Raw genomic sequence first — 72,089 nt, forward strand, 5'->3', positions numbered from 1 at the left:
CTTTGAGGTAAAAAAAAAGTCCTAAGTTGAGCAACACGTCCTTTAAAAAAACCAGCATTTTTTTTAGAAAAACATGTCAACAATTTTCTAAATTAATTTTAATAATGTTTGAAAATCATGAAGAAATTACAAAATTCAAATAAACTTTTAAAACATGTACAATTTTTGAAAAAGACTATAATTTTCTAATTTCAAACATTTATTGAAATTTCACATAAATGAACAAAATTTAAATATACATTGAACATTTTTTTAATATATGCTGAACAATTCTTGAATACACATTGAACATTATTGTGACATATGTTAAACAATTTTTTAAATACACATTGAACATTTTTTATATGTGCTAAACTATTTTCAAATACACAATGAACATGTTTAAAAAAATACATTGAACATTTTCTTAATCACAGTGAACATTTACTTGTGGATACGATGAACATTTTCGTAAGACACGGTGAACCCTTTGTATAATACACAAAAAAGAGAAGAAAAACAAACAAACATAAAGAAAATACGGAAGAGAAAACCAGAAGAAGAAACAAATATGAAAAGGACAAAGAAAAAAACCCGAAACACAAAATTGGAAGAAAAGGGGAAAAAGACGAGTAGCAGACTGCGACCGAAAAAGAACAAGCAGTGGATGCGCGCACGTGGGCCGGCCCACCTCAATCCGAGTAGTAGAGGATTCTTCATCGAAGCCATTGTCACAATGTGGGCCTCTGGAATCCATTGGGACGTACCCCTAGCCTAGGCCTAGTACACACCCGCACCATCTCGCTCAATGGGCATCAATGGGCCGGCCACCAGTCTCAGACCCATCGTTACAAGAAAAACAAGTGCCCTCCCTTCGTTTAGTCCCACCTCGCCTGGAATAGGGGAGAGAGCAGGGAGGTCGGGTACATAAGAGTGTGGCGTGCAGACAGTGAAAGGCACGCAGCTGCGTGGTCAGCACAAAGCGAACTATTCTTTCGCCTTTTACTAAAGAATACCGTGTGCACGCCACATTAAGCAGCATACCTTAATTTTTAAAGGGTGTTTTCTTCTTATGAGAAGGCCCCAACAATACTTGGATATAAAATATTCATGAAATTTTGACAAAATGCCTAAATGGTTGTTAAATTGATTGCTGCTAAGCAACTAGTACCCTCAAATATTATACAGGACAAAAACAAGATACCTAGGAACTCGTAAACTTACAACAGTTATGTGTTTCCAAAAGAGTGATAGTTTCCGTTCTTTTTTTTATACAAGAAGAGATACAGAAAATCAAGAGAGAGATACTTTCCTCTTTTTGAAGGGATAAAAAGGGAATTACAAGGATTTAGAAGAAATGCACCTTAAATTGTGGATTTTTATCAAAAAAAGTACACCTTATATAAAGATACAGTTTTGCTAAAGCACATCTAGATGTGCCATAAGTATTGCACATCTAAGTCCTATGTCATTGATCTTACGTTGAGATTCGTGTGGATATTTTCTTTTTCTTTTTTCTTTTTCTCTTTATGCATGATTCACTCACTTAGATGTGCAATAATTAAAGCACATCTAAATGTGTCCTAGACACACCCATAAAGATAAAGGAACGGAGGAAGTAGCAACTAAGAATTTACTTAGAAAGCAAAACGGCAAAGACTAGGGACTGGTATACATATCTTATCCCCGGATTGGACTAATTACAAATCGGACGTGAACTAAGAGCACTCGGCGACCACACTCATTGAAATCTCACCGCTGCTTTGTTGTATAGGGATCAGTGCATAATTGAATGAAACGAATAGATGTTGTTCAATGCTCCCTCCGTTTTTTTAGTCTGCATATAAGGTTTGCTCAAAGTCAAGCTTTATAAAGTTTGACTAACTTTATATTATAAAGTATAAACATTGACAATATGAAATCAACATTATACGATGCATCACGAAATGTATTTTCATACTATATAGTTTTAACATTGTAAATGTTTATATTTTTATACATAAATTTGGTCAAACTTTGTGTAGTTTGACTTTGACCAAATCTTATATGCGGAGTAAAAAGAAATGGAGGGAGTACACCGCACCATCGTAGAAGCACAGTGCGTACCTGTTTGTTGGCATTAAATGCACAAAAGAACTGACAAGTCAGTACATAGACCATGAGGCGGTGCGGCCATGGCACCGAGGCATACCGGCGAGCTGCGGCTCCACCTCTGCCGAAACGGATGGGCACCACCATGAGACAAGTACCGCGTGCTTCTGACGTGAAGAGGACTCGTGAACCAGATGCTGGCCATGGCAATCTGCTTCTGTGAGTGCAGAGAGAGAGAGAGAGAGAAGAGAATGCAGCTACAGAACTCCGACACGAAGAGCTCGGGCGAGTCTACATCGGTGAGACTGGACCTAGTGATTCTTCTCTATGGAGCGAGTTATATTTTTGGATCATAGCCTGTTTTTTGTGACGCCGGGGAAGAGGAACAGTGGCCTCGTTTGGGCTCGAGAGAAAACAAACAGTAGAGAGAGAGAGAAAGAAGGCTGCCCGGACTCTCCTGCGAGGCATTCTGGGCACTCCTGGCTGCTACAAGAACACAAGACATGGTGCTAGCCTCCAGGAGCATGTGGTGTCACTCGTTCGGGGCATGAAAAAAAACGTAATCCAAAAATCAAAACCTTGCGCAGGATAATGCAAACTCGGACCACGGGGCCCCGGTGTCGCGCAGGATGCGGCAAGCTTTATCATCGACGGCACAGTCTTTCTACTCGCTGGCCGTGAGGACACAAGACTTGGTGTCGGCGGAGGTGGTGTCGATGGATGTGGTTGCAGAGGACGGAACAAAGCTCATGCTTCCTTGGTTTGTTCGCTGTCCTCCTAGTTCCTTCTGGATTTGTTTCAACATCCACGTTGCTAAACAAGTACAACAGGAGCGAGAAGAGGAAGAACCATAAAAGGAGCGAGATGAAGAATAACGTGACGAACACTTGGTGACTTGGTGAGGATTCTTTAGGAGCTAATGGGGAAGAACAAGGCGTCCGGGGAGAAGACATGGGGTGGGTGGGAGGATGGGGACCAGATGCATTGAATGGATGTAGTTTGCCGCTGTTAGGGCATCTCCAGCCGTTGCCCCCCCCCCCCCAGGACGCATAAAAATCACCCCCTGGGGGCGAGCCGGCGATACACTCTGCGCTGGGGGCGGTTGTGCGCCCAGTCGTCGCCCCCAGCTCGCCCCCAGGTGCCGAAATTGGCCCACTTTGCAGCCCAATTTCGGCGAATAAACGGCCCATATGGGCGAGAATAGGCCCATATTCGGCGTGGTTTCGCCATGTCTCGGCGTTCAATTATCAACACAATTATTTCTTATCACATATTTCATCACAGAAAAATCAAATACTTCAACAAAATAGTACAACAACAAATAGTTCAATACAAATTATGTAGTTCAACAAATAAAAACTCGTATTTCATCACACGGCGTCCCCCTTGAGCCTCTATAGGTGCTCAATCAGATCTTTCTGCAGTTGATGATGCACCTGTGGGTCTCGAATCTCCTGACGCATACTGAGATAGGCAGTCCAAGTTGCCGGTAGCTGGTGATCAACTTCGGCTAGAGGACCCTGCCTGTAGTATGGTTCAGTGTCAAACACTGGGTCTTCTTGCTCGCTCTCGATGATCATGTTGTGCAAGATGACAGAGCAAGTCATAATCTTCCACATTTAATCTTTGGACCAGGTCTGAGCGGGGTACCGAACAACAGCAAATCGAGATTGGAGCACACCAAATGCCCGCTCGACATCCTTCCTGCAAGCCTCCTGAAGCTTCGTAAACCAGGCGTTCTTGCCTCCTGCCACAGGGTTTGAGATCGTCTTCACAAATGTCGACCATCTCGGATAGATGCCGTCAGCTAGATAGTACCCCTTGTTGTATTGGTGCCCATTGATCTCGAAGTTCACCGGAGGAGAATGGCCCTCAATGAGCTTGGCAAAAACAGGAGAGCACTGCAGCACGTTGATGTCATTGTGAGTTCCTGGCATACCAAAGAAGCAGTGCCAAATCCAAAGGTCATGTGTGGCTACCACCTCAAGCACCACACTGCAACCGCCTTTAGCGCCTTTGTACATCCCCTGCCAATCAAATGGGCAATTCTTCCATTTCCAATGCATGCAGTCGATGCTTCCAAGCATCCCAGGAAATCCTCTTGCTGCATTCTGGGCTAGGATCCGAGCAGTGTCTTCCGCATTGGGTGTTCTCAAGTATTGTGGCCCAAACACTGCAACCACTACCCGACAGAACTTGTAGAAACACTCTATGCTGGTGGACTCGGCCATGCGCCCATAGTCGTCGAGTGAATCACTGGGAGCTCCATATGCAAGCATCCTCATCGCTGTCGTGCATTTTTGGATGGAGGTGAATCCAAGAGCGCCAGTGCAATCCATCTTGCACTTGAAGTAGTTGTCGAACTCCCGGATGGAATTCACAATCCCGAGGAAGAGCTTTTGGCTCATCCGATAACGGCGCCGAAATGTTCTCTCGCCATGAAGTGGAGCATCGGCGAAGTAGTCGGAGTAGAGCATGCAGTAGCCTTGGAGACGATGCCGGTTCTTTGCTTTCACCCGCCCCGGCGCCGAGCCACCTCACCGCGGCTTTTCATTGCTCGCCAGCAGCTGGGCGAGGGCGGCGAGCACCATGAGATTCTCTTCTTCCTGGACGTCGGCCGCGGCTTCCTCCTCCAGCAGCGCGGCGAGCTCTTCCTCCTCATCCGAGTCCATCGCCGAGACAGGCAAAACGCCGAACACCTTGCGCTCGGTGGGCGTGTACCCGCCGTTAAACCGCGCCTCCACGGCCGGAAACGGCGGCCGGAAACGCCCAGCTGCTGTGGGAGGCGCTGCCGCGGCGAAGCGCTGCTATTTTTCGGCGGGGAATGGCTATCTAGCGGAGTAGGGCGGCGGCCATCGCCGGGATATAGCTAGTGGTGGCCGAGGGCGCGGGGGGTGCGAGGCGAGTCGGGGGAAGAAAACCTTGACTTTTCCCCTGTCGGTGTGGGCCAGGCGTGCTTTTCCCTAGCGCCGGAGCCCCCAACTCCTCCCCAGCGCGCGGGGTTCGGCCTGTGACCGCCGGGCGGAAAAAAGGTCCGAACCGGCGATTTTCGGCGTTCTGAGGGCGCGACTGGGCTGGAGATGCCCTTAGTTGAGGTGGATAGGCCCTGGCTGCCGCACACTAGTGAGTATGGAACCGCGTAAAATTAAAGACTGATATACGCCAAAACAAATGAGAATACATGATGATAAGTTTGCAGTACGACGTAGCTAATATAGTGGTTGAAGATCCCAAGACAAATGGATAGATAGGATTCCAGTGGGGAGCGTCGCGGTGTGCTCCTATGCACTTTCGTTACAAATCACACTTCAGAGATTTGGGAAGCATAAGTTTTACGCAACCAGAACATTTGATTCAGACTCAGGAACCAATCTATAATACTACATCAATGGCTTGTATGCAACATATTTGGAACAAAGCACGGACCCAGGAAGATTCATAACTGTAATAAAGAACAACTGACAGGCCAAAGCACCTTCTTGCAAGGATTCGACCATAACGTCTCATCTCAGTATATATTATCAGGTATATAAACTTATATGGTAATATCGAGATGTCTTCAGGATCCGACAGCCATTGGCTATGTAGTTATTTAAGTCTATGGGTTCCTCTGTTCATAGGTGCAGCTTGCATATGGAACCTAACGGTAGAGCTTGCCAAAAACATGGAGCACAGCAACGACAGCAACAAACCCTATGCTCATGATCAGAACAGCATTTGGGGACATCTTGCGCCCAGCAGCCTCATCGGTGTAGAACTGAAGCATTGTACTGGCGCCACCGCCACCTCCAGCAGCAGCACCGCTGGTGGTTCTACGTCTGCGCAAGCTTGCAGCAGCTGCTGCACTCCCTCTTGCAGGTGCATCACCATTAATCACCATCTTGTTCTTATCTATCTGCATGAAAGTACGAGTTTTGATCAGATCATCAAAAGGCTTGTAACACTAGTATCATAAATGACGAAAACATAAAGAGAGTTATGAAGCAGCATGACCCAACCTGAATCTACGAAACCAAACTCGGAATCTATGGATACAAAACCAAAGACATCACATGTCTAGAAAGAAAGTCAGACGAACGACACACAACGCTATGTTATACCATTATACACACTTTTTTGCAGACATACGGAAGTCAAAAGGCAGCAGAGTCATAAGCAGTACAATGCTTCAGCTCAGAGTCATAAGCAGAGTATATTAATCAGAGAAAATAAAACCTCTTGACTGTCCAAGTTAATTGTACAAAACAATAACGAAAGGTTAAGAACTTCAAGGGTGCCTTGGATCTCAGCAGGTAATGTTTTCTTCAGTACTTGAGAAGTTCAAGATAGATAACGCAGTTAACAATCACATCATTGATCCATGACTTGGAGCAACGAAAAGCAACAAACAAACAAATAACCAAATTACGATACAAGAAAGAAGGCACGAGCATCTCAGACTACGTAGTCCCCAATGTTTTTCTTCACTGTCGAAAGTCAAAATTCAAAGTGCAAGGATGAGTAAAAGTGGATGTAACATCACGGATGCTCTCGAGAACAAACAAATCAAAACGGCACAAGCAAAATCTCGCAGCTACAAACCAATAGACAATAGACATTTCTCGCAATATCTCTCTTTTCTTTATATGAGCAGTCTCTCTCAATGTCTCTCTCTATTCCGTGAAGCAGAGAGACAAACAGCAGTTGCAATATCCAGAGAAGAAAACGCAGCAGTCAGCATCAGCGCCTCTCTATCTATCTATCTCCCAGCCGTGGCCCTCCCTTTCTTAATCAGCAATCAGCATTCAGAACAAGATTCACATGCAGCAGACCTATAAACATGTGTATTAGCAACTCTTGTATGTGTCGCACAACAAGGCAGCAGGAAAATCGCAGCAGCAGCACGCACAAAGAATAAATCGTATGTATCAGCAGCACATATCGGCTCCTCCCCCCACCACCCCCCACCCCGAGATCCCGTCCTGCCTCGAGCGCAGCCGTTTCCTCTGCACCTCGCCGCCCAGCTCCAGCGTCGGGTCTCCGCGGAACGAGCTCCGTCGACAGCGTCCAACACCACGGCGCCATCCATTTCCCCGCCTCGGTCCAGAGCTCCGTGGATCCACCGCCCCGCCCCCCCCAGGGTAACGCTATATATCTCACTGTTGATCGATCTGAGAAAGAAATCGGGGGAAGGGAACGAACCTGTAACGCTTCGGCGACGGCGGCGGCGGGAAGGCGTCCTCCGGCGACCGGCGAAGAGATCGGGGAGGAAATAGGGCAACTGCTGGAGAGCGTTAGCGCGTGGTGATGGGCTTAGGCCGTTATACACACTGAACAGAAGAAAAAAACATCACCTCAAGTATGACAAGGACGGCTCAAAAAATAGTATTGACAAGGAAAGGATAAGGACGGTGAGCAGATCGGTGGTAGGCAAAAGGATAATCATATCCGAAACTCAGTTTGTAGGAGGAGAAAACGCCACATCGAGAGACAAAGTAAGAAGCACGGAAACGAGCACCAACACCACCGACAACGCTTGAAGAACCCCTTCCAGCGTAGGGAAGCAAGGGGTGCATGTTGTATGAGGTAGCAACCTTGAAGGAAAACGCAGCACGAGAAAGAAAAGGACATGTGAAGGGAGACAGAATAAGAGTAATAACACAACACATACAAACAAGGTGATAAATGGATCTAATGGTTTCTAAACCATCTCTGATGTCTCTATTTCTATTGCCTCTGTGATGGACTAGGTGTCTTGAATATTGCCTTTGGGAGATCATCAATCGGTGAAAAATGGACGTAATGGTCAACTCTCGTTGAAAGGCTGACATGGCCAACCTTTGGCATGAATCAGACACATTTTATAGGCAGTTGACTATTTTTGATGTTTTCATGGTCAAATCCATGTATACTCCTTACTAATGCATGATGTGCAACCTTTTCACCACAAATGTATTTGTAAAATGTAAGACCCTTTCAAAATTAAAATCTTCACGTGGTATTTAGATTGGAAGGTCATCTTGGTGAAAAATAATTTGGAAAAACTTTTCGCAAAGATGCAGTAACTGTTGCTTTTGTGTAACAAAGAGGCGATTCAAGGAAGTGGCAATTTGATGCTCGAGCTCAGCTGCACCTGTTATCTCAATCGTTGGCCGATGCGTTGAAATGGTGAAAAGTGTGTCAGGCGCGTCAGGCTTGTTTAGCTGGAAAAAAGGAATACAGCTGCTATACGGTCATCTACAGTGCTGGGCCTGGGCCTTGTTGACATGGATTTTGACCAACATAAATAAAATGCATAAACCACATAAAATATAAACACAAAACGGCAAAATCCGTTTTACAATGAAAAAGGAATTAATTATAACCAACCGCTTGAATTGATGACTAAAAAATTCGGCATATGATTTATTTTCAAGTATAGATTATGCACGCATTAAACCGACAATTATAAAATATGACCAAAGAAATAAACAGCCATCAAGTTTTTTTCCCTATAGAAAAATGGAGGACACGTTGTTTATATGTATGCGCACTGACGCTGACAAAAAAAAATGGGGACGCACGGTTTGTATGTACGCGCACCGTCACGGACGAATAATGATATCAAATTTCAGCGTCAAAAACAACGTCAATATTATCGAAGCATCGTGCAGTATGTTCCTCCATCAAATATCACTGCATATCAACCAAATGTATACAAAATATACTCAAAGAAAATATTAGTATCTATTAAATTTAGCTGGCACGTGCATGCTTGCATATGTGCTAATGCATGCAGGCTAAGCGAGCGTACATGCATGGCATCTGTATGTATCATGGCCCCGTATGGCCCCACACTAGCTAGCTTCTTCCAGAGTCATGCGTACATATATTTGGCCCTAAGTCAAGAATTAGAGCAAAAGCTCACACATTGACAGAACGTGGCCTAATTAAGCCCATACTGATGGGACGTTGCCAGTTCATTAGCGATTAAACAAATAAAAAGAAAAAGGGAGCAGCCCCGCTCCCATGCATGATCTCAGGACGTGGGTGGGCGTGCGCCCGTGCGGCTGGAGCCTGGCGATGCGCTCCTCCGCTCCATACAAATACATGGCCGCTTGGCTGCTCTCCGGTCATTCAATCCACACACACATGGCCGCTCGTCTTTCCCATCTGCTGCTAGAAACACACACATACAAACTCACAAAGAAAAGAAGAGAAAGAGGCAGGCGTGCTGCATCCTGTTGGTTTGAAGGTGAGATTCAATGGCTCTCATCTAGCCCCTGGTTTGGCCATTGTGGTACAAGCCAGGGAGCTTTTTCTCCTTTTTCTTCTAAATTTCTAGCCCTTGGTTCGGCCATCATCGTACAAATTAAGGAGCATGTTTCATCTTCCTAAAATTCTTGCCGTTGGTTCGGCCGCTATGGTACAAATCAAGGAACGTGTTTCATCTCCAAAACAAAATCTCGCCCTTAGTCGGGCCATTGCGGTAGAGACTAAGGGCATGGTTTAATCTCTTAAAATTTTGTCTTTGGTTTGGCCATTTTGGTACAGACTAAAGAGTGTGTTCCATCCATCCTAAATTTTTGTCCTTGATTCGGCCATCGCGGTACAAACCAAGGAGCATGTTATATCTATCCCAAACTTCCGCCTTCGGCTCGGCCATCGCGGTACGAGTCAAGGAGCATGCATGGTTCTTGTAAGCACGGTTCCTTTAAATGTTGCGTGCGCTTTGTCTTATTGATCTCCGTCTTGGTTCGGTCCTTTTAGTGATACAAGCCAAGATGAGCGCCTCGTTCCTTGGTTTGGTCTCTATACATGGATACAAATCAAGAGAGTGTCATAGGTGCGAAAACTCATAAAAAATTGACTTAATTTGGTCATCATAAAAAAGGATATGACTAAGTTGGAATGAAATTACGAACGAACTAAACTAAACTCATGATAATCTCTTGTTTGGTTGCGCTACAGGCATTATGTGTCACGCTAGCTGCAATACAAACAAGAGCATAAAAATATATTCCCTCACTTGGTTACGCTGCACGCGGGCATTATCTTAATGCCACGTGGTGTTAGCAGTAATACGAGCAGGGCAAGACTTAATTAAAAAATGTGTTCATGATACACACCTAGAAACCAAATCATGCAAGATGAATGATAAAACATGTTGCATCGTAGAAAAACCAATCTTACTTGGTTGCGCTACACGTAGGCATTATCATAATGCTACACGGTGTTAGTAGTAATAGAAGTAAGAGAAAACTAAACAGAATATTCAGGCCACATATTTGGTCCAAAGTCAAATAAAATATGACATGAAATGGTCCAATGCTATAAGAGTCTAAACTATTAGCATCGTCATAAATGAATATCACAAACTCACTTTACTTGAGTTATGCTACACACTAGCGTCAATGATGTGACACTATGTGGAGTTAGTACTAATACCATATAAGGTACAAACATAAAACGAAAATGATAAATGTCAGATGACTCATGCAACACCATAATTGCTCCACAAACCTTTGCTTGGTTATGCTGCACGCGGGCATTATCTTAGTGCCACGCGGTGTTAATAGTAATACAGATAAAGCAGAACTTAATAAAAAATAAGTTCACTCCACATCCACATATGCATACAAAATTCATGCAAAATACATGATAAGGCATATTTCATGTAGCCCACATAGGCTTTAAACAAATAAAAAAATATCATAAACAAACTCCATTCGGGTCAAGTTATACGTGTGTGTCATATCATTGCACCGCGTGGTTAGTTTTGATACCGTGTGAAGTCAAAGTCAACAAAATATGGCACATATCATATGCACTATAAAAAGCATCAAAATTGTGTCAGAAAACTTCAGTCCATTACGCTACACACGGGCACCATATCAGTGTTGCCCGGTGATAGTAATAATGTGATGATGCAAAACTTATTAAAATTGGCATGTCACATGTATCCATGCCACCAAAACCAAAGATGTCATATAAAATTCACAAAGAAAAATATATACATATACTATATGCCAAACGTAGGACAAAACAATGCTTAGCCAGAATCAACCTACATTCCGCATATAAATGAGGTTGAACACACACGAATGGTTGCATGCTAGAAGATATATATTCCCAAACATCACACATAAAATCATAGAGGAGTACTTGCATGGAACCAAACTTCAAGCTCACCAAGCAGGAGTTCGTCGTCGACCGCGAAGAGGAGTTCTCTTGTAGTATATTGTGATAGGAATGTGATGCCATTTTATGTAATAGAAATGTTGGAATTCTTAATCAGGGGTTTTCTATTCGGAAATATAATTAACAGAATTTTTATGTAAATGTAAGAGTTCTGGAAATAAAGTATCTGCAATGTTTGATCTTATTTTTATTTTATGCATTTAAATTTCACTCTATATCAATGACGTGGACGCGTGTTCTCACGCCCGCCATTTTCCCGTCATCAGGCCTGTCCGTAGAGGGCACGAGTTGAGTTCGTCATGGTGGAGTTCTGAGCTAGGGATAGGACAACGACCACGAAAGTAGTGATCCATGGCTCAGTTCAGAATGTTCGAATCAATTCACTGCTCGTGTCGCATAGCTCCTGCTCAGAAACAAATTTTGAAATCGAAAGACATCCAAGTCTAGAGGAGAACATCTAAGTCCAGAGAAAGGAAAATTGCCGTCTTCATCAATTCGCTGCTCGTCATCGCTGCTCTTGTTCTGCTCCAAACGACTCCGGCGTGGCAGCGCCCTCTAGCGCACGACGCACTCCCGGAGGCGCCCTTCACTGCGGCTCCTGCGGGCAGCATCAGCTGCAATGGCGTGGCGACAACCTCAACAGTTCTTGCCTCCGACCCCAGCGCGTCAAGCCATTGACAGCGACGACGAGGCTGCGCGGTGGCGACAAGGCGCGCTTACGACCTGCATGTGTGCAGCTGGACGGCTACACAACGGTGTGGCGACGCCGACGCGCGGGCGTCGAAACGCAACAACTGGCGCCGAGCGCGCGGCTACGCAGTGGCTCGACCTACCCGTGTGGCCGTGTCTGCGGCTCCGTCGGCAACGACCACGGCCACACACAGCACGCGCAGCTCCGGCCATCGTCTCAGTTTCCTGGGCGCGGCAAAGAGGCGCACGTCCTTACTAGCGGGCACGCGTCCCGACTGATACGCGACGTCCACTCCGGCGTAACGTCGACCTCCATCCGGCCCAGAAAAGTGTCTGGTCCGTCGACCTAACTCATGTACCGAGACGTCCCTCCAGTTGGGAGGCGAGTTAATGCGACCTGTCATGTCCTCCAATACTGAGAGCATACGTGAGAGAAATACGATAAGAAATACTGGAAACGCTCAGATCCCAATGTGAACAGATGGTTGGGATATCAGGTGCATCTAAGCACGGGCTCAGAAACGAATTTTCGGCGATTCAATATCTATTCCTTCAATGCCTCCTTACCAAGCTATTATTGTGACTTGTCCATATAGCCTTTAATCTACGGACAAGGATTTTTGACACATGATGGCAAGCGAGGATGTTATCTGGGCAGCCCATTCATGCTATGAGATTAGAAATTAATATAGTGATTGAATGAATACTTGAATGATACGCCAGGTCAATTCGACAAATATGACGTACAGAGGTTGGTGGCTAACCATCTTAAATGGAGTTGGATACACGTTCATAAACATGCAAAATACGGTTCTACTCCCTCTGTTCCAAAATATTTGTCCTTTTAGTGATTTTAAATGGCTACCACATACGGATGTATATAGACATATTTTAAAGTGTAGATTCACTCATTTTGCTCCGTATATAGTCACTTGGTAAAAATCTTTAGAAAGACAAATATTTAGGAACGGAGGGAGTAGTTGTTTTATTGTGTTAGGCCATTTAAAAACGCTGGCCGGCTGCGTTTAAACATTTCTGTGTCGAACAGGTACGCCTTTAATGGCACTTAGCAAGTGTGGGCCTGCCGTTTCTGTGCTGGTTTGTTTTGCCAAGTTCATTTTGCATCTCTATAATTGAGGTGTACCGCTCTATTATTTCATCAGGTATTACCTCATGGATGATGGGGTATCTTCCCAGAGATAAATGTAAACTACATGCATTGTTGTAATAACAAAAATAACAGGAATGTTACGCAAAGCAACTCTTTGTCTTGAAATTGGACATGATGGATTAATTAGTGCAGACAATAGTAATACCCCTAGTACAACCTTCTTCAACCTGCCTGCTGGGAGAAGACAGAACAAGATGACCATGTCATCAAACTACAGCGACAGCAGAAGGTTAGCTATCCATTAATTTTGCTACTGTAGCAAAATCTTTCCTATACTAAAATACCTCACTTTCCAACTTCAACCACGCTGGATGGAGAGAGATGGTGGTGCAGGCTTCAAATGCAGTTAACATTCCCAACCTGTGCCTAGTAAATGAGGTTTGCTCCTAGTAAATGAGTTGGATCATGTTTGTCAAGCATGTGGCCCCTTATGCATTGATTGTTTTGTGGAATACAGATCCAATACTGCAAGGAGGAATATTCAATATACGTGATATGCACTGCTTATGGTATGAATACGATACAAATCTGAGAGAAATGGATGGTGAGATAAAGACCTCGCGTGGCGCCATGTTCACCTATGCATTTTCGTTAATCTACCTCCATATTCACTAGTAGTATGAATATGTTCGGAAACTGGTTAGTTGGGGTGCATTCCAAATTGAAGCATCAAATTCGTGTGGGAATTTGTGCTTTACTTTGGGCCATCTTGAACTCACATAATGATTGTATTTTCAATAAAATGGAGGCTCCAAACTTTTTTCAGGCAATCTTCAAAGCCGCCAACTTGATTCATATGTGTTTGTTACTTTGCAAGGAGGAGGAGCGGGCGCTGATGTCCATTGGGTGCAACCAATGATAGATGGTCGCTCAGGATCTGCTCAACCAATTTTGTTGGTGGCCTAGTAGGATTTGTGATGCATGAAGCTCATTATAAGCTCATTTTACTTCATCTTTTCCATTGCCCTTGGGGCACCCATGTGACATTTTATCTATTGAACTTTATTGGACACAAATGGTGAGTTTTGAAATCATTAATAAAATGTTGTGCACATCACTTGATGCAGAAGCCAAGGGTGTTTCTTTTTTTGGAAAAATAAAACATCAACGTACACATAACGAGTCTTTTAAGCACATGCAACTCTTCAGAATTCATGGTTTACTAGAAGGGTTGGGAGCGCTTTGCTGCGCCGTTGGTGTTGTTGGGTTTCTTAAAAAGTACTCACTTTGTTTCAAAATATAAGGTGTATTACTTTTTTGAAAAGTCAAACCTTTTAAATTTCATCAAATTTTTGTAGAGAAATATATCAAATCCATAATGTCAAATCGGTATGATTAGATTCATCATGAAATGAATATTCATACTTCTTTTTTGTTTAACATTGTGGATGTCGATATTTTTTTGCTCTGAACTTGGTCCAAGTTTTAGAAATCTGACTTTCTGATAAACTCATACCCCTTACATTTTGAAACTAACGGAATATTTAGTTTGCGGGGTGGGGAGATGTTGGAGTGTGTTTTATTTTTATTTATAATGCGGTCATTTGGTGAGCCTTTCGTGGTGTGATTCCGTGTTATCTGCTAACCAACCTATATTTATGTGGGAAAATTTCTGTGTCTATGACTGCATGTACTATAGTGGCGCTACAGTATCACATGGGTGACAATTCTTTTTTCTAAATGGTGGGAGGGTTCGCAGGATTGGTATGTTTTTATGAGCCGGTTGCTGCTGATTCATTTGAAAAATCGTTGGCCCGGTCAATCATAAACCAAATCCAAACTAGAATACACAATTAAGTAAAAGAGTTTAAAATTATTAGGGAAGATAGTGAATTAAAAGAATTGAATGAGGGAGCTCATTGAGAAATTATTGACTAGGTCAAAATCGAATGGCCCAATTCTAAATTGAAGACCTCAATTAATTGTGAGGTATTGGAAATTAGGAAGCGTAATATATAGTATAAAATAATTGAATGAGAGAGCTTCGAGAAATTTATCGACCCGGTCAAAATAGGGTGACCTAATTTCAATTGAAGACCTCAATTGATTGTGGACTCTTTAAAACTTGCGAGCATAGTGTTATAGAGGCTATGAAGATAGTCCATTTGCGGAGGAAATTGTTAGAACCGTGTTTGAAATGTATGTGGACATGTGTTCGGCATCAGTGTCCATGGACTGGTCCCCTGTCCACAGATGGATACCGGAGCCAATTTGTGGGTCAACGTTAGAGATGCCCTAAGTACATACGTATATATTTTGTCTGTATGACTGCATGACTACATAGTGTTTCTAATATTTGAACAGCGCAGCATATAGAGGCATGTGGTTGCATCGACTAAGGATTTGAACTGCATAACCTTTCTTGTAGGAACAATATGTCCTCATCTCTTGTTTCTTTCCCAATATTCCAGAGTTCTCGACTGATTGATTTGGCATTTGTGAGTCACGCGCCCCCAATATTCCAGCTGGACATCATGGGCTTCTCACTTTTCCTCATGCAATTGACACTGGACTGCTCATTTCGTGAATTTTTCACTATTTTGTATTCTGTTCTTGCAGGAGGAAACAGAACATGCAAATAGAATGATTACATGATTTTGCAGTGTGTACCCACATAATACAAGAGAGGATAAAACGGTTCTTGCATGACTTGATCAACACTTATCACACTCTTACCTAACAAAACTACATATAGCCCTATATATAGCCTTCTGCCTTAGGAATCAGGATGTTGAAGATCCAATGTTGTAGCGTTAGTATGCTTCTTCTATTTTACTGTACAGTCCATGCGATACTCTGAAATGAAATATTGGAGGAAAACAAAATACAATAGTATTTCCTTATAATACACTCCTACATTACCAGAAAATCCAGAATCGTCAACCCCAGTCCGACCGCAGCCATATTCCTGTCTGCAATGGCGCTCGCCACCAACCACGTCACCACCGCAGCTTTAGATGTTGTATCCGGTAGCGTTGCCTCACAGCCCCGCCATGCCCTGTCCTTCCTCCTGCTCAAGTGCCACACAATCTGCGTCATCCGTGCCACGGAGCATTTGAAGAACCCGGCCACTGCGTCGGCCCGTCTCGGCTTTCCAGCAGATTGCAGGGAGTCCAGAGCAGCCTCTAGGAGATGCCACTACATGCCCGGCTTTTTCTAGAGGGAAGCAAGAAGATGACAACATCCATGTCACCTCGTTGTGTCCTACTTCAGATGTCCACACTCCCTAATTCCTGTCATCCTGGTTGGGAGAATGCTTGCCGGTTCACAAAGCCGAAAACGAAGCATTGGAGTAGTTGGGACAACATCAACACAGCTCTGCATCCAACATCAACAGGGCACTTCATGTCCTGCTCTGAAGTGCTAGTTTTAGTGCTTCTGGTCTTGTAAGGAATTGCTTCGCTCCCCTAAGTATCGTAGTGCAGGGCAAAGTTTGGGCTCATTTTTACCATTTTTAGCTGGATTGTATATGAAACTGGGATATTCAAATGTTGGGTTTTCCACACCTGTTTCCCAAAGGGGAAAAAATGATTCGGATCACGGAGTGGAACCTCAATTTCACTGGAAAGAGCTAACATTGGACCACACGCTTATGCATGATTCCTGCATCTCTTCTTCGTTAAGAAACAAAGCAGTGGCATGCTACAACCATTATAGGCATTCAGGAATTCGACTGAGAGAGCCAACTGAGTGTTGCTATGCTTTTCGAAAGTAGTAAAAATCTGCTATTGCCCCCACAAAAAATAAAATTAAATCCGCTGTCACATCTCATCTCTGTAGTAAAAAACAGATGTTACATTTCATCTGTTTCAATCTCGTGAGATGTGTCAGCCTATTAGACCTTGTATAATGCAAGATGCTTATTAAATAAACCAAGTTTTTCTTAGGTACTGGTACTTATTTCTACGGGAGGAGTGCTTAATTAAGTATCTATCCTCTACAAATAAGCACCGAAACTTAGAGAAAGTTTATTTTTCTAAGTACAAGGTCTTAGCACAACATATAATGTAATTAACAAAGGCCAACAACAGTAGTCATACGTCACACCCACGCCCACCAGGTGTATGTGTTGTGTGCCTGGGTGAACCGTTGGGTTTCTTTTGCTACCTCTCGATGTCCTTGCGGGTTCCAGCCGTACCAAATGTTGAAAACAGTTTCCTGAAAAATAAAAATGAAGAAATGTTGAAAACTTTTGGCCAACTAAGTCAGAATTCATGAGCCCTTAATTCACTGATTATTTGTAAGAATCCATGAGAGTAATATGTGGACACTTTGGGAACCCAAACATAAAAAATGTCATTTCTCCAAGGAATTAACATGAAAATTACAAAATACTGTGTACAATTATTTCTCTTTCTTGGCATTTGAAACTCATACAACTAAGAGTTCCAGGAAGATGATTCTTCCATTGTAATAGTAAGGCTATATTTTAAAATTTACTTGAAACCCCAGAATCATGGAGATTTGCAAGCGCAGATAACAATTCAAGCAATCTTGCTATCTTGTGATAACTAAGCTGGTTCTCTACAATTATAACCAAATTTCCTCGTGCGCTTCCTATGTGCCAGAGGCGTGCACACATGCGGTGGGGTTATGAGTGCCCCACGCCGTAATGGTGCCTCCGTGGTTTGGATGATCTCAAGGAGAGATAACTCGATGTAATTTATGGAAAATAGAAATGGAGGCTAACACTAGTACTTCATGACTAAAAGGATATGACATGAGCCACATTTTCTATGGACCTATATATCTCCTTATAAGCTAAGAACGAAACATTGTAAATTAGATGAACTTCTCTCAGGTGATCATCCTTAGATTCATTTTCTTTCTAATCTGTCTAGTTTCTTGAACTTTAAGTTTGACTGGTAGAACACCCGTGCGTTGCTTTTTTTTAGAAAAGGAGGATGACCCCGGCTTCTGCATCTGGGCGATGCATACGGCCACTTTATTAATTATTCTCACAAGACCTTACAAAGTAATACCACAGTAAGACTAAAGCCGCCATCTAAGTAACAAACTATCGCTACACCTATCCAATTGATGAAGGGGCGCAAATAGCCTGGGCCTAATACCAAACAGACATTGCAGTCAAACCTAACATCTAAGACCTGAGGACCCATCCAGGACGCCTGCCGGGCATGGGTCTCGCCGGTCCGGCGTGCTCTCAGAGGTCGCCGCCGCCAACTGCCACCGCTCCATCTTCAGAACTATACTGATGCATCAACATTGCTGGGTTTGGCTATCGTCGACGCCACCACGGCGCCCAACGGCACCTCCTCCCTGCGCGCAAACAGTTGTGCACGTCGCGGTCGCCACTGATACTCCTCAGCACCATGCTGTCAAGTACCACCAGCCGACATAGCTTGAAGTCTTTGAAAGATCGGTCGTGCGTAGCACCTGCCGACCAGACATGACAAAGCGTAGCACCTATCGGTCAGGCATGACTTGACATCTCCACCGAAGATCCGTGCAAGACGAAGCCGCTCCACCTCCTGCCTCTGACTTCCAGCGCTGCCCCACAAACGATGCTCCCAAGAGAGAAACGACACCGCAGTGCCGCCATCATCCGATCTGAAACACCAGATCCTAGGGTTTACCCCAGAGCAGCACGAGTGGGTCGACAGTAGTTACACGATGATGCCTCCATCAAGGTAACGGCGTAGAACGCCGCCATCGCCTGCCAACGGCTCGGTTTTCACCAGCAACCATGTCTCCCCAACTCGCAGCCGGGACTAGATGATGGATCTCGAGATCCGATCACCAAGCCTCTGGCCGACCATCTCTGACGAAGAAGATGACCACCACCATTGGCCAGCGAGACGACGTGAGATGAAGTAGGGCGCTGCCAGCGTGCGTCCTGGCTAGCACCACCGGCGCTCGGCCCGTCCCGGACCACGCCTCATGGCCGAGGGAAACGGCAAGCGCTGCCATGACGATGACGCAGACCGGAAGCCCAGATCCGGCCCACCCGCGCGCCGCCACGTGGCCACCACCAATCGCCGTTCAGGGGCAGCTCTGCCGCCGTGAGGGACGCCGCCCCACAGGCAGCAGGCGCCAGCCACCGGCGGAACACCGCCGCGCGCCACGGGCCGCCGTGAGATCGCCACCGGCCGCCGCGAGATCTGCGTGAGAACAACGAGGACGCCCCGCCGCCACCTTCCCTGGGGACCACGCGGGCTTCGCCGGTGTACCCTCCGGCGGCGGCGAAGCGGGGAAGGAGCGGGGAGGGGCGGCTGGCGGCACGGTTAGGTTTTTGCGGGGTAGGAGCGGGACTCGTGAGGCTCCGTGCGTTGCTACGGGCAGAAGACGAATACCCATGCGTTGTCATGAAAAAATATGGACATATTGATCAAATTATTCTTTTAAATTCAAAAATACAAGTTAAGCATGGTGGCATCCGGTATTCATCATAGAACAACAAATACAAACTCTCTTTCACTTTTTTCCAGCTCGTCAATCTTCATGTCTCCTTAACCAGCCAAATCGCTCGCCACTCAAGAACTTATGACTTGATATATATCGTCTCTGATTAAATAATATTAGTATCACTCAACTTCACGCATCCATGTGTGCCACTATTACAAGGTACACAAAGCTTAACAATTCCTTAGACTTGTAACGCGCCTCTTATTTCAGCAATAATAGCATCATCAATGCAACCTTATATAGGAAAGGTTCCATTTATCTTGAATCAAGATTTTTTTTTACAACGCCATGAACCTGGTGTTAGTACAAGACTCTAGATACCCAATGCAATGAATAAAATCCAAGATATCCCTTTTTTAGAGTGAAAGATCTCATGAAGATCAAGTAGGCACCTCTCTTCAGTTCATATGTGTTTATCACGGCATGTGGTTTCTAGGAAAATCTCTCAATGTGCTTCTCAATATCGCAGGCTTGGTAATTAAGTACAGTTGTAATAGCTATATGTACCTGGTTGCACACGAAGTACAACTCATGTTCAAATTTTTTCTAGATCTAATGCTTCTGAACCTGGGGATATGTATATAGTTAGTAGCTTTCTTACCAACGCAATGGTCATGGTCGTGGTCGCGGCAGCAGGCGTCGAGGTCTTCCCGGCGCCACCGCTCTCCTTCCACATTCAGAGACAGTGCGGCAGCGACGGACCTGTCACCGGCCTTTAGGTCCGCCAGCTATCACGCCGGTCATGGTGGCCAACCTCGACACAGGCTTCGTCTTCTTCGGTTGTGTAATGGTGGATGCCTCGCTCTCCCTCGGAAACACCATGATGGCCACTGTTGATCCTGCCCTGCCCGCCAGCATGGTCGCCATCGCAGGCATCACCTTCCCGTCCAGCCCGCGCTCGCCGGCTGCCTCTCCCGCGACCCGCTACACAACTACATGGCTCCTGCTTCCATGGAAACGCAATGTAATTTGTATTCACCAAGAAGCAACAGAAGAAATATCACTACATTAAATCCTAGTATGATGAACCATTTAAGCCGAGATACATACAGAGCAACACATAGATTAAAGTTAAATCTAGCAATATAGTAGTACACCTTGGCACCGGGTAAACCCCAGATTAAACAACGTGGTAGATAGTTGTTTACCTGAATGCTGACAGAAGTATACCAAGTAACAAAGCTAGTTACTGGCAAAGCTCAATGCCTCCAAACCAAAGTTGAACTCCTAACAGGAAATGTCAACGAGTCAAGCTAGCTGAGGCCAAACTTTGGAACCTCAAAAATTGGAAGGGAAGACGAAATTAGGGAAGGCAAGAGAAAGAAACTAACATGGGATAAAATTACCTCATTGCTCCAAACATATACAGTACTGCTAAGAAATTTCCTTATTAGTTATTTTGTAGAATTAGCCCACTGATGAGATAAGATACTAAATATAGTTATTTCTTACAACAATCTCTGGAAAATTAGTATTACACCAAATGTTGCCAAGAAACATATACACCGGGACAAGAAGTGCTTCTGTTTCAGAGAACTAACTGAACAAAGAGACTTCAATTAATAAAGTAGCACATAGTCCGTGATCTAATGTAATTCGTAGCAGCACATGTCCTTTGATGCTATTTTCATCAAGAAAGTGGTAAAAGAGCAGCGCATGATTTCAATTCTTACCACACGGACACGAATTACCTGAAGCCTACCAATCAAGTTGAGTACGGAACGTAGTAAGAGAACTACTGTGTGAGCTAAGGAAGCAGCATCGAGGACAAAACACAAGGAAATATGTTTGTCACTTGTCAGTACATTCCCCTAATCTCACCAATTATACACTACATGTGCATACACTTCTATTTATGCGTCTTAAGTTATGTTTGATAGCTCAATTGATCCTGAATTAAACCAAATAGAATGTCAACTCTTTTGGAAAGGTAGACAACCATATAAATACATGATGTTTAAATACATTTGAAAGCCATAACTTAAGTTCGCAGAAGCTATAGAAAAAGTGATCTATAGTTTCCTTGTGCTCTAGATTGTAGGTTTATCTTAGGTGCAAGATGAGAAATTTTATTTCTTTGAAGAATATAAAGATAGAAAAGAAGAAATCAGTTGCTGCCTGCCTGACTTAGGTTTGCAACATACAAATAGATATACAGACCATGAATGTACTATAACTTTAGAAGAATATACATTAATCTTCCATATTGCAGGGAGAACAAATCTGGAGCACAAAGTAGAGAGAAACACTTGCAACATATGTGCAGGATATAAGACTACATATAACTGTGCAGCACACGGAGATAGGATGGTGCACCATGGGCTGCAAAAAGCGAGAAGAGTGACTTGGGAATGTTTCGGTGGTTCTGGCGAGGGGGTGCATGAAGGGTCGCTAAGAAGATCCCATTAATTAATCCATTATTTGTAGTAGCAACCCATAAATGTGCTGATGTATTTCCGTTGATTTGATGTAAAACGATAAAAGAAAACTAGGGCCACACACTTGTGCCACCTTTTGGCTCTACCCTATTAGAGAAATACAAGATGGCACATATTTTTAAACTTAACTATTATCAGACCAACAAAGAAAAACCAAAGTAATTTACTACTCCTCCGTCCCAAAATAAGAGTCGGCGATTTAGTACAACTTTGTACTAAAGTTGTACTAAATCAGCGAAATTTTTCATGTTATAGAGTACTATAGTTTAGCACATTTTCTTTCACAAGTATAGCGGTTGAATAATGCCCAACAATCTGAAATCATTCACTTACAAAGAAAGAGGGAAGACATAATATGGGCTTGTTAGCTCATCCGTACACAGTTGAATCAGTGATGAAGTGGATTGTCAAAAAGAACATAGGGGAAACCATCATATCCACGTGTGGCATACTCAGCTCCACCCTTTCTCATCACTATCTTTGTTCATGTTATGTACTGGTTAGTTTTCTCAGAATCGGCCGGGGCAGGTGAAGCTCTGTTCAACTCCTGCTCAAGAAAGAACTTTTGTGAGGCCAAATAACCAAAAATTCTTGTTTACACAAACATGAAAATGATGAACTATGCAATAATTTCTTAGTGATCATGCAATAAGCTGGCCCTTCCAAAACTTTCAGAAGGCTGCGGTAGATTTGGCTCACACATACATAAAACAATATGTATATAATGATTTTACCTCATAATGGATGTTTTTAGAAACTCATAATATATATTTGATAGCTCCACTCCAAAAGCATGAAATTCCTCACGTTGAATATATATAAACAAAAGGTGACATAAGTATCTCTTTTGGAAATACCAACGAAAAGAGGAAAGGTTATGTCAGCGACCAATTGGAATTGTCGAAAGTTCAGCACATCAGTCTCTGAGCAAATGTACATGCAAAGCAATTCTTTCTTGGAGTGAACTTTGAACTCTTATGTGCCACATGTAAATAAAACATCAAATTATAGTGCAGAAACATGGTGTATACATGTGTGGTTGGTGACCCTATAAGAATCACCAGAAAGAGATCAAGTTAACAGAACTTCTTTTTTGTAAGGGCCTGAGAGGTTATATAATGAACAGAAGATTCATGGAAAGGCATCATGTACATGATACATGTAGCTAGAGAATCACAGTGCCCTCAATCAAAAAGCTAAATGTCAGTGAAACATATTACCTAAAGTGTTTTATGTTCTCCCCATTAGTGATCGCACTGAATCAAAAAGCATAATGTTAGACAAACAGATTAGCTGGAGTGAAGGCATCGGGCAAACAGATTATCTGAATAAAAAGCTCACCAAAAAAGGAATCAAACAGATTAAGTACTTTGCATGGTATACATACTTGTCCCACCATGCATATACCCCACGCATGGTGGTGGTATCAACAGCGTAATGAGCTAATGTTGCCCTTGTATCGCCGTCGATAGAAAGGCTGTCATCGTCGACGCCGCGCGCCTCCGAACTGAGGATCCATTTGGCATGGAGGAGACACGATCAGATTGACACGTCCATCCCCAAACAACGAGCCCAGGCATGATAAAGACTATTATGACTGGGAGTTGCATATCTCCACTTTGTGTCTGCAACCCTACCTGCTACAACTCCAAATCAGGGGAGCATCGCTTCGTTCCCGGCGAGACTGTCTATGCAGGTGCCGCAGCCGTCGGCGACGCCCTACCACAAAAGATCGTCTCCGAGTCCCAAGTTGTCGCACCCAACCCCAAGGACTTGCAGCACAACAGCATGCAACATACGTGGCGGCGAGATGGCATGTTTCGACGACAGCGGGTCCCCGGCCGCGGCAGGGTGCCCCTTTGGTAGTGACGCAGCGCCGTCGGCGGTGGGCATCCTGATGTCATCATGGAGGCATGGTCAGATTGACCTCTCGTGCAGAAGGCTGCCGTCCTCGTTGCCGCACACGGAGGCTGCCTCCTCACTAGATCAGGTCGGAGTGGCGTCCTAAGAGAGAAGACGCACACGGTGCCTGCCCCCTCGATCTACCTCTCTCGGCACGGCCCATCTCAACCAGATGTGGTCATGCCGGATCTGGCCGCCGCCCCGCTGACTTGCTCAATCGATCTGGGGCCTTCCCACTTTAAGAAAAAAAGGTGAGTGGAGGGCGTCACCGGCGGGGGAGAGGGAGGCTCTGCGTGGGGGGGGGGGGGGGGAAGAGGGCGGCTGTGCACGGGCGTTCGAGGGGGCCTCATTCGCCTGATTTTTCTTCGTTACGAGCGAGGGGGCCTTTTCGCCTGTTTTTTTTTCATTTTGTGCAAGTGGGAGCCTTTTTGTCTGGTTTTCTTCTCGTTACGTGAGAGGGAGCATGGTTTCATTGTTTCTTCGGTGGTGGGAGGAGTGACGAAAAATACCAGACGAAGGTGGGAGGTTGAGATGAAAAAAAAACGGACGGAGCGGAGACTACCAAGTCGTCCCTTAGGCCTTGTACAATGCAAGGTGTTTAGGGGAGGTGCTTAGAGAAATAAATCAGTCTTTAATTAAGCACCGGTGCTTATTTATACGGGATAGACGCTTAACTAGGCATCTCTCCTATAGAAATAGGCACTGGTGCTTCAGAAAAATCTGGTTTATTTTTCTAACCACCTCCCTAGCATTGTACAAGGCCTTAGGAGTAGAGATACTAGCAGTCCGCTCACCCAATTGGAGGAAAAAAGAAAGGAGAATTAGATCTCCCAAGCCGGCTTGTTCAAAGGAAACATAGATATGGCTACTTCTTGGCGATGTCTAGGTGGATCGTTAGTGAGTAGCGGGTGCATAGTAACCGGTGATTGATTGTCTTGCCGAGGCAGGACAATGTAGGTGGGTTTCTTGTACTATTTTCTTCTTTATTGTCTAATACATTGATACACATGCTATGTGTATTCTAGAAAGAAAAAAGATATATGGCTACAATTGTGACTCTCCAATAAAACCTCTTTTCCTAGGATGGTATGAATGCAAACATGAGAACGTGACAAGTAACACCAATTATGAATTATGCTCATCTTTTGGTTTCCTCCAATGTTTTATACTATTCGGTAGATTGATTACACATTTTTGAAACACAAGTCTTGAACAGGGCCTGAGTGAGAGTATTTATACAATGAACATTCATGAACCTCTCACCCTTCACACAATTGGGATCCAACTACTTATTTCATGATGTTTTCACCTCTTTTCTGTTCATTTGTTTTGTAAGAAGAACTACAACATAAACAAAGAACGGTCACATGCTTTCAGTGTCTACTCACATAATGGAAGATGCTACAACAGTTCCCGGATGACTTGGCCAACACTTATCGCATGCTTGGATGTCAAAGGCTATATATGTAGTCACACAGCTGCTCATCTGCTTTAGGAATTAGGATGATAAAGGTCCAGTGTTCATGAGTCTAGATACCTTTTCTTTCATATTACTTTCAGTCTAGGGAATACTCTGAAATATTGGAAGAAAACAAAAGTTGAGCAATTACTATACTACTACGAGCCATTTCTACATGGACCTTCACTCCACAATTAGACAACAGTTTTGTACAATTATTATTCTTCCACTGCAGAAGCAGAACTTGAAGAGTTTCCTGGATGCCTAGCGTCATGGGAGAAACTCGCAGGGGGCCTTGTATACAATGAGCTTGTGCGATGCCGTTATAGGTTTGTTAAGTCTGTTAGAATATGGCGGACCATCAAAAATAGTATGAGTTATATATATAGCAGTGTAATCCATTTAACTTTTCTCAAGGTACAAGGCAACAAAAATAGAGTATTTGTGATGTTGCGATATCTCTTACTGGAAATTGAAACACACGTTTCTAAATGAATTTTCATCCATTGGAAATTTCGATATTTTATTTTCTTATATAATCTGGTGTATTGGCTGCTAGGAACACATGCAACGTGCATATTCAGCCTGCATACAAACAGTTGCGGTTCCCTCTGCACAGCTGCACATAAGCAGAGCTCGGTGGAAAAGGATGGAGAACTCCCAACATCCCAATCCAGCGCAACTCTGCCGACGTCGATAAGGGGAAGTAGCCAGCAGCTCCTTCGCAAACACAGAAGGCGATCTCCATGATGATCCACGGTCATGGCCGAAACTCATGGCCATCCCATGACCATTTGATTGTGAAATCTCCAAGCGTGCCGGCCTCATGACCCCGATTGATGATGATGTCGACAACCAATATACACGGGGTTTGAAAGAAGTTTGCAATGCATATTTACATGATAATAAGGACGAGACATTGAGACACATGAAAATGGGTCTATGATCGATTTCGATGCTAGTAAATACGATATATACATATATTAATTCATATATCATCTCAAAATTGCATCATTTACCTAAAAAATTGAATTGCCCCCTATGAAGAGGTAATCTATGGTAGTCTGCTGCCATAGGGAGTGTATGTAATATATGGCATCGTATGTCTGAAGAGTTGAAGTGCTGCCTAGGTTGCATATGTAGAAAATCTCTTTCCTTATGGTGAGTAGTGCTCATCTGTCCTTTGTTTTCCTCCAATGTTCCATACTACTATGCGGAATAATTTGACATTGCGAAGCACAAACCTTGAATAAGGCCTGAATGAGAGTATTTATACAATGGACATCAATGAAGTCCTTCATATTCTTCATGCGATTGACATCCAACTACTCATTTCATGAAGTTTTTGCCTTCTTTTTCTCTACTTTTTTTTCACATGATAGAACAGAAGACCAAACGGTTCTTGGATGACTTGCTCAACACTTGTCACATGCTTATCAAACGAAAGCTATATGTGTAGCCCACCTATACTGCCTGCCAAGCATAATTTTTCTGCAACCAGAACATTTCCTTCAGACTCAGGAACTAATATGTAAAACTATAGCAATGGCTTGTATGCAACATATTAGAAACAAATCGCTCGGGAAGATTAATAACTGTAAAAAAGAACGAGTGACCAGCCAAGCACTTCTTGCAAGGAATCGACCATGACGACTCATCTCAGAATATATTATCAGGTATATAAACTAAAATTATAATATGGAAATGTCTTAGGGATCCGATAGTCATTTGCTGTGCAGTTATTCAAGTCTATGGGTTCCTCTGTTCATAGGTGCACCTTGCATATGGAACCTGACATTAAACTACTCATCGCACGAAGTTTTTTCATTAACTTTTCTTCTCTTCCTGGAAGGCCTCCTTTGGTTTAGAGGAAAAAATTCTTTAGAACCCTTTGTTTTGTAGGAATGGAATCCTATTCCTATGGAGGAATTATTCCTATCCTCCACATTTCATAGAAAAATAAACATTATCCTTAACTCAATGGAAAAAATCCTATGATATGAATCAAAGGGCATCTCTCTTCCTATTTCTACTCATAGAATTTGCGTTACATATCATCCTATTTCCTATGACTTTTCTATTCCTATGATCATATTTGATACCAAAAAAGATTTGGAGTTTTTTGAACTTTTTTTGAATTACTATTTTTTTGCATATATGGTGCGCTGGAACCTAGGTTCTCCTTCATATTTTCCCTATAAAACGCTTCTTGAATGACTTGATCAACACACTTATTGCATTCCTCACTAGAAAAAAAACAACACACTTATTGCATGCCTTGCTAACAATGTTGCATCGTTAATGCCATATACACAACTAACCCTATATATATATATATATATATATATATATATATATATATATATATATATATATATATATATATATATATATATATATCCAGCTGCCTTAGAATTTGGCTGTCAAAGGTCCAATGCCGTATCGTTAGTATGTTTCCTTCTGTTTTAGTGTCCAGCCAATGGGACACTCTCAAATGAAGGGGTCTCTCGTGCTCATGTGATTGACATTAAACTATACTCATCGCACGAAGTTTTTTCATTAACTTCTCTTCTCTTCCTGTAAGAGGAGACAAAACACGGAAATATAATGGTCACATGAGTTTGCACCGCATACTTGCATGATAAAATGGAGGCTATAAAGTGGGACGGGAACTTGGTGCTCTAAGGTACCCGCGCACCCTATATGCGCAAAAAAATTAGTAATTCAAAAAAAGTTCAAAAAATTCCTAATCGTGTTTGGAATCAAAGATGATTAGGTATTGTACTCATATAAAAAGTTTGGACAAGAAATGATTCATATTGACTTCAGGGCAAAAACGACGATTTTATGACGACAATATAGCGTGTATAGTACTTTTGTATTTTTTTACCAAATCTTCGACCCAGGATGCAACGGAAGTCATTTTCTGACGAATATTTTTATACGACTACAATACTTGATCATGTTTGATACCAAAAAAGATTTGTAATTTTTTGAATTACTTTTTTTGCATATAGGGTGCGTTGGAACCCATGTTCTCCTTCGTATTTTCCCTATAAAACGCTTCTTGAACGACTTGATCAACACACTTATTGCATTGATGCTAAAAAAACACACTTACTGCATTCCCCGCCAAAAAAAACACACTTATTGCATGCCTTGCTAACAATGTTGCATCGTTAATGCCATATACACAACTAACCCTATATATATATCCAGCTAATATATATCCAGCTGCCTTAGAATTTGGGTGTCAAAGGTCCAATGCCGTATCGTTAGTATGTTTCCTTCTGTTTTAGTGTCCGGCCAATGGGATACTCTCAAATGAAATATTGGAGGAAAACAAAATATAATGGTCTTTCCTGATACACTCCTGCATTACCAAAAACCCTAGATTCATCAACCCCACCCCGATCGCATCTGTATTCCTGCTCGCAATGGAGGTCGCTATCAACCAGTTCGCCGTTGTAGCGGCGACCACTGTATTCAGCAGCACCGTCTCGCAGCTCCGCCGCACCCCTGCCTTCCTCCCGCCAAAGCGCCACACAATCTACACAAGGCATGTTGCACGGCATTGGAAGAATCTCGCCTCTTCCCTGACCAGTGAGCACATTCTCACCGATCGACTTCGCCGGAGAGGCACGACACCCGGAGGAGCGTCTAGCACACACCACTATGGGGCGGGCCTTCCTGGAGATTGGCAAGGAGACGACAACATCTGTGACAACTTGTGCGTCCTCCTTCAAATCCGGTGTCCTCCGTCCTCACTATCTGTGGCTAAATGCCCGTCGTGCAGGTTGGCAGAATGCTCGCTGATTCGTAAAGCCATGATAAATTGGTTCATAGGATATGATTATCGTAGGAATAGGAATTTTGTAGGAAATGAGATGGCATGTATCTCAAATCATATGAGTAGGAATAGGAAACGAGATGTCATTTGGTTGACACCAAAGGAATTTTTCCATTAAGTCTAGGCTCATTTTTGTTTTTCTATGAAATGTGGAGGATAGGAACCAATCCTATATAGGAATAGGAATCTATTCCTATAAACCAAAGGGTTTTAAAGGAAAAAATCCTATAAGAATCCTATCCTGTAGAATTCCTGTGAAATTCCTCCAAACCAAAAAAGGCCTAAAGTCTGACCGAATCAATAAAATTCCACATTCCAACTTCCAAGAGTGGATCAATAAATTATGAGGCCTGAACTAGCTAAAGTAACTAAAGTCTGCACTGGTTTATCAAAAGGAAAACAGCCAGAGAATAAATTAGATAGAGAAAAAGTACATGTGCGCTCCGAGCGACCGGGCCTCCTGGGCAGTAGGGGACCTCCCCAAAATGGAAAATTGAGTGGTTCCGGCTTGTACCGGCAGATCTAGAGCCCCTCGTTGCGATCAGAAGATTAGTACAACACTGTACAGTATAAAAAGATAAGCATTCTGTTTCGGATATACATAGCTATACAACCTGCAAACAGGATATATGGGTCCCATCAATGTCGTCTTTTGGTCAGATGACACATTGTCTTACATGCATGTGCTACCCATTCTCCCTCTTCTCTCTCCCAAACTAATCCATTCATTTATTTCCCCTTTGCTAACTTAAAATCATTCATATCTCTTAAATCAAACTTTTGATTTCAAAACTTTTTATATATTTGAACTCATGTGGCAAAAACCATTAAAACAAAACAAATCTGAAAAAGATAAAGAACAAACCCTAAACACAAAACTGGAAGAAAAGGGGAAAACCCTCCGAGTAGTAGACTGCTGCGACCGAAAAAGAACGAGCAGTGGATGCGTGCACGTGGGCCGGTCCACCTCACTCCGCCAGCGAAGCCACACTGTGGGCCTCTGGCATCCACTGGGACGTATCCCTAGCCTCCTAGGCCTGCCTAGTACACACCCGCACCATCTAAAGAATGTCGCTCAATGGGCCGGCCACCAAGCGGCCTTCGTTTAGTCCCACCTCGCCTGGGAACGGGGAGAGAGCAGGGAGCTCGGCTACATAAGAGTGTGGGGGTGCTGACAGTGAAAGGCACGCAGCTGCGTGGTGAGCACAAAGCGAACTATTCTTTCGCCTTTTACTAAAGAATACCGTGTGCACGCCACATTAAGCAGCATACCCTAATTTTTAAAGGGTGTCTTCTCCTTGTGAGAAGGCCCCAACAATACTGAATTTGAAAATTTTGTCGTATTTTGACAAAATGCCAACGGTCTCGCTTGGAATCGGAGTAAGATTTTACATTCAGATTTACTTTTGTCGGTGTACTAGAGTAGGGGTACCCTAATATCCCGAACTTGTGCACGAGCAGTCGCAGCATCCCACGGCAAGGCTTGCCGGGGTCGCAGCATCCCACGGCAAGGCTTGCCGGGTGACAGCCAAGGTCCTCCGTGGTTTCTTTGGAACTATTCAAGAACAAAGTATCCAACCAAGACACCACAAGACCCCGGCAAGAGGAGCTTGCCGGAAAGGCCAACCAAGGCAAGGCGCTTAAGGAGACTAGACCCCGGCAAGAGGAGCTTGCTGGGAAGGCCACCCAAGGCATCTCAAGGAACTTGCCGCGACGCGCCTCGCGTCCCGGCAAGGCCCGGTGAGCGACAAGCTCCCGGACGCGACAAGACAACGACCGCGGCAAGGCGCTTGCCGTGGCAAGCCACCACTCTGTGCCCGCGCTCCAGCACATCCACCAACGTGTCGCTCTGGGACCCTTCCAGGCGTGCGTGGCGGGAGGCTGTGCAGCCAGCGGTGCGCAGTGGCGAGCGGCGCTGACAAGATTGCCATCGTGGCGAGTGATGGCGTCCCTGACGGTCCCTTTTGCACTGTTTAGGCGACACAGACGGGCATTTAATGCCCTTGTCCCCTGCCGTCAGGGTTAGGTATGATACACTGTAGCAGGTAGCTGTACCTACCGCAGAACCTTTCCATTTTTACCCTTCGTCTTCGTTGCCACCTGTCGGTGACCCCTTGAGCATATAAAAGGAGGCCCGTGCGCAATGTAGGGGGGTTAGCTAGTTCAGAGAACACTCACGCTCGGTCTCGTTAGCCGCTGGTGTGTACTGTAGCACTCCGCGTTCCCGAGCAAGAACTCAATACAAACCACAAAGCATGAGTAGGGTTTTACGCATCCGTGCGGCCCGAACCTGGGTAAACCGCTCGTGTGCTTCGCCTCGATCCGCTCTTTGCACGACCTCCGCCCCCGCCAACCGAAAGGGACTCGGTCCGCCGGTCCCATAGGTGTTCGTGGATTAGTTCCCCGACATCTTTGGCGCGCCAGGTAGGGGGCGTCGAGGTTGTGTGAACCAGATCCGGCGTTCGCGCGAGCTAGATCTCCATTACCTTCATCAACATGCCGCCGAAGAAGAAGGCTTCGGAGGCGGCTGCTCCGTCCGCGTCTTACCCACCACCGCCGGAGCAAACGGCTAATGGGGCAGACGCCGGCGGAAGAACGGGCGTCGACGAGGGAATTCATGGTGCTGCCAGGTCCAAGGACAAGGCTGCGCTGCCCATCGGCGGCGTAGCCGGCTCCCACAACGACCGGGCACACTCCAAGACCTCGGTGTTCGTACATGCACCGCGCCCATCTCAGGAGGTGCGGGACCGGCAGCGTCATGGTACTCACAGTACCATGCGTTTGCTGGACCAAGATCGAGCTGGCGGATCCCGGAGTGCTCAAGACCAGCATGCACGCCAACATGTTGGCACGAACGAGGCACGGTCGCCTGGACGGGACACTGCTCCTTCTAACATAGTTAGAAGTCCGAGCATATCCCACTCCTCGCACCGTTCGCCACCGCCACCCGCCACTGCAGCAGAAGCTTTAGCGCGAGCTCAACTGTTCCTGGACTACCCTCCAACGGCGGACAAGATCGACGACTGGAGGGCCACCATTCAGAGTCTCATCGGCTTTGCCAACGGCGACACTCAACAGCAGCCGAGCACGTCGCAGCCGCGGCAAGCTAGCCAGGCACGAGCCGGTGGCGACAAGACCGGTGGGGGTGCAACCACTGTGCATTCTCCTCCCTGAAGGCCAAGATCGCCGACTCGCCGGATCCACCTCGACAGCGACTCTACCGCGTCATCAGATCCACGAGCTCGTCGCGATCAGCGCCAAGTTCTTCATGAACGACAGCAAGAAGACGCTCGTACCCGCATCAAGCGCCGAAGAGAAGCGCGACGTCAATCAGACCAGCGCGCTGGGCCCTCTGTCGACATGCATGCGCCAGGGGAACCAGGCGACTTGCCGTACGCGGTAGGTTGCCCTGCGTTCACTCGTGAGCTGCGGCAAGTCCAGTGGCCCAGCATGAAGAATTTCAAGCCAGACGTACCAGAGAAGTACGACGGCAAGTCGCATCCATCGGAGTTCCTCAGCATCTACACCATCGCGGTGCATGCTGCCGGGGGACGGGACGACAAGATCCTTGCCAACTAATTCCCGCTGGTGCTCAAGCCCAACGTCAGGTCCTGGCTCATGCACTTGCCGGACAACTCCATATCCTCCTGGGCAGACCTATGCCATCAGTTTGTCGGCGCCTTTACAGGCGGCCACAAACCTCATGGCCAAGAGAGTGACCTTCATCTGCTCGCCCAGAAGGAAGGAGAGCCCCTGTGCAAGTACATTCAGAGGTTCAGCCGTGTATAGCACAACATCCCAGGTGTCCACCCTGCCGCGGTCATCAGCGCGTTCCATCAGAACGTGTGTAACCGCAGGATGCGGGAGGAGATGGCGATGTGAAAGATCAGAGACGTCAGTGAGCTGTATGCCCTGGCCGACAAGTGTGCACATGCTGAGGAAGGGAGGAAACTCCCCGGAGAGAATACAGGAGCAGGAGAATCTGACAGCGAGGATGCTGCCCCGGCAAAGAAAAACCAGCGGCGGAACAGGAAGAAGAAAGGCAAAGATGTGCTAGTCATTGAGCAGTCCGGCAACGAAGGTGGCGCCAAGAAAGCCAAAGTTGGTAGCTCCGGCAAGGAGATTGCCGCATGCACCAACTGCCAGGCTGTGGCAGTCGCCGACAAGCAGGACGGCACCGACAAGCAATACTGCAAGATCCACCGCACCAAGGGCCATGACCTCCAGAGTTGCAAGAAGGTTGAGCAGCTTGTCCAGCAACAAAAGGCTGAGTATGAGCGACGCGACAAGGAGAGGGCCTAAGGTGACGATGGAGAATCCGGCAAGAAGCGCGCCGGCCGGGGAGGACGCCGCGGCAAGGCCAAGCAGCGGCAAGGAGACAGACCTCCCCGCGGCCGCGACAAGGATGAAGACGACGACGACGATGAAGACATGGATGATGTCGAGACCAGTGAGCAGGAGTTCCAGAAAGCCACAGAGGTCTTGTGCGTTGATGGCGGTGCTTCTCTGCATACTTCACACCGCCAACTCAAATAGTGGGTGCGGGAAGTCAATGCGGCGGAGCCACCCGTTGAGTCACGCAAGCTTCTAAAATGGTCTAGCACGCCTATCATCTTTGATATTGAGGACCACCCTGATCGCACAACTGCGGTCGGGTGCTTGCCGATGTTGGTTTCACCAACTATCCGCAACCTCAAGGTCACTAAGATGCTAGTTGACGGCGGGGCCGGCTTGAACCTGATCTCCTCCACGGTACTCCAGAAACTCCAGATCCCTGACAGCGAGCTCGAAGAGACCGGCACATTCCAAGGAATCAACCCGGGAAGGAGCAAGCCGAAGGGGAAGGTCACGTTGCCAGTAACATTTGGCAGCAAGCTGAACTTCAGGACTGAGAGGGTCACTTTTGACGTTGCCGATATTCCATTGCCTTACAATGGGATACTCGGCCGTCCAGCACTCGCCAAGTTCATGGCAGCCTCTCACTACGCATACAACATGCTGAAGATGCCAGGCCCGATAAGCGTCATCTCTGTCCCCGGCGACAAGAAGGATGCTCTTATCTGCGCCGACAAGATCTACCGGGAAGCGGCAGCCGCAACAGATCACAAGTCACTTACCGCTGAAGCTCCCGGGGGGAAGAAGAAGACCAAGTCCGGCAAGAGTTCTGATGCCCACTCCGGCAAGCACACCTCTTCGGAGTGCTGCTGCCGTCGAGGACGCACCATCGAGCTCCACCGGCAAGTGTAAGAAGACAATGGTAGCTCCGCCAGAGACGAAGAAGGTGTCCGCCAAGGAGGACGACACTGGTGGTACCTTCACCATCAGTGCCACTCTTGACCCTAAATAGGAAAGCGCGCTCATTGCTTTCCTGCGGGCGAATGTCGACGTATTTGCGTGGCAACCGTCTGACATCCCCGGTGTTCCTAGGAAAGTAATTGAGCACCACCTTGCCGTTTGTCCTCATGCGCGGCCCGTCAAGCAGAAGATCAGGAAGCAAGCAGTCGAGCGCCAAGAATTCATTGCAGAAGAGATCAAGAAGTTGGAAGCAGCAGGCCTTGTCAGAGGAGTGCTCCATCCTACGTGGTTGGCCAATCCTGTAGTCGTGCGCAAGGCGAACGGGAAATGGAGACTTTGTATCGATTTTACCAATGTTAACAAAGCTTGTCCCAAAGACCCATTTCCTTTGCCGCGCATTGACCAGATTGTTGACTCCACAGCCGGATGTGATTTGCTTTCATTTCTTGACGCATATTCAGGATACCATCAGATCTTCATGGCAGAAGAGGATGAGGAGAAGACCGCATTTATTACTCCATGTGGCACGTACTGTTTCATACGGATGCCTTTCGGATTAAAAAATGCTGGTTCAACATTTGCAAGAGTAGTCCATGTCGCTCTTGAGCCACAAATACACAGAAATGTGGAAGCCTATATGGATGACATAGTGGTCAAGAGCAAGGACAAGGCAACTCTGATCCAAGATTTAGACGAGACCTTTGCAAATCTGCGCAAGATCAGCCTCAAGCTCAACCCCGAGAAGTGTGTGTTTGGAGTCCCCTCCGGCAAGCTTCTCGGGTTCTTCGTGTCTCAGCGGGGAATTGAAGCCAATCCCGACAAGATCAAGGCCATTGAGCAGATTGAAGCACCAAAGCGCGTCAAGGATGTACAAAGACTTGCCGGTTGCGTGGCTGCTCTCAGCAGGTTTATCTCTAGGTCTGCTGAGCGCGCCCTGCCATTTTTCAAATTATTGAAAAAGGCAGGTCCAATGAAATGGACTCCGGAAGCGGAGGCTGCGCTGCAAGACTTGAAGAGATACCTGTCCTCCCCTCCAATACTTGTCGCACCTAAGCCACAAGAGAAGTTGCTGCTGTATATAGCGGCAACCAATCAAGTGGTTAGTGCTGCGTTAGTAGCAGAGAGGGAGGCAGATGACGAGCCAGCAACCACGGCAAGCGCATCCAGCGACAAGCAAGGGGCTTCCCCGGCAAGCTCTGGTCCCGACAAAGATGGATCTGCGCAGATGCACGAGGAGATACAGAAGAAAATGGTGCAGCGCCCAGTTTACTTTGTCAGTTCCCTTCTGCAGGGGGCTAGGTCAAGGTACTCTGGCGTGCAGAAATTGCTTTTCGGCCTTCTCATGGCCTCGAGAAAGCTGCGCCATTACTTCCAAGCACATGAGATCACAGTTGTCACTCGCTTTCCGCTGAAGAGGATACTACAGAATCCAGAAGCGACAGGCAGGATTGTTGAGTGGGCACTGAAACTGTCAAGCTTTGGCCTCAAGTTTGAGAGTACTGCAGAGCATTGGCAGAATTTATAGCAGAATGGACGCCAACACCAGATGAAGAAATTCCAGAAACGAGCATCCCCGTCAAGGAAGCAAGCAAAGAGTGGCTGATGTACTTTGATGGTGCCTTTTCGCTGCAAGGCGCCGGCGCTGGCGTGCTGCTTGTCGCACCCACCGGAGAGCACCTCAAATACATAGTCCAGATGCACTTTCCCAAGGAGCAAGCAACAAACAATACTGCAGAGTATGAAGGCTTGCTTGCCGGTCTCAGGATCGCGGCAGACCTTGGGATCAAGAAGCTCATTGTCAGGGGTGACTCACAGCTTGTCGTCCGCCAAGTGAACAAGAGTTATCAGAGTCCGTTGATGGAAGCCTACGTCGACAAAGTGAGAAAGCTAGAAGAGCACTTTGACGGCCTACAGATGGAGCATGTCCCAAGAGCTCAGAACGCCATTGCCGATGGCCTGTCAAAGTGCGCTGCACTTAAGTTACCTGTGGAACCAGGGATCTTTGTGCTCAAGCTGATTCAACCGTCCGTGACGCCATCAACTGGACAGAGCAAGAAGAGGAAATTGATTTCTGGTGACTATTTTCCGGCAGAGCTTCTCGAAGCCGCCGCCAAGAAGGTCCCCAAGATCAACGCCAAGAGCGCTGAGGAGCAATCTGCTCTGGCAAGCCCTAGGGTTTGTTCCGTTGAAGCAGAAGCTCCCGGCAAGTTTTGCTCCGGCAAGCTTGCCGGGGAACGTCAAGCTCCGGCAGAGCCGCAGGTTCTCGCCGTAGAAGCGGACGTTCCCGCAGCAACAGATTTGCCTTGCACTGAGGAGCAATCTGCTCCGGCAAACCCTAGGGTTTGTTCCATCGAAGCAGAAGCTCCCGACAAGTTTTGCTCTGGCAAAATTGCCGGGGAACGTCAAGCTCCGGCAGAGCCACAGGTTTTCGTCGTGGAAGCGGATGTTCCCGCAGCAGCAAATTTGCCTTTAGTCCTTGTTGTCGAGCCACAAGCTCCAGCATGGGCACAGCAGATTGTCCGTTTCTTTCAGACAGGAGAACTTCCCGAAGAGCAAGAAGAAGTGGAAAGAGTAGCCCGGCAGTCAAGTATGTACCAGTTTGTCGACAAGACACTGTACAGAAGAAGACTCAATGGTGTGAAATTGAAGTGTATTCACCGGGAAGACGGACAAAAGCTGTTGGCAGAGATACATGAAGGCATATGTGGTCACCACATTGGTGCAAGAGCACTTATCGGCAAAGCATTCCGGCAAGGTTTCTTTTGGCCGACGGCCCTCCAGGATGCAACTGCACAAGTAACCAAGTGTGAAGCGTGCCAGTTCCATTCCAAGCAGATACACCAACCAGCTCAAGCTCTCCAGACGATCCCTTTATCCTGGCCATTTTCGGTCTGGGGGCTCGACATCCTCGGCCCCTTTCCCCGAGCAGTCGGGGGCTTTGAGTACTTGTACGTCGCAATCGACAAGTTCACAAAGTGGCCAGAAGTGGAACCAGTGAGGAAGGTGACAGCACAGTCAGCAGTCAAGTTCTTCAGGTCGATTGTTTGCCGCTTCGGGATCCCTAACAGGATAATCACCGACAACGGTACGCAATTCACGAGCCGCACCTTCATGCAGTACGTCCAAGATCTTGGCGCCAAGGTCTGCTTCGCTTCTGTTGCTCACCCGAGAAGCAACGGTCAAGCGGAGAGGGCAAATGCTGAAGTGCTGCGCGGGCTCAAGACCAGGACTTTCGACAGGCTGCACAAGTGCGGAAGAAACTGGATCGAGGAGCTGCCGGTGGTTCTTTGGTCGATCAGGACGACGCCAAATCGAGCCACTGGACAGACACCTTTCGCTCTAGTCTATGGAGCAGAGGCAGTTATCCCCACGGAACTCGTATACGGGTCACCTCGAGTGCTCGCTTATGATGAGCTTGAGCAAGAGCAGCTGCGACAAGATGACGCGCTGCTCCTTGAGGAAGACCGTCTTCAGGCTGCTGTGCGAGCTGCTCGCTACCAGCAAGCTTTGCGCCGCTACCATAGCCGCAAAGTTAACGCCAGAAGTCTCGAGGAAGGCGACCTTGTTCTTCGGCGTGTTCAGTCCGCCAAGAATTCCAACAAGTTGACGCCGAAGTGGGAAGGCCCTTACCGGGTGAAACGAGTCACTAGGCCTGGCGCTGTCCGCCTTGAGACCGAAGATGGCATTCCGGTGAGCAACTCCTGGAACATTGAGCATCTTCGTAAGTTTTACCCGTAAGGCGCGGTTGCCGGAACCTGTTCCGGCAACCACCTTTTGTACAAGTCTTGCCGCTGTTGCATGTAATCCTTTGTACAAAGCCGGGCGCAGACCCCGTGCATAAGTAAAGCTCATGTGCTCCGCACATTTTGTCAATTTCATGCTCTCTATTTTTTGGCATATATGATCTGACACTTTGTGCAGCACCTACTCCACGGTAAGCAATAACGAGCCGTAAGGCTCCATATCTTTATTTTCTCTTCTTTCTTTTTTCTCAAGGAAAGGAAGGTTCCTTCGCCCACAAGTTTGCCGGGGAGGAAAGGAGAAGATAATGGTATGGACCAGGCGTCGTTCAAGAAAATTTCGCCTTACCGGGAAGCAAACAACAGAAAAGCTAAGTTGCCAAAGTTTGAGCAATCAGATTTTTAAAAATTTTAAGTTATCTCCCTTGAACGACCGCACTTTGTATGGAAAACCTGTGCACGAAGGAACCAACTCGCAGCTAGTTGCGCCCTTATTTTGTTTCGAGTCCGCTCAACAACTTAAGTGAGCTGCAACTAGTTGCGACAAGGTTTCTTGCCGGTAGTGGCACCGCTAGCAGGCTGCTGACGTTCCGCACACAGCGCTCGCGGCTCAGGTGCCTGCACCAGCAAGTTCCCTAAAAGCGTAGGGCAAAAACATACAAAGGGAGGAATCAAGTAAAGGGAATAACATTGCAATCATTGCCCAGAATAGAGTTATATTACAAAGATAGCTTGTCGCAGCTCTAACAGATTGTTTTCATAACATGACAAACAGCGACAAGAAAAGAAGAAATGGGCGGCCTAATCTACGCGGTCGCCTTCGATCCTCTTGATCCCGCTCACCTTGTCCACAATGGGTGCGACAAGGGTCTTGAGCGCCTCCAGATCAGCATCCGGCGGCAAGGTCTTGAGGATGTTGGTGAAGTTGAGGCCCGGATTGCGGAAGGCCACCTTCACCAACACTTTCTGAAGAGCTCCCGCGCAGATCTTGCGCGACTCGTCGGCCAGCTGCTTTGGGATCCTCTCCCGGAGTCGCTGGAGGGCCGTCGCCACGCCCTTGAAGAACAAGACAAGCTTGGCGCTGGGTTGGAGGTTCTCGTCGGAGGGATACCCGAGATCCTCCATCCCCAGCTGCGCCAGCTCCCTGTCAATGTCTGTGGCAGCGTTCACAAGACTCTCCGTCCAGTGCTCTATAGTCTCCCTGAAGGCATTTTGGGTGGTGGCAACACTCTCTAGCAGCGCCTTGTCGACCTTGATCTCCTCCCTCAAGGCCGCCTCCTGCTTCTTGGCGATGTCCAATGTCTTGGTCAAAGCGGTCAGCTTCAACTCAAGACCCGTGTTGGAGTCCTTGGCGGCGCTGAGCTCTTTGCTCTTCTCGGCGAGAGCGGCCTCCAGCTGCGCCACCTTCGTCTCCAACTCCTTGGCGGCCTCGGCGGCGGCGGCAGCATCCTCTGCTTGCTTAAGGGCTCCGTCGAGTTTTTCCTCGCGCGCGGCAAGCTCCTCCTCGTGAGCGTCAAGATTGACCTTCTGTTGCGCCAGCTCGCCCTCCTCCGCGGATAGGTTCACAGCGGCAAGCCGTTGTTGCTCTTCGACTTCAGCCTTCTCGAGGAGGAAGGCCTTCTGCGCTTCGGCGAGCTGCTCCCGCTCCTCCGCCAGGGACCAGAGGGCTTCCCGATGGAAACCCCTGAGCTCTTCCGCGCGCTTCTCGATGTCTGCTCCCGCCTTCGCGACAAGCGCCTCGCGGGATTCCAGCTTGGCTTGCCGCGCACGGTAGAGCGACAACAACTTCCACAGCAGCCGCTCTTCCTCGGGCTCGTTGCTGCTGCTGCTCGGCGCGTCAACCAGCGTCAGCCCAGCGGAAGCAAGCACCTCCCCGTCGAAGATCTCTACCTCGACCGGCGCCCTGGAGCTCGATGCCCAGGGAAGGTTGATGAATACGTCATCGCCGGCCTTCAAGTAGACGCCCGGCTGGGGCTCCTCGGAGCTTGGCGCTGCAGCTTCGGCGGACGGGTCGGCGGTCGGTGTAGCGCCTAGCGCTCCTGCGGCCTCTGGGCCGTCAGTACGATTGCCAGACCCCTCGCCAGTTGCTGTGGCGACAACCTTGGCGGCCTCGGCGCCGGTGGGATCGCCAGCGCCGGCTACTTCTTCGGCGGTGACCTCAGTCTCCATCTGCTCCGTAGCAAATGGGTCTGACAGCCGGCAAGGGGAGAAGAGTCAAGCAAAATCCAGCAAAAACCCAGGAAGATCAAGAGAAGAAGGACCCAAGGGAAGTTTTGCAGCAAAAGGATTACCTGTGCCAGTTTCTGCAGTCAGGTTCTCCGCCATCGGAGGGCCGCTGGCGCTGTCCCTTGCCGGAGAACCCTCCCTTGTCGGAGACTTCTCCCTTATCGGAAAGCCCTCCCTCGCCGGAGGACTCTCCCTTGGCTCCCGGTGGGGCTGCTCGGCTCCTACACAAATCAACAAGCAGATATCAGCAAAGACAAGTACCCATGCGCGCCTCGCAGCGGAAAGTAAATCATACACTTACGCTGGGGGCTGCTCTGGAGAAAAGTCGCCGGGTCCGGCAAGGTTGTCTCGGGCGCGCCACCTGCTGTCGCAGTGGGCTCGTCCTCGATGACGATCACCGGGACCTTAGATCTCTTCGCCGCTCTCTGGGCCAGAGTCCTAAAGAGGAACAAGTTCAGAGTCAAGCAAATGAGATGCAAGAAAAACAGCAAGAATTGAAGAACTACAAGTACAGCAAGAGAAGCTTGCTCTTCTTCTTCTTCCTCGTCGGAGCTGAACGCGGAGAAGTCGAAGTCCAACGCGCGCCCGGCGCAAGGAGGCGGAGGAGAAGATTCCCTTGGCCGCTTGGCGGGAGCAGTGGCGGTGGTCTGAGACGACCCCGCTCCAGCTGCTGGCGCGGCGTGAGCAGCGGCAGGAACTGAAGCGGTGGTCTGGCTAGATCCCGCTCCAGTTGCCGTCGCAGCATGAGGCGCTCCCGCGGCAACGGTGTTTGCCGCGGTGGAGCGTGTCACGCGGCGCGGCGACTATTGACCCGCTTGCCGCTCCGCTACATCACCGGCCTTGCGGAGACGCCTTCTTGGTGGGGATGAAGGTTCTGCTTGCGGCGAGCTGCCCGAAGATGAGGAGGAAGAGAAGTTGATTTCCAGCGAGCCGCTCGTGTCCTTGGCGGGCTCGCTCAGCTCGGCATCACGCCCGGCAAGCTCCTTCTTGCCGGCGGGCTCCCCTCGCTCGGCACGGCTTGCCGCTTCTGCTGCATCTGCCTCCTTCACGGTGAATCCAAAATCGCCCGCGGCTGCGGCTGCCGCTGCCTCTTCCAGCCTAGTGGCAATGAGCGCCATCTCTGCATCGGTGGTGTCGCGGGTGAGGCTGTCCTTCTCGTCGGAGCGGATCGGCACTTCCATCAAGTCATCGAAGAACTGCTGCACGACGTCGTCCGCAGGCTCCTGCCAAGTTGGCACAATTCCATGCGAGTCGCACATCGTCATCATTGCACGGATGCGATCGAGCGAGGAGTTGTTGCACAGCGAAACGACACCCCCCGGCAACCTGAACACCTCGGGATGTTGGGGGTCATACTTGAAGAGCTCCTGGAGCATCGCGTTGAGCTCCAGAACCGTGAAGTTGAAATTGAGGCCCGGCCGCAACCTCATGATATCTGCCGCATTCTTGAACTCCCAGGCAGGTCTCCTCGTTCCTGCAGGGGGGCGATGCGGCGGCGAAAAAAGTCTGCGCCAACAGCGCCTACAGTAAGCCCGGCAAGCCTGAGGCGTAGGATCCTGGTGACGGCAATCTTCAGCCTGTCGTCTTCCGGGGCCACGTCACTCCAATCGCTGCCGCGTGCTACTGGGGTTTGGCGCCGGACGGTGAATGGCTGCGGGTTCTCCTCGTCAATCCAGCACCAATCTGCTCTCCACTCCTCCCACTTGCCGCGGAACTCTCCCTCCAGATAGGTTTCTTTCTTGCCGGCCCTCGAGATCCAGGCGATTCCGCCGGATAATGGCTCCCCTCTCTCTACTCGGGGTATGAAGAAATGGCAGAAGAGGGCTACACTGGGGTGCACTCCGACAAAGTTTTTGCAGAGATGTGCGAAAACTGCCATGGTCAGAACGGCATTGGGGGTGAAGTCAAGGAGGTGGAATCCGTAGGTATTCATGATGTCGCAGAAGAATTCAGAGAAAGGCGGACAGAGCCCGCAGTAAAAGAACAATGCGAAGAAAGGGTATCCGTTTGGGGCCTTCTTCCAAGCGGCGGCGGGGAGTACCTTCGTGCGCGGATGCGCTCGCGTCTCCGTCGACCAGAAGAGGTAGTAGTTCTCCCTCAGCTCCTTCGCGGCAAGCTTGGGGGGAAGACAACCCGCTCCTTCCGCAGCGCCGCAAGCCGCTGCGCCTCGGTCGACTTCACGACCTTCCCCTTGTCGGCTTTTGAAGCCATGGCGGAAGTGGTGGAGGAGGTCGACGGCGTTGGTGGTGCTGGTGGCGATGGGGGGCGGAGCGCTGCTCTCTCTCTCTCTCAGCTTTGGGAAGGCGAGGGAGCGGCGGAGATTTCTGAGATTGGAAGCAGCAACCGGCGAATGGGCGAACTACCCCTGTTTCCCCTTCTTATAAAGAGGGAGGGGGCGGACGTTCCGCATTTCCGAATAAAGAAACCACCCACGATCTCTCCCACGATGCCGCATTCAACGCGTGCCGTTCGGGGAGGGCGCGGTGGATACGGAGAGAGATACGACGTAACCTAGGCCGCGCGTGCCCGTGCCCTGTTTTGGGCCTGGCCCAACAGCGCTCGGCACCGTGTATGGCCCAGGCCCGGGGGCTCCTGTCGGTGTACTAGAGTAGGGGTACCCTAGTATCCCGAACTTGTGCACGGGCAGTCGCAGCATCCCGCGGCAAGGCTTGCCGGGTGACCGCCAAGGTCCTCCGTGGTTCCTTTGGAGTCATTCAAGAACAAAGCATCCAACCAAGACACCACAAGACCCCGGCAAGAGGAGCTTGCCGGGAAGGCCAACCAAGGCAAGGCGCTTAAGGAGACTAGACCCCGGTAAGAGGAGCTTGTCGGGAAGGCCACCCAAGGCATCTCAAGGAACTTGCCGCGACGCGCCTCGCGTCCCGGCAAGGCCCGGTGAGCGACAAGCTCCCTGACGCGACAAGACAACGACCGCGGCAAGGCGCTTGCCGCGGCAAGCCACCACTTTGTGCCCGCGCTCCAGCACATCCATCAACGTGTCGCTCTGGGACCCTTCCAGGCGTGCGTGGCGGGAGGCTGTGCAGCCAGCGGTGCGCAGTGGCGAGCGGCGCTGACAAGATTGCCATCGTGGCGAGCGGTGGCATCCCTGACGGTCCCTTTTGCACTGTTTAGGCGACACAGACGAGCATTTAATGCCCTTGTCCCCTGCCGTCAGGGTTAGGTATGATACACTGTAGCAAGTAGCTGTACCTACCGCAGCACCTTTCCATTTTTACCCTTCGTCTCCGTTGCCACCTGTCGGTGACCCCTTGAGCATATAAAAGGAGGCCCGTGCACAACGTAGGGGGGGTTAGCTAGTTCAGAGAACACTCACGCTCGGTCTCGTTAGCCGCTGGTGTGTACTGTAGCACTCCGCGCTCCCGAGCAAGAACTCAATACAAACCACAAAGCAGGAGTAGGGTTTTACGCATCCGTGCGGCCCGAACCTGGGTAAACCGCTCGTGTGCTTCGCCTCGATCCGCTCTTTGCACGACCTCCGCCCCCGCCAACCGAAAGGGACTCGGTCCGCCGGTCCCATAGGTGTTCGTGGATTAGTCCCCCGACAACTTTACAGACTGGTAAATTTATAACAGTCATAATTTCTAAGTTAGAAGCCACAAACTTGATTTTTATCATCTGTTAACTACTCCAGTGACAAGGGCTAGGGACTGGATGGACTAGTTACAAATCACAAGTCGGAGATTTGCCAAGCATAGTTTTTACGCAAGCAGAGCATTTGATTTAGACTCGGGAACTAATCCATACACCTACAGCAATGGTTTGTATGCAACATATTTGAAAGAAAGCACGGACCCAGTCGGTGTGGGCCAGACGTGCTTTTCCCTAGCGCCGGAGCCCCCAACTGCTCCCCAGCGCGCGGGGTTCGGCCTGTGACCGCCGGACGGAAAAAAGGTCCGAACCGGCGATTTTCGGCGTCCTGGGGGCGCGACTGGGCCGTTTTTTCGGCGCCGGCGCCGAAAAAGTGGCCTGGGGGGGCCTGTTGGGGGCGCGGCTGGAGATGCCCTTAGTTGAGGTGGATAGGCCCTGGATGCCCTCTCTCTCTCTCTCTCTCTCTCTCTCTCTCTCAACAAAATTCACATGAAGCAAACCTATAAGCATCTGAAGCAAACCTATAAGCATCTGCATCAGAAACTCTTGTACGTGTAGCACAACAACACGGGGCTAAAATCGCGTCACATGTAGCATCAGCGGCAGGCGCGCGCACACACACATCGGCATCTCTCTTGCTGAAGACGCCACTGCCACAGCTCCTCCCCCTCCCCTGATCCCGTCCTGCCCCGAGCGCCGCCGTTCCCTCCGCACCTCGCCGCCCCGGTCAAGCGCCGGGTCTCCGCGGATCGAGCTCCGTCGACAGCGTCCAACAACACGTCGGCATCCATTTCCCCGCCCCAGCCCCGTTGATCCACCGCCCGCCCCCCAAGGTAACGCTATCTCTCTGCTGCTCGATCTGAGAAAGAAATCGGGGGAAGGGAACGAACCTGTGAAACTGCAGCGACGGCGGCGGCGGGAAGGCGGCGTCCGGCGACCGGGGAAGAGATCCGGGAGGAAATAGGGCAACTGCTAGAGAGACCGTTTTTTTTCGTTCTCTCCCCTAGAAATAGGGCCTGTCGGGAACGCGGGTGATGGGCCTGGTAGCCGGGCTCATGCTGGATCTGCATAGGACAATCAGGCCCTTTTTCTTTCTAAGACGGGTAATTAAGGGCAACTCTTTACCTCAAAAAATAATAATAAGGGCAACTCTAACGGATCGATGCATTTCGTCCGCCTGTTTCCGTTTGATTCTGTACGGACAAAAAAAACACGGCCTAACGTGCCGAGGCAAATGGACAAATACTTGTTTTCTGGTTCGCTTCGACCCATTTCTGACCCAAATTTGGGCGGGGGTTGCGTTCGTCTGGACACACCGTGGATGTCTGTTGGGTCCTCACATTGTCCTCCCCTAACCCACTAATCCGTGCCACATCATTCCATTCCCACATTTCCTCTCCAATCTGCCTCCTTCCTAGAGCCATGACCGACGTGCTCAACCCCATCGCTACTTTCTTCCCCGCCATCCCCATCATGGCCGCCCGCTTTGTGGCCCAGAAGAAGTCAAAGAATGAGATGACCACTGAGCAAAGAGCGCCCGAGGCAACGAAACGGGCCGACCGGAGGAGGAAAGAGAAGGCAAAAGAAGAAGTCACCACGGCCGCCCACGCACAGGCCGCCACTCCGAACACTGAGGCGATCGCCGCCAAGGTCTTGCAAACCGCCCTCCTCTTGCTAGGGTTCTACCAGCCAGCCATTCTCGGCATCGGCGCTACAACGACCACAACACGAGCTCGTCGGCAGCCCGCCCACATAGGCTTCCAGACTCACCGCACTTGTTAACATCGCCGACATATGGGTACCTTCTCGGACACGACCCGTCAGCAATGTCTTGCTTCTCCACGTCACCTCAGGACGGCTCCCCGAAAATGGGTGATTCCGTGTCGGTCGTCTCTGTGGTGCCCCCCCTCCCCATTGACCTCAACACCACACATGTCCTATTTCACCAGGACCCTGACCATGGAGGAGATCTGGATCATTAAAGAAGAAAACACTAGTATATGGGTGAAAGTCACGTTGATTGGCATGATGAAACTTACCATAAGAAGTAGCAAACAAATGGAGAAATTCCAGACACATCAGCGCTTCTAGAGAGAAGATGGTACCCGGTACGAGCGCGTCGGCCCATACCTGTGCTTGGCCAGGCGGCGTCACCTCCTCCTGGTCGATTATTTTACCCGGTGGCTTCGGATAACGAAATAGAGCTATAGAGAGATCAAAAACTTCACCAGAATGAAGAGCTCTAGCTTCCAGAAGGGATCCGGATGGGGGGGGGATAGAAGGGCTTCGCTACGCCATCAACCCAATCAAGGAGACTTTGACATCAACCATCATTATCATTGCCATGGTAATACCAAACCCTAGGTGGATTCCTACATGTATTACTTTGATCATTCATACATGATTACCATGATTGTCCCTTTGATGTTTGTTGTCTTTATGTCTGAGTAAAACTCTTAGTTCTCGGTGATACGGAGGAACTTAGTATGTTTAGGTGTTGAATGTCGAGCGTATTCTACATCCTCCTTGTATGTTTATGTTACTAATTTTTTTTTGATGTTGAGTGAAGTCGATCACTTGCCCTTCAGGGTGTAAAGGTCATTACAATCGGCACACGGTTGGGTTTGTAGAGGTACTGCAGCGATAGCTATCTCCTTCCTACCCCAACCGCTCAATAGGGGATTGCCGGAGAACACCTTTAGCTACGTCCACTGAGAGACCCTTAATCGTTGTTGCCACAACCTGCATGAGAGGAGGAACCATGGTGGCATATGTTACATGGCTGCGACATTTATGTGCGTATCCATACTTGGCTCCACCCACTTATAAAAACATACAAACTGTTTTAGTTATCCAAACCACTATGCATTCACATATGTTATGCTAGACACATACTAATGGGGAATCCAGACCCCACGAGAACACCCTTCGTCCTATTTATTTCATCATCTCCATTTATTCTCTCTTATTCTTTTATTTAAGGGAAACTTGCACTTTACTTTCAGTCAACAATCACTCCCGCTTCCGCTCTACTTTGGACCGTAACTAACTTACATGCTCATTTTTCCTTTCTTGAGTATAATGGTTAGATTAGAAACAAAGATAGACTAGGAAAGTATTCAGGCTTGTCTTGTACTTCAAAAAGACCATGTACTCATATATATATAGAAAGTCTATTAATGACCCAGGGTGAAGAATAAGTAATTCTTCACCCCAGTCCAGCGACCGAGCCATGCTTTCCCATTGTCTGATCCATCCAGCCTTCCACCGTAACCCCTCGCGCGAGGTAAAACTTCTCTCTATCGACGTAAGTTTTCCACTTACCTTATCGCGGTAAAAAAATGCGGTCAAAGAAAAAAAGCTGGCAAAACCATTTTCTGTTCGTGGGGTCAGGAGTTTCCCCACTACCCCATTCCTATTTCTAATCCTGCGTGCCTGACTTGCGATCCTCAACGGCAACTGACTTGCGGCGTGGGGATCGGCCGTCGGAGGATCAATGAGCGCGGTGGGTGTGACGGAGCGGTGGTCGGCGGGTAGGCGCTGGGCGATGTGGGCACGGCAGTTGACCCCGGTGGGGTGCCATGGCGTGGTGCTCGGCGGGTTAGCTCGGCTGCAATGTCCGTGGACGCAGCGGCGAGATGAGCGGGGCGTGGCGTCGGTGTTGGGCAAAGCGGCCCATGGTGGTTGGCTGGCCGAGGCGGCGGTGGCGGCGGTTGAGGTGGTGGTCGACAGCGAGTCTGCGACCGCTTCATGTTGTGCTTGCCCACGACTGCTTACCCCAGTACGATGCTGGTCAGCTCAATCCAAATCCCTTCAGAGCTCGTCCATGCACGTGCCCCGCGGTTCTTTTCTCAAACCCTTAATTTGATATGCTGCTCTATTTCAACTCTACAAATCCCTTGTAACTCCTGACGAGGCATACCATGCAGAAATAGTTCGTACTGGTGATCCAATCGCTGTTTGCACTGGTGGAAAAAAGGCCTTTGGTCGCGGTTCGCAACTGCCATTAGTCGCGGTTGCGCAACCGCGACCGACCGGGCGCGACTAAAGGCCCCCACCTTTAGTCGCGGTTGCTTAAGAACCGCGACTAAAGGCCCGTCCACGTGGGCACCAGGTGGCCGTCGGGGCGGAGGACCTTTAGTCGCGGTTCTTCTGGCCAACCGCGACTAAAGGCCGCCGCAGGTTTAGGGTTTTAGCCCCCCCCCTAAACCTCCCCCCCTTAAACCTGTTTTCTGTTTAATTTGTATTGTTTTATTTTTTTGTGCTTTATTTTAATTTTGAAGGAGTTTCATATATTCTACGGTACTACATACATGCATATGAATGTACAATTTCAAATAAATTTGAAATTAGAACCAAAAAGAATTCAAGAGGAATATACAATATATATTCAATATCATCGGATGACCATATACAATTTTGAACAAGTTTCCATACATGATTTAATGCATATAAAGTTCTACGTCCTCGTAATAGTGTTCTCCTTTAGGATGGAGGACTTCCCTGCTGAACCATCCAGCTAGTTCCTCTTGAAGTGGTCGGAAGCGAGCTTCTGGACTAAGCATCCACCGGAGGTTATTCCTCTTAGCATTGGTATCACTCGGAACCCGCTCAGAGGTGTATCTCCGGATCATCTCACAGACATAGTATCCACATAGATTGGTCTCCGGTGGCTGAATATCCCCAGCATTCTTAGCCTTTAACATTTTGAATTCTAGCTCTTTTTTGAATTCACCGACCTTTGTATCTACGAACCGTCTCCAAACCCTACGAGGCAAAGAAAATTAAATGAACAAGAGAGTTATTAATTAGTTACTTGATATTAGGAAATGAACGAAATAGGCCGATCGATATAGAGCGCAAATGAATGAAAATAATTACTTCTGCAGCATTCTTCTCATGCCGCCCCAAAGCTTTGGATCCATATTCACAGAGTCGTGGACGAGACATTCTGAGGTGTTAACTTTAATTACTAGCAGAATCCAGTGGAACCTGCGGACACGATACATGCACAGTACGTCATGCATAACTCATCGATTAGCCGGCCACATACCATGCATGGAGTAAACAAAAGAGAATGTGCTCAAGACAGAAACACTCACTCAAAATGGTAAGGAAATAGAATATCACTTTTGAGTTCCTGCTTTGTAAGAAACTGCCACAGGTCTGCCTCCACGTCGGCGGGGTAACGCTCCAACACATGTCCATTAACGATGTGTGGGTCAATGAACCCAACATCATGGATGTTCCTTACTCTGCATTCCTTAATCTTCATTCTGCATGTATAATAGCGGACACAACAATATAGTTAGGACATATATATAGTGCAGGCAATATGAACGAGATGGGGTAGAAATTAATAAATCACTTACAGAACGTAGCAACTGATGATAGATTTATCGAGCTCGCGCAGATTGAAAAGCTGGAACAATTCACTCAGTTCAATTTGTACATAGTAATGTTTGAAGTGATGCTCATGTCTAACTTTCGCATAAATATATTCTTTGGCATTTTTATTTTTTATGTAACCCTTGTACCATTTCAGCAGACCTTTCATTTGTGGAGGTAGATCCTTTTCCTCTGCAGGCTCGACGAGAGGCCCATTCTTGACATATGTAATTACTACCTCCTTCACTGGCGCCTCATCAAGGCCTAACAGTTCACGAAGAGTAATACCTAAGTTGGCCGCTTGTTCTCTGGCACTCGTTACAGTCAATCCCTGTGCTGCCGCAGCTTGTATGATCTCGGGGGCATCCGGACAGAAGGCTTCCACTATAAGCGGGGCAATCGATTGTTTACTTTGTTCCCCGAGCTGGGCAACTTGTTTCCCGCTTTTTTTACTTTCGGCCTTCTCCCGCTCTTTGTTCTCCTTAAACATGAGTGCCTGCCTGCGAAGTTCACGTGCATAGTCGTTAGGCAGATTCTTCGCGGCTTGGGACGGTGTGCTCAAAAATGACTTAGCCCACTTCTTTTGCTCATCAGAAAATACTGGCTTGGGCTCGGGCTCTCTTTTCTTCTTGCAGTCCGCCTTCCATTTCTCCAAATCAGCAGCCGCGGCCGCATCGACTTCCTCGGCACTACGTTCCCAAGGCCTTGTGGGGAGAGGCTTCAGTGATGGCTCCGGTACCTTTGTGGTCTTAGGTACATAAGGGTCCGGGTTAATAATCCAGGACTGCTTCTGCTTCTTTGCCGGAGGTGGATTGGGGGGCGGCGTCTGATCACCCGCCGGACGAGGACTGGGGGGCGGCGGCTGATCACCCGCCGGACGTTGTGGACTGGGGGGCGGCGTCGGCTGGCGTGACGGAGGTGTAGGTGAACCGCCACCACCACCACCACCACCACCACCACCACCGCCACCGCCACCACCACCACCGTAGGGGGGTGGACTTGTTGTCCTTGGCGCCTCGCCTGGAAACTTGATAAACTTCTTTTGCCATAGAATGAAATGGCGCTTGACATCTCCAAGTCTTTTCTCCCCTTCAGGTGTAGCAATGTCAATCTCCAGGTCCTCAAACCCTTGGACTATGTCCTCCACCGTGACACGAGCATAGCCATCTTGAATGGGGTTGTTGTGGTGGAGTGCTCCAGGTAAACATGGTAAAGCACTGCCGATGGCTACCTTCATGGACATGTTCCCGATAGGATAATACAGATGACATTCTTTCATCTCCTTTATATCGTCCACGGGGTAGCGAGGAGGCTCCGGTGAAGTAATTTCGACCACCAGAGGCTCCGGTGCAGTAATTTGGACCACCAGAGGCTCCGGTGCAGTAATTTCGATCGTCGGTGCATCTGCACCAGCCGGTGGGGCCTCCGTGGAAGCCACGCTGCTTCTCCGCTGCTGGTTTCCGAGATCCGCTGGATGATCTTCATGCTGCACCCGAGCTGCATCTCTTTCGGCTACTAGTACACTCATGGTTTTCTTCATCACATCAATTTCCGATGCCAACCGCGCCACAACATCTGCTTCCCGATCCATCTTTCTCTTACGGCTTCTGTAACCGTACGGGTCATCGTTCTGGGGGAACCCTATTTTCCACGGAATGTGCCCCATGCCTCGTACACGTCCTCCGTGTTCAGGATTCCCGAGGGCTTTTGTCAGCGCGTCGTTCTCTCTGTTGAACTTGATCTTCCCCTGTTGAGCATCCCTCATTGCGTTAATAAGGGCTTGGGTGGGTTTAATTAATTTGCCCCGGTAAACACACTCCCCTGTCTCCGGGTTCAGCGTTCCCCCATGCCCGTACCACCAGCTTTTGGCCCTTGGGTCCCATCCCTCCGTACCTGGACGGATTCCTCGCGCCCTCAGCTCGTTCTCCATCTTCTCCCACCTAGGCTCCCAAAGGCGATACCCTCCTGGCCCCATAACATGATTGTACTCCTTCTTAGCCGCATTTTCCTTATTTTTTTCGATATTTGAATGAACTGCTCCGATTTCTTTTGCTTCACAAATTCTGGCCAATCATGTTTCAGTTTCTCATATTGTCCTTTGAAATCCGGAGTCTTGTTCTGCTTGACAAAGTCATGGGCTAGATTTTGCTTGAATTTCCGGAATGCGTCGGCCATCTTATGAAGAGCGAACTGTTTGACTAGCCTCCTCCTCTCCTTGTTTTCCTCAATCTTGTTACCCTCCTCATCGAATTTGTTGTATTCCGGAGGTAGAACGAAATGTTCCATAAGCTTCTTGAAGCAATCTTTTTTTGTTCTCTTATCGACAAAAGTGAAACCATCAATTCGTGCCTTCTTTGGCTCATTCCACTCCTGGACGGTGATCGAGACGTTGTCTCTAACAATGGCTCCGCATTGGCTGACAAACTTGGTGGCGTTCTTGCGGGGCTCCAGCGGCCTGCCGGTTGCACTGTCGACAACCTCGATGGTGCATGTTTCTCCTTGTTTCATCGTCTTGGTTGCGCCACGCTTTGACGACGTACTCGATTGTTTCGACGATCCGGCCGAGGGCTAAAATAAGAAAGAGTCGCGCGCGTTAGTACACACATATTTATTCAAATCAGTTAGTTTGTATCACCAGAGGCTCAATGTATATATATACCTCGGCGCCGGAGGTGGTTGCTACTTCCATTTGAAGATCGTCGTTTATCGACGTTTGTTCGGCATCATCTTGCTGACGGCGCCCTTCATCTTCACCGTCAAGGTTCAGATAAGAAGAGATATCATCTTCTTCTTCTCCGGTCGGCACATATAGAATATCGCCGTTTATGATGCCGAACATATGTGCTTCACCGTCCGGATCATAGTTGTCCATAATCGGGTCAGCTCTATCGTCCGCCATTATGTCAGTCCTGAAAACATGTAGTAAAAACAAATTAATTAAGTGAAGAAGGGGGGCGGTGGCGGTGGCGGTGGCGAAAGGGCGGTGGCGAAAGGAGGGGGCGAGGAAGGGGTGGGAGAGGGTGTCGCGGTAGAGCGCGAGACGGGGCGGCAGACGACGGCGTCACGGAGAGGGGAGGCGAGGACAACACATTTATAACCCTCGCCGTCCCCTCTCGATCCCTAAAAAAACACCGCGCGCATCGCCGCCCCCCTCGCCGCCCCTCTCCGTATAAACAAATTGTGTATTCAAAAAATATTGATGATTTTGTGGAAAAAACAGGAATAAAAACATATTGTGTATTCAAAAAATGTTTAGGGATTTCAGAATAGTTCACGTGTTTAAAAATTATTCGTGTATTTCAAAAAATTGATTTTATTAGACACAAAAAATTCTTTCACGTATTTTCACGTATTTAATTTTAAAAATTCTTTCTTTTTTTCTTCTTCCTTTTTTTTCTTCTTTCTTTTTTTCTTCTGTTGTTTTCTTCCTTTTTCTTTTTTCTTCCTTTTTCCTTTTTCTTCCTTTTTCTTGTTTTTCTTCTGTTTTTCTTTTGTTTTCTTCTTCCTTCTTTCTTCTTCTTCCTTTTCCTTTTTCTTTCTTCTTCTTCTTCCTTTTTCCTTTTTCTTTCTTCTTCTTCTTCCTTCTTCTTCTCCCACGATGGGCGGCGGGCAAGGGCAGGGCCAGCGGGCGGCGGGCAAGGGCCGGAGGACGGCAGGCAGGGCCAGCGGGCGGCGGGCGGCGGGCGGCGGGCAAGGGCGCAAGGGACGGGCGGCGGGCAAGGGCAGGGCACGGGCGGAGGCGGCGCTCACTGGGGACGGGGGCGGCGGCGCGCAGGGCTTCGGCGTCGGCGTCGGCGTCGGGGCAGGGCTTCGGCGTCGGCGTCGGCGTCGGGGCAGGGCTTCGGCGTCGGCGTCGGCCGGGGCAGCGCTTCGGCGTCGAGAGAGAGGAGAATGGGAAGTGGCAAAACTGCGAAGTGCAGTATTTATAGACGCACCTTTAGTCGCGGTTGGAGAGGCGGACCGCGACTAAAGGTACCCTTTAGTCGCGGCTCGCCACCCCAACCGCGACTAAAGGGTACCCTTTAGTCGCGGTCCGCCTCCCCAACCGCGACTAAAGGGTTTTGGCGCCGCCTCCGTTCCCGCGCAGAAAGACCCTTTAGTCGCGGTTGGAGAGGCGGACCGCGACTAAAGGTACCCTTTAGTCGCGGTCCGCCTCCCCAACCGCGACTAAAGGTCCGTGCTAGAACTGGCGCGGTGCGGTGGGATGTTTAGTCCCACCTCGCTAGCCGAGAGGCTTCGACAGTGGTTTATAAGCGCGGCTGCGCTCACCACTTCGAGCTCCTCTCAAATGCAGGCTTACGGGCCTATTCTGTCACTATGTGCCTGTGGGCCTACTCGGCCTTCTGCGGGCCTGAATCCTGGCCCTTTAATGGGTTTCTAGTCGTATTCAGGCCGTGGTGGCCCAGTAGGTGGCATATTTTTTTTTCTTCCTTTTTTCCTTTTTCCTTTTTTCTTCTGTTTTTTTCTTCTGTTTTTTTTATGTTTTTCTTCTGTTTGTTTTTTTCTTCTGTTTTTCCTTTTTTCTTCTGTTTTTTTCTTCTGTTTTTTTCTTCCTTTTTCCTTCTTTCTTCTTCTTCCTTTTTCCTTTTAAAATCAGAAAAATAAAACTAATTCATTTTAAAATCTTAAAAATACAATTATATATCAAAAAAATCAGAAAAATAAAACTAATTCATTTTAAAACCCCTTGAAGGTTTGACAAAAGGTTTGATACAATAAATTATTACACATCATTTCTTCCCTTGTGTCCCTGCTTGCTTACGATTGTGCCGTATCCATGGAGCATCCTCATCATTTAACTTAATGCTTGGGTCGGTGTTCACTTTGAAGGGCGGAATTTCAGCAAACATATTATAATCTTCTGACATGTCTGTCTTGTCCTCCACTCCCACGATGTTTCTTTTCCCTGAAAGAACAATGTGGCGCTTTGGATCATCGCATGATGCACTGATCGTTTTCTTATCTTTCCGTTTCCTCGGTTTGCTACTCATGTCCTTCACATAGAAAACCTGAGCGACATCTTTCGCTAGGACGAATGGTTCGTCAAGGTAACCAAGATTGTTGAAATCCACCATTGTCATTCCGTATTGCTGGTCCACCTTTACCCCACCTCCTGTTAGCTTGAACCATTTGCACCGGAACAAAGGGACCTTAAAGGAGGGTCCATAGTCAAGTTCCCATATCTCCTCTATGTAACCATAATATGTGACCTTTTGCCCATTCTCGGTTGCTGCATCAAAGCGGACACCACTGTTTTGGTTGGTGCTCTTTTTATCTTGGGCGATCGTGTAAAATGTATTCCCATTTATCTCGTACCCTTGGAAAGTCGTTATAGTCGAAGATGGTGTCTTGGCCAACATGTACAGCTGATCTACAACATCATTGTCATTCATTAAATGTTTTCTCAACCAACTGCCGAAAGTCTCCATGTGGGCCTTCCTAATCCAGGATTCAGGCTTCCCCGGGTTGTCCGAGCGTAAAATATTCTTGTGTTTCTCAAAGTACGGAGCCACCAAGCTGGAATTGGTCAGTACAGTGTGGTGTGCTTCAGTCAGAGAATGGCCGTCCATACATATCGTTGATTTCCTTCCGATCGTGCCTTTTCCACTTAGTCTCCCCTCGTGCCGCGATCGAGGAAGACCAATCGGCTTAAGGTCAGGAACAAAGTCAACACAAAACTCAATTACCTCCTCATTTCCATAGCCCTTGGCGATGCTTCCTTCTGGCCTAGCACGGTTACGAACATATTTCTTTAATACTCCCATGAACCTCTCGAAGGGGAACATATTGTGTAGAAATACAGGACCGAGAACGAAAATCTCTTCGACTAGGTGAACCAGGAGGTGCGTCATAATATTGAAGAAGGATGGCGGGAACACCAACTCGAAACTGACAAGACATTGGATCACATCGTTCTGTAACCGTGGTAGAACTTCTGGATTGATTACCTTCTGAGAGATTGCATTGAGGAATGCACATAGCTTCACAATGGCTACTCGAACATTTTCCGGCAGGAGCCCCCTCAAAGCAATCGGAAGCAATTGCGTCATAATCACGTGGCAGTCGTGAGACTTCAGGTTTTGGAACTTTTTCTCCGCCATGTTTATTATTCCCTTTATATTGGACGAGAATCCAGACGGGACCTTCATACTGCTCAGGCATTCAAAAAAGATGACCTTCTCTTCTTTGGTCAGAGCGTAGCTGGCACGACCTTGAAACCATTCCGGATGCCGGTCATCAGGGTCTTTCAAACGTTGCTGGTCCTGCCGTGCTTCCTTTGTATCATTTGTCTTCCCATACACGCCCAAGAAGCTTAGGAGGTTCACGCAAATATTCTTCGTAACGTGCATCACGTCGATTGCAGAGCGGACATCTAGGACTTTCCAATATTCTAGCTCCCAGAATATAGATTTCTTCTTCCACATGGCTGCGTGCCCGTCAGCTCCCTTCGGAACTGATTGTCCGCCAGGACCCTTTCCAAAGATGACTTTCAAATCCTTGACCATATCAAATACCTCAGCACCAGTGCGTTCCGCAGGCTTCGGCCGGTGATCTGCCTTGCCGTTGTAATGCTTGCCTTTCTTTCTTACTGGATGAATTTTCGGAAGAAATCGACGATGCCCAAGGTACACGTTCTTCTTACAATTTGGCAAATGTACACTTTCAGTCTCATGTAAGCAGTGCGTGCATGCATTGTATCCCTTATTTGACAGTCCCGAAAGGTTACTAAGAGCAGGCCAATCGTTGATGGTTACGAAAAGCAACGCTCGTAGGTCAAATTCCTCTTGTTTGTGCTCATCCCACACACGGACACCACCCCACAGCTGTAAAAGTTCATCAACTAATGGCCTTAGGTACACATCGATGTCGTTGCCGGGTTGCTTCGGACCTTCGATGAGCACTGGCATCATAATGAACTTCCGCTTCATGCACAACCAAGGAGGAAGGTTGTAGATGCATAGAGTCACGGGCCAGGTGCTATGGCTGGAGCTCTGCTCGCCAAAAGGATTCATGCCATCCGTACTTAGAGCAAATCTTATGTTCCTTGCGTCAGCTGCAAAATCTTTGAACCATCTGTCGATCTTTCTCCATTGCGTTCCATCTGCGGTGTGTCTCAACTCCCCGTCCGACTTACGGTCCTCTTTGTGCCATCGCAACAACTTGGCATGCTCTTTGTTCCTGAACAGACGTTTCAACCGTGGTATTATAGGAGCATACCACATCACCTTGGCGGGAACCCTCTTCCTGGGTTTCTGGCCCTCAACATCGTCACCAGGGTCATCGCCTCTGATCTTATAACGCAATGCAGTGCATACCGGGCATTCATTCAAATTCTCGTATTCACCGCGGTAGAGGATGCAGTCGTTGATGCATGCATGTATCTTCAGAACCTCTAAACCTAGAGGGCAGACAACCTTCTTTGCTTCGTACGTACTGGCGGGCAACTCGTTATCCTTTGGAAACATATTCTTCAACATTTTCAGCAAGTTTTCAAATGCCGAGTCAGCTACACCTGCCTCTGCCTTCCATTTCAGCAAATCCAGTGTGCAGCCCAGCTTTTTCAGACCATCATCGCATCCGGGGTACAGCGCCTTTCTGTGATCCTCTAACATGCGATCCAAATTCTCCCTCTCCTTTTCAGTTTCGCAGCGTCTCCGTGCATCAGCAATGGTCCGACCAAGATCATCAACGGGATCATCACGTGCCTCTTCTTCACCTTCCCCTTCACCTTCAGCATCCTCCATGAAAGTATCACCGAAATGAGCAAGATAGCTTTCATCGATGAAATCATCCCCTTCTTCATCTTCTTCCATTATAACCCCTCTTTCTCCATGCTTGGTCCAACAATTATAGCTTGGCATGAAACCGTGCCGAAGCAGATGCATGTGAACATCTCTTGAGGAAGAGTAACCCTTCTGATTCTTACAGATAACACATGGACAGATAACAAAACCCCCCTGCTTGTTCGCATTAGCCACTACGAGGAAATCTTTCAAACCCGTAGTGAACTCGCCGGAGAGTCGGTTACCGTACATCCATTGCCGATTCATCTGCATTATTATAATATAAAATATATAATTAACCATCATGCATTTGTTAAACTAACTAGCTACAAACAATATAAATTAAACAATGAACTGCACACATGCATATTTTATCAATGACACACATGCATGAAAGGTTCAAGTTGCTAACCGCGATCGAGGAGGAAAAAATAAATGAGGAACCTCAAGTGTGGCTCCAACACTTCATATCATGTTTGTTTCACCCTCTTAGGGCATTTCATCAAACACCTTGTGTGCATAAGAGGAACCAAAAGCAAACCTACACCCCCTTGTGAAGCTTGTGAAGAGAAGTGGCACCAAATGGCTAAGTGAGCGTGCTGAACTGGTATATATAGGGGAGGAGCTTTAGTCGCGGTTGGCCTGGCCAACCGCGACTAAAGGCCTTTGCGCACCTTTAGTCGCGGTTGGCCTGGCCAACCGCGACTAAAGCCCCTCACGTGCACCAGCTGGCCATCGAGCGCCCTGGGCCCAGGCCTTTGGTCGCGGTTTGTCTGCCGAACCGCGACTAAAGACTTCATTAGTCGCGGTTCCTACAGTTTCGCGACTAATGGGGCTGGACGGAAGCCTCTTTTTCTACCAGTGTTGGTTATCTCCTCTCAATTTGACACCTATAATCTTGTGGGAATTAGTTTCCTCTGAATTGATTCTACTAATCGTGTATTGTTTTCTTCATAGTCTGTAGCATTTTGCAGTTTGGAACATAGAATATCTGTAGTGCGTGAACAATTATTAACTTCTTTTACTTTCATGTTAGACACAAACAGTTTGATTTTGGCCAAGTTGCTTAGAGCAGACACTTTTTTCATTTATTTCCCAGGCCTAATACCAATTTGATGTTCAAGTAATTTTATATCTCCGGCCAAGAGCTCACCTCAACGACCTCATGGAATCGAGATCCATCACTAAGAGCTCTCCTCTTTGTATGCAGGTATTGTTCTGCCCGTAAAGAATCTAATTGATGTGTTTTGCTGAATTCATTCCGAAATTATCAAGGCACCGAGCAGATGTCCAATTGGATATCTTTTTCAGTGCACATATATTGTTTCCTCAGTTTAATGCAAATTAGCGTCCCCTTCTTTTTCATGTCTGCATTTTCTTTGCAATTAGCAAGGAACTCAAAGACAAATGTGCATTTGCTCATGTGCATTCTAGTCCCTAGATTGTTTGGGGCTTTGGGCAATACATAATGCAAGAACTGGTAATTTCTATACATGTTTGAATAGAATGGCGCAGTATGAACAACTACATAATCTTTTGTGGTTGAAATCCTGCACACATCTCTCTTGATTTATTTATATTGTTGGCTATCATGCACCATTACTTAATGAATCAAAATATCACAGTAATATTTCGACAACATTAACTTTCAACAAATGTACAGTTTCTGTATATCAAGTTTCTCTTCCCATGTTTCACTCCTTGCTCAACTGTTGGCATACATAAGCTTAACCAACACAAAAATGTATACACATGTTATCGCTGTAAAAACAACAAGCTTCTACAATCAGGTTTTAATTTACAATGCTGGCCAAGATTCGGGACATGATAGATAATACCATGTTCCACACATAGTAATATATTGTACTGCACCACTGTATACACAGGTTTCTCTAATTTATTCGGATAGTTTCCGTGTGGACAATCTTTCCCCTTCTAATAAAAACTGACATTACCTTCGGTTTTGTTCAACAATGCATCCTAAAAATGGATAGCTCCTAAATTAAATGTATAGAGCACAATATCGATCGACAAAATGACCCGCCTATTGACTATATGCATCAGACATCTTTTACTGGAACAAGAGTCCTATTTGTCCAATTTATGAATTATATTGGAGCTTGCAAATTTAATATTTACTTTATTTCTTTTTGCAACAAGTATGATTTTCCCTTCCGAGGGTATTCTTCAGATTTTCATGTATACTGTGAAGTATTGGTTTTGCCCATCTTTAACCCATTATTTCTATCTTGCAGAGCTATCTATTCAACTATGATTAATTTCTTCTTCCTTGGGGCTTGTTTACCACTGTCATAGACAAGCATTTACTTAGTTCCTTGCCATAGTTATTAGTTCCTTCTAATATGTGGCTGATGGATTATGGGGAGTGCCTTTCAAACTAATGTTCCTCTTTTCTACTTACATTTTGACATGCATCTCCAACAGAATAAACAAGAACAGAGTAGTCACATGGAGTTGCAATGATACGTGTACATGTAACAATTGTCCAAGCTCTGAAACATTTTCAGATATAGTTGCGGAGCCTGTATGGTCATCCAGATGAGGAAGTTGCAAACACTAACTGGAAATAAATCTTCGCAGAAACTCTAGGGTCATCCAGATGTGGATTTTGCAACCCCTAATTAGAAATACAAACGTCTGCAGATAGGACAGACCAATGTCCATCTCAAGATTGATGGGAGAGTGTAGTACTACAGAAAGGTAGTTTTGCTGTAGATATTGATTTTTTAAATGCTACTTTCTCAAGTAGCGTATTGAATTTATTCTCTATGATTTGTGTATGATGAACTCACATCGTGTTTGTTCATTGTAAAATGTAAACTGATCTAGTTATGTAATGAAATTCAAGTGCTTTTCGAGTAGTTCTTATGTGGCCTAATGTATGAATCCAGTAATTCTTATGTCTTCGCAACAACATACAAGAATATATTTTTTGTGGCCTAGAGATAATGAGTTGAATAGAAAGAAACTTTTGTGTGCGGTCCACTAATGAGTTAACACACACCTGATGATCGGGTTGACGACTTCTATAAAAACACTGGAGGAAAATGCAAAGGAGTAGTACCAACCAAGAAATCAACCTTATTTTTATCAGATACACTCAACAAGACATTTATTGATAAGGCTATCACCATTTGCATGATAATTCAAATGGTAAATGCATTGCACCCCAATAAAGTATTCGCTATACATCATGAAAAATATGGCAGTGAAATCTTTGCCTTGTAACAAATTTCACTTGCATCCATACATTTTGTTACAGATGAATAACCAAAGACCATCTGAATGACATGTTCCATACATGGCATATGAATTCAGAGTTCCTTCTGGCATCGGCAGATTCAGTCAGGCTTATGAATTTAAACAAGCATCAATAGGCCAAGAGACTGGATATGGTTGTAGGTGTGGCTGTGTTGTGCTTGTTCTAGTAGGTGACATGAGCATCCTGGTGTTGCAGCACCACCACTCCATGTGCTTCCTTGCAACGCATTCCTTGGTGGTGATGCATCTGTGGAGATCCATGCACTATTAGTTCATACTGAATTAGTTGGTTCAGTTACCACCTACAATGCAAGGATGCAGATCTTGCTGTAAGCTAGATAACATGTATAAAAGCCCTATAGCAAAAGTTGATGGGTAAAACATCTGAAGCTGCATGTGAACGAGAAGGAAAATTCGATCTCTTTTCCCCATGCCTTCCATATCAAGAGAATTCATTTGGAAATGTGCAAAACTGTAACTTTCACAAAGAAACATCATGAGATATTAACAAGCAATAGCTCTTAATATGCAAAACTGGCAGAAGATCATTATTTCTCTTCGTTAATAGTTTCTCAAAGAGAACATCTGAAGTCAACACTTTGAGAACACCTTGAACAAGAGAATCTTGTCATGTCCAGTCGAACAATATGTCGAACTAAGACAATTTTTGACATGCAAAGTAAAGATATATTCAGACTAATATAATCTGATTCGGTGTAACACAGGAGATAAAGATGAATCCCAGACCAAAAGAATTTAATTAAAACAAAATCGGACCTACTGGCAATTTTGTCTATGTTTTTTCTTGAATAAATCTTTTAGATAAAAGCAACCTTGTTTTAAAACATAATGCAGAGTTGTAGACAAAGCCATTTCCCCTTTGTTCATAAATCCATAAATGAACCTTTGTTATATGATGCACCAGCATAACACAATTGCAGAAATAGAAATGAGGCTTACCTTTTTTTATTGACGGACAGAAGAATGCTAAGAACTGGATAGTACACTAGCAAAAATATGGATGTACAGCAGTAGCGAGTCTGGCGCATAGACCGTTGCGCTTCCCAACCAAATCAATTGGGTAGATATGCGCAAATAAAAATCAACTGAGTAGATGTGAGAGAGTTTATGTCAAAATTGTGAAATATATATAACAACAATGATTAATCTAGTTTTTCAATCTACAAGTGTACCTGAAAAGATTAAACATATTGGCTTATTTATTCTCCAAATAAGTTAGCCAGTAGCCTGCATATGTGATTGTGTAGTGGCGATGGAGTCCACCAACCAAATCAAATTGAATGTTTGGAAAACATCATGGTTTGCAACACATTTCCTTCAACTTCTTCATGTCAAATAGACCACAACTTTTTCTCACTTGTCCACTGCAGAACACACGCAGTAATTACAGAGAAATAGAAGTGTTAGGGAGAAATTTCCTCTGTGGCACGTAGCAAGATTAAGAGAGAGCATAGCTTTCCTCGGTTGCGTATAGCAAAGTGTCAGGGGAGAACTTTCCTGTCTCAGTAAATCCCTCTATTCACTTTAAAAAAATGATGTGGTTTTTAATCAAACCAAGCTAACCCAAAATCTGATTACGATGCAAAACTGAAATACAACAAGAACATGGTCACTGTATGAACCGAGAATCAAGCTACCCTTCTGACATGATACGGAAATTTCTAAACAACAGCAAAAGAAAAACTAATTGATTGTTACTCTGCTCCCACAACAAAATGACCTACCATACTTTTGCTACTGATTTCAGAAAGATAGTGCATCAACTTCTTCTAACATTATAAGACCTTAGCATAATAAGTTTTATTTCTCAAAACATAGTCATTTCGTTCTTCTCTCATTACAACAACAAAATTGATTCGCTGAAAGAAATTCGCCAAACTTATAACACACAAATTCTGATGCACTCCTGTCAAAACAAACAAACTCCTGTGTATCAAAAGTACTTAGGGACGTCACCAAGGGGTGGATGCGGCCAGGTGACCAGATTCTAGAGAGGCAAGATGCGGACCTCGTGCTCATGGGCGCATGAAGTAGGAGCCAGTGACCAAACTTGAAGAGGAGGTCGACCATACCTAGACCATGACGACTCAATGACTGTCGATGAAATCTTTGGATCCAGATTCAGTCAGTTAGGGTAGGATGGGAGGAGATACAAGACAATGGCCCGAGCTTGGGGAGTGCGTCGATACACCGAGCACTGCCCTGGCGCTAAGATCAGGGTCCAATTTGGCGCCGCCACTTCAGTTCAACTGGATCCCGCCGGTGATCTCTTCCCTTCTCTAAAGCCACCGGAGCCGGCTCTCGACCACAGGATAGAGTGAACCGCTTTGCTGGTTCTGGGGAACCGCCATGGCTGCACACTGAACAGATCGGCGGTAGTGGCGGTAGGCTGGAGGAGAAGGCGTGGAAAATGGCAGAGCCCTCTGACGATCCATGGAGTTCGTTTAGACGAGAGGTAAATTTACCTCGTGTTGTTTTTTTGTACGTGGGGTCCCATCCTGTAACTTTACGATTCATGCCCCAGGTAATTTTACGTCTCCAGCTTTGTTTCTTCCGTGGCTGTGGCTGTAGCGCGTTTCGTTCGACTGGGCGGCTGGGGTGAGGAATAACACCCCCTCTATTTTACCATCAATGCATCGTAATTTTACGTTCCGTAAGTTTTGTTTTATTTCTGACGCAAAAAGAGACCGTAAGAAAATATATAATCGCCGTAAAAAATATTTTATGTTATGTAAAATTACAAACGTAAAAACATAGTCTAAAATACACATAAACTGCAAATTTTCTTGTCTTATGACCTATATTTTTATTTTTTATGTCAAATTTTACATAGTGAATTAATAGGAATGTAACTATTTGAATTTGAAACGTAATTTAATTATGAAATAATTGTAAGATTACCTCGGGTGAAGAATAACTTATTCTGCAACCTGGGTGATGAATAGTAACACTATCGTCACCCTGGGTGAGGAATAATTATTCTTCACCACCTCTATTTTACCATCAATGCATCGTAATTTTAAGTTCCGTAAGTTTTCTCTTATTTCTGACGCAAAAAAAGACCGTAAGAAAATATATAATCGCCGTCAAAATATTTTATGTTATGTAAAATTACAAAACGTAAAATCGTAGTCTAAAATACACATAAACTACAAGTTTTCTTGTCTTATGACCTATATATTTATTTTTTATGTAAAATTACAAACATAAAAATATAGTTTAAAATACACATACACTATATATATATATATATATATATATATATATGTATATATATATATATATGACAAATATTTCCTACAAGCAATGATAGTTACCACTACTTATGTTTTGTATGTTGTATGTAGTATTTGACGAAATCGAAAGTATGTACGTGTAGTATGTAGTATATAACAATGATTAGGTAGTATATATACTAATTTTTATGTAGTATGTATCATTTTTTGAGTATGCTTTTTTTACGTACAAATATGTACGTATTTCATAAATATAACAAAAACTATGGGCTCATATGCAATTTTTTCACGTAACTTGCTTTGAAATATCTTACTAGATATAGTATATGAACATATTTAAAATAATAAAATAGTATATATAGTACCACTTGATAGTATATGAGATATGTGGGGTAATTATCACCGGGTGGTAGGATATATATATATATATATATATATATATATATGCCCATGAACCTCAAGTAATAAACAATCGATTCCACCAATCCCTCTCCATCCTTTTTAACATGGTATTAGCCTAACCGATCCAAAACCTAGCGCCGCCGCCGCTTCCACACCCCGCGCCGCCTCCGGGGCGGTCGATCTCCATGGTTGCCGCCGGAGGCCACGCCGCCCGTATTTATGGTTTGTTCGCCGATCGTGTTGACCGGCTGCCTTAGAGAGTCTTTTTTCTGATCCCTTGATCTGGATTTTTCTCTCTCTCGCGGATCGTCTTAATCGGCGGTTCTTTTTGGTTTTCGGATCGTAGATTGGATTGAGTCACCCATCGTTGTTTGTCATCTACAACGCGCCTCTACACCGTCGACATCTTCATCGTCTTCGATTGGATATGATGCGGCTTTGCCACATGGTGCCCAGGTTCATGCTTAGACGCGTGGGTGCGCTTGCACGACGGCTCTCGCGCGCTGGCCTCTTGTCCTCGGCGCGTGGCCGCAACCACGCACGCTCGCCACGCGATTTACTTGCTGGAGCATCCGTCTCGATCCACGCCGCGTGTGTGGTCATGCCTCAGGGCATGTACAATGGTTGATAAGATAGTCTTATCTTAAATTTTGTATGTAATTTAGAGATGACAAAAAAATGTCTACATCCGATCATCTCTTAGTTTTATCTTCAATAACTAGCAATTCCTAAAAATGTGGTGAGACATATTGTGCTAAGAGATCATTTCTTGTCTTATCTTAAATAAAAGAAGACAAACTTTTCTTACGAGTTCTCTCTCCTTCACCTCATCATTTATCCTACGTGACACTTCTAAGATAGCACCATTATACATGCCCTCATGCACGGTGTGTGCGTGTTGGCTACTTGTGCATGCTATGCTACGTCCCGTGCGGGTTGAGGCCTGAGGGCTTGAGGCGGCTGCTAGTGCGCTTACACGTATCCAGCGTAGGCTCTCTGCGCGCCTCGTGTCCCTGCTCGGTTGCACGTTTCTGCCATGTCCCGCGACCTGATGTGCGAGTCCGGATCAACCGCACGTCTGTATCTACGCCGAATTCTATGGAGATTGTTGCCAAGTAACCGCGCTGCTGATTGAGCACCGGATTGCTATTGCGTCCTCCCTTCGGACAGCAGTATCGCCACCCCGTAGCAGTTTCTGTGGTTGCACTGACCTCACCTGCGCGCTGCCGCTGCGTCGTCTCTTTGGTCATAAAATGCCACGGCCCACAGTCTACTGCTGTCACGAGGTCGTCCGCTTCAGACCATTCTCGTGGCTGCATCAACCCTCTCGCTGTCGTCGCGTCACCCCATCGGGCCGTAGCGAGCGTGGCACGCGGTTTCCTGCTACTGCCATGTGGCTCTTCCCGCCGCTGCACCGACCCACGCGCTGCCACTACGTCGTCTTTATGGACCATACTGCCACGGCCCGCGGTCCACCGTTGCCCCGAGGCCGTCCGCTCCAGGCCGTCCCCGTGGCTACACCGACCTTGCGTTGCAGCTGAGTCGCCCTATCACGCCATAGCGAGCGTGGCACGCGGTCCATGCCACCCTCATGAGGTCTTCCCGTCGTCGCCCCGACCCGCGATCCGCCGCTGCTGCGTCACCCCTTCGGGTAGTAGCGTCGCGGCACGCGGTCCACTTCGCCATCCACGCACGTCGACTTCTGTGTGGTATGCGCCGCGCCGCCTTCCTAGGCGCGGGATCTCCACCGTCCGTGCCGGTCTTCGTTATACTGTCGGCTTCTTACTCGCCTACATCGAGCATCGCCGTCGCGCTCCTAACCTAGCCGCCGCCGCCTTCTCAGGCCGCCGCCACTCTTTTTCCCGGTTCACGGCGACTACCTCGACACTGGCCCCGACTCAACATCGACCACGGTGTCCCTCGCACGGTGTCCCTCGCACGGCTACACCACCTACCCTCTCGGCTACCTCAACAAATGGCACAAAGGGCTACCGCCTTACTTGAGCAACCTCGTCGGTTTCCACTGCAGCCATGCCTTCCGCGATGCATCGACTGTTACGGCTGTGAGGGGTGTCCGTCGGCTTGCCTTTGAATTCTTCTCCAATCTCATTGCCTGTGTCGCTATCATTATGACTGCGGTGGGATGTTGAGTATGCAAATTTCAATATTTATCTGAATCTTCTCGTGTTGCTGCCATGTAAACAATTTACGGGTGATGAGATAGAAGATCCATACCACCATGTGCAGCTATTTGATGAAATATGCATGACTTTTAAACTAAATGTATTTACCTATGATGAGATGAAATTAAAATTATTTGGGCAGACACTGACCGCCAAGGCATAGGCATGGCTATTTTCTCACACCGCAGATACTTTCGACACTTGGGGAATAATTATGCAGGGGACATATTTATCCAGAGAAGAGATCTTATGTAGTTTTATGATGGTTGCTCAAAAATCTTATGTAGCAAGGCACAAGATCATCAATTTTAATCAGAAACTAGGTGAGATAATATGATGTACTGTAAAAGGTCTCATTTATAAACTTAACGTCATGGAGCTATCACCATTCCTCATGCGATTGACATTGAACTGCTCCTTTCATGAAGTTTTTACTATTTTTCTTCTGTTTATGCAAGAGCAAATAAAACATGCAAATAGAATGTTCACATGATTTAGTTTGCATCATGTACTCGGATGATAAAAGAGAGGCCATAAACGCTTCTTGAATAACTTGATCAACACACCTATCTCATGCTTATACCTAACAAAAACTACATATTGCCATATAAATATCCACCTGCCCTGGGAATTAGGATGTCAAAGGTCCAACGTGTATTGTCCTGTCTATGGGATACTCTGAAAAAGGGGTACTCTGAAGTGGAATATTGGAGGAAAACAAAACACAGCAGCATTCTGTCTGCAGCAGAGCTCGCCATCAACCTCGCTGTTATCGCAGCATCAGCCGCTGTATTCAGTGGCGCCGTCTCGCTGCCCCACTGTTCCCAATCCTTCCTCCCACTTAAGAGCCACACAAACCCCGGTGATCCATGTTGCTGAGCCATGGAAGAGCGTCGCCACTGTCCTGATCGATGAGCACGTTCATGGCTGTTGTCTTTTCTGGAGAGACACGGCAAGTAAAGGAGCGTCTAGCAGACACGAGTATCGGCCGGAACTTTCTGGAGGGAGGCAGGGAGATGACAACATCCGTGACAACTTGTGTGTGCTCTCCTTGAGATGTCCACGGTACTAACCTTCGGAGGCCAGATGCTAGTGATCAAGGTTGGAAGAATGCCCGCAAATTCGCAAGGCGGAAGTAGGATGTCGGCGAGCTTAGGGATCAAGCTGCCAAATTACCTTGGGGACAACATCAACCAGACTGGACAACATCCTATCAAAGGATGTTGCAATTCATGTCCGATGTTCTGAAGTTTCAGTTTTAGTGCTTATGGTCTTGTAAGGAATTGCTCTGGTCCCCGAGTATCCAAAGTAGTTCAGCTCTGTCGGGCTGGACCGTGTTTGTGGCTCTTTTCAGAACTCTATTTTACATTGTATACGAAACTGGGATGTTCTATGTTGGTTTTTCACCCCTATTTTTTAAGGAAAAAAATGATTTGGGTCACCGAGTGGAACCTCGATTTCACTGAAAAGAGCGAGCAGGGTGACAGATACTGTGAGTTGGCACACATGCATGGTTGATGACCTTTTTTTTACGGGTGCATGGTTGATGACCTTGGACGGCTCCATGGCTGCAGCTGGGCTAACATTGGGCCACCAGATTCTGCTGCCAGCATCTCTTCTCCGTTGAGAAGCAGAGCAGTGGCATGCTGGAGCTTGATTGACAGATCCAACTAGTGTTGCCCGGCTTAGGGAAAGTAGTAAAAACCGCTGTCACATCTCACCAAAGAGAAAGGTGGTCTGGGTATCAAAGACTTACGCAAACAAAATATCAGTCTTATGCTTAAATGGTGGTGGAAATTGGATACCTAACATGGGATTTGGCAAGATATTGTGAAAGCTCGCTACTTAAGAAATCAGACAGTTGCGACTGTCGAGGCCCGCTTCAATGACTCACATTGCTGGAAAAATCTCTTGAAAATCAAAGATCTGTATATGATTGGAAGGAGAATCTATACGGGATCTGGTGATTTGGCGCGATTATGGAAAGACTCCATCAACGGGCTGACCCCGTTCATGGACCAATTTCCTAGGCTTTATAACATTTGCGTTGCGCAGAATTGCACGCTGGATAAACTGGAGACTGTGGTTTGTGCTGACTTTTTCCGTAGAAGATTGGACGATGATTTGACAAACCAATGGCTGTCTCTGCGAAGCTCTGTTCATAGGCTGAACTTGTCTGGAGACAAAGATTCTGTGTACTGGGGCTTGAACAAGTCAGGTAGATTTACTACCAAGTCTATATACAAGTGGTTAGAGCGACCACTTAATGGGTGTGCCTATAAGTGGATATGGAAAGCTAAACTACCTCTTAAAATCCAGATCTTCCTTTGGCAACTAGCTCAAGATGCAGTGCTTACTAGGCAAGTGATGCGCCAACGAAAGTGGCAAGGAAACCCTGTATGTTCCTTTTGTCATCAGATTGAAACATCCCAGCACTTATTCTTTGGTTGCTCTGTGGCCAAGGTTGTTTGGCGATCGATTGGGGTCACGCTTGGGACAGATTTGTGCCCTAGTAGTTACTGGCAATTCTTTGTCTGGTGCTACTCCTTCTTGCCTGGATATGAATTCTTCTATACTGTGGCGCTTGGGGCGGTCACTTGGGCCATCTGGCTGGCTCGTAATAGAGCTACTTTTGAGAAAAAAATGATCAAATCTCCTTTTGAGATTGTCATTACGGCATTGTCTTTTCTCTTGTATTGGGCAGGTTTGCAGGCGGGAGAAGACATCAAGCAACTTCGAGCGGGTGCTGAGATGATTCGCAACGGGACCATGCTGCTGATGAGGGTCTGCGATGCGTCCAATGGAAAGTGATGTGCAGCACTGGTTTCGGCTCGTTTACTCCCTCTGCGACAACTTCGCTCGAGATCTCTGTGGTGGTTGCTATGTTGCTAAGACTATATTAGCTTTGCTTTGTGATACTCTGTGGGGTCGTACAACTCTGCTTCTGTAATAGGGCTAGTCTTATTTTGGTGCTGCTTAGGTTTTCGCCCCATAGCACTCGTTTCGATGGCGGGCGAGTGTGGTGGGTTTCCTAGCAGTGCGTTGAACTCGCTCTCCCCTTCTCCCTGTTCTTGGACTATCTGCCGAACTTTGTATTTCCGTTCTAAGTAATGAAAAGGGGGTTTGCCCGGTTCAAAAAAAAAGTTAAAACTGCAGTTCAATCGTTTGAGATGTGTGTCAGCATATTAGCACAACATGCAGTGTAGTACTTAACAAATACTCCCTCCGTTCCAAATTACTCGTCGTGGTTTTAGTTCAATCTGAACTAAAACCACGACGAGTAATTTGGAACGGAGGGAGTATTAGCAACAACAGTCATGCGTTGCACCCACCAAGTGTGGTGTGTGCCTTTTTAAGGATGCAATGGCACATGTATGGTTGATGTCCCTTGCAGCCCTACTAAAGAAATGTTGGCAAAAGTTTCTCCAAAGAAAAGAAGAAGAGGAAATTTTGAATTTTTTGTGAATAAAATTCTGACAAAAGTTAGCTTGCCATAAAAAACAGCTAGTCGTGAGCCCTTGATTGGCTGATTATTTGGCAAGAACCTTGAGAATAATATGTGGACACTTTACTTTGGTTTTTTTTTTGCGGGAACACTTTAATTTGGAAACCCAAATTTAAATAGCGTGATTTCACCAAGGAACTAAACTTGACAATTACAAAATGATGTTTAAGACTATCGCTCTTTTTAGGCCAGTGTTTTGATTCCAATTACATTCATCCGCATTCAAAACTTGTAAAACTAAGGTGGGTAGCAAAACACTTCCAAAAATTCTGAAACTTTGTGGGAATGATCATCAACAAATGTTATGGGCGCTTGCAAAGTTTGGTGGTCAAATAACATTCGAGAAGCTCTCTACAAAAAAGACAAAATTACAAAATCTGCTCAAACAGTGCACTCACATTTTGACTAATTTTCACTGATTTTGTCTTTTTTGTACAGGGCTCCTTGAATGTTATTTGACCACCAAATTTTGCAAACACCCATAACATTTGTAGATGATCATTCTCACAAAGTTTCGGAATTTTTTGAATTTTTTTGCTATATTTTCTTGCGTGGTTACACCGAGCTGGGGTGTAGAAAACCCACACTCCTAACTAAGAGTTTGAGGAAGATGGTTTATTCCATCGTAATCGTAAGGCTTTGTTGTAAAATTTCATTCAAGCCTCCAAAACCATGGAGATTTTCAAGTGTGGCTCTCAAGTCTCAATCCAAGTAATCTTGTTATCTTGTAAAAGTTGGATATCTGAAATTAAAATGCATTTTCTGGTGCACGGCAGCAGCTTGCACCCATGCGGTAGGGTGATGAGTGCCCCATGTCCCAATGCTGCCTCCGTGGTTTTGGATGATTTCAAGGTAAGATAGCTCGATGTAATTCATGGATAATAAAAATAGCAGCTGATACTAGTACTACGTACATGGTTAAAAGGATGAAGCACAAGATTCATTTTCCAGAGATATTTCGATTTCCTTATGAGAAGTCCAAGGAAATATTATAAATTAGATGAACTTCTCTTAGGTAACCATCCTTAGATTCATTTTTGTCGTATCTGTCTAGTCTCTTGAAATTTCAGTTTGATACTAGAAGTCAGCACAGCCCTATTAAAGAAATGTTGGCAAAAGTTTCTTCAAAGAAAAGAAGAAGAAGTTTTTTTGATTTTTTGTGCATAAAATTTTGACAAAAGTTAGCTTACCATCAAAAACCAGCTAATCATGAGCCTTAATTGGTTGATTATTTGGCAAGAACCTTGAGAATAATGTGGGCAGTTTAATTTGCTTTTTTAGGGAACACTTTAATTCGGGAACCCAAGTTTAAATAGTGTGATTTCTCAAAGCTATTACAAATACAAAGGGAAAGTAGTGGCCGCACCCACCTTCGGTGCACCCACGCAAGAAAACATTGCAAAACATGTTAAAAAATTCTAAAACTTCATGGGAGTGATCATCAACAAATGTTATGGGTGCTCGCAAAGTTTGGTGGCCAAATAACATTCGACGAGCTCTGTACAAAAAAGACAAAATTCCAAAATTTGTTCAAACAGTGCACTTACATTTTGACTAATTTTCAGTGTTTTGTACAGAGCTCCTCGAATGTTATTTGACCATCAAACTTTGCAAGCATCCATAACATTTGTTAATGATCATTCTCACAAAGTTTTGGAATTTTTTGAAATGTTTTGCTATATTTTCTTGCATGGGTGCACCGAGCTGGAGTGTAGAAAAACCACTCTCAAATTACAAATGATGTTTATGACTATTGCTTGTTTTAGGCTAGTGTTATTATTCCAATTACATTCATCCGCATTCGAAACTTGTATAACTAAGAGTTTGAAGAAGATGGTTTCTTCCATTGTAATTGTAAGAATTTGTTGTAAAAATCCATTAGAGACTCTAGAATCATGGAGATTTGCAAGTGTGGCTCTCAACCGAGAAAGTGAGCAATGCAGACAGAAGGCAGTACGTTTTCTTATGCTTGTACTTGTCGAGCAGCTCATTTTCGAGAGGTTCGCATTTCTCAACAGTATCTCTTCTTTGCGTTCCAGTGAATAAATATGTCACAAAAACAAATTCTACACGGATACTTGCAGTGTCGTCCTAATAATGTTTTTTTTTTGGAAATGGAGGCGTACCCCCGACCTCTGCATCATAATGATGCATGCAGCCATCTTATTAAAAAGCTATAGAAGTGTCACAAAGTCATCCCGAAATTACAGCTCATAAAAGGAGCAAAATAAAAGAAAAAAAATAGTCTTAAAA

The 72,089-nt window shown here is 46.6% G+C and overlaps 1 protein-coding gene, 3 non-coding genes and 1 pseudogene across 5 annotated transcripts; 2 read left to right on the forward strand and 3 right to left on the reverse strand.

Annotated features, from left to right (window-relative positions):
• Window positions 1-941: 941 nt before the first annotated feature.
• LOC123109124 (U5 spliceosomal RNA) lies at window positions 942-1,061 on the forward strand. The gene has a single exon (XR_006452419.1). It is a non-coding gene; the product is annotated as a U5 spliceosomal RNA (small nuclear RNA).
• A 4,497-nt stretch (window positions 1,062-5,558) lies between these two features.
• Window positions 5,559-45,003, reverse strand: LOC123106344 (protein transport protein Sec61 subunit beta). Of its 2 annotated transcripts, none has more exons than XM_044528542.1 (2): window positions 44,926-45,003; window positions 5,559-5,965 (listed from the first exon to the last, which is right to left on the reverse strand). In XM_044528542.1, exon 2 carries the CDS (start codon window positions 5,948-5,950, stop codon window positions 5,711-5,713), a length of 240 nt encoding a protein of 79 aa, XP_044384477.1. In that variant the 5' UTR covers window positions 5,951-5,965; window positions 44,926-45,003; the 3' UTR covers window positions 5,559-5,710. The 2 variants fall into 2 exon arrangements, 1 of the variants encoding a protein (XP_044384477.1); XR_006451302.1 differs by lacking the exon at window positions 44,926-45,003 and adding an exon at window positions 7,252-7,462 and having other exon boundaries at window positions 5,679-5,965.
• LOC123109390 (small nucleolar RNA snoR27) lies at window positions 6,348-6,433 on the reverse strand. Its single transcript, XR_006452623.1, has one exon. It is a non-coding gene; the product is annotated as a small nucleolar RNA snoR27 (small nucleolar RNA).
• LOC123109389 (uncharacterized) lies at window positions 6,498-6,601 on the reverse strand (annotated as a pseudogene).
• On the forward strand, window positions 30,356-30,475 carry LOC123109120 (U5 spliceosomal RNA). The gene has a single exon (XR_006452415.1). It is a non-coding gene; the product is annotated as a U5 spliceosomal RNA (small nuclear RNA).
• Window positions 45,004-72,089: the final 27,086 nt, after the last annotated feature.

Source organism: Triticum aestivum, chromosome 5A (assembly GCF_018294505.1).
Source record: "Triticum aestivum cultivar Chinese Spring chromosome 5A, IWGSC CS RefSeq v2.1, whole genome shotgun sequence".
NCBI classification, from domain to species: domain Eukaryota; kingdom Viridiplantae; phylum Streptophyta; class Magnoliopsida; order Poales; family Poaceae; genus Triticum; species Triticum aestivum.

Excerpts from the sequence above, each read along its gene's own strand:
- LOC123106344 (XM_044528542.1), bottom strand. The coding sequence starts at position 5,950 with ATGGTGATTAATGGTGATGCACCTGCAAGAGGGAGTGCAGCAGCTGCT.